Genomic DNA, 72,089 nt, shown 5'->3' with positions numbered 1-72,089 from the left:
ACCTAGCCCTGAATGGGACTTACTCCATCTACTAGGAGCACAGTCATGTCAAAAAGCAGGGTGGGGACATCAATTAGGTCTCAGGTGGTTTCCTTCCATTGAAAATCGTAAGCACCTTTACCAGGCTCTATGGAAAATCTCGCCTCTTGCTCCTTATAAGGAAGCAAGCCTCCCTCTGCAGGGCTGGCTGACTGAGGAAGTGCCGGCTGCTCTGCTCGGATCCTGTGCTGGCGATGAAATGGCTGCAGAAGAGGTGAGAGGGGATGAGTCTAGGGTTTACAGTCGCCCTTGGAGTTTCTTCTTTAAGGGAGCATGAATAGGAGGAAGTACCCTTCCAACCAGACTTCTCCTTCCTCTTGGTTTTGGGGAGACAGGAGGAATGTAATGTAACTCAAATTTGTAAATGGTCTTATTAATAAAAACCCGGAGCCAGACATTGGGGTGAAAAACTGAGAATCAGAGAAATAGGACAAGCCACAGCCAACCTCACCTCACCAACTCCTCAGCCTCCAGGGAGAGCCACTTCCACGCCTATATGCCTTTCTGTTCTGCATCTCACTTCCTCTCTCCACCCAGCTGCATCACTTCCTCTCTGTCTGTACAGACCTCCAGAACTCTATGGTTAGTGCTGGGATTAAAGGTGTGTGTCACCAGGCCTGGCTCTGTTCCCAGTATGGCCTTGAACTCACAGAGATCGGGATGGATCTCTTCCTCCTGAATACTAGGATTAAATGCATGTGCTACCATTGCCTGACCTGTATGTTTACTATAGTGGCTGGGTTTTTCCTCTGATCCTCAGATAAGCTTTATTGGGGTGCACAAAGAAAATACCACCACAATGTAAGATGCGTTTTGAGAATATGTGTATTTGACTTTGAGTTATGTGAGTGAAGGGGAAATATGTCTATTTTTAAGTCCAAGAAATACCAGGCAAAACCCTTGTAAATTTGCCATAATCAGTTTAGAATTTTTATGAGACTTTAGTGCAACATATTTTTTATCAAATAAAAGTCATAGAAGCAATTTGTTCTTTTGTTTGTGTGTCTTGAGGACCTGGTTCTAGAAATCACTATGTAGCTGGGGCCTTCCTTGAACTTATAATCTTGTGGTGGTTTGGCCTCTGTACAGCCTGGCTACCTAGCTACTTTTTTTTTTTTTAATTTTTTTGAGACATTGCTTCTTTGTAGCTCTTGCTGGCCTGGAACTCACTCTGTGGATGAGGCTATCCTCAAACTCAGAGACCCACCTGCCTCTGCCTCCAGAGTATTGTGACTAGTGGTGTGTGCTACCATGCTCAGTCTGGCTATTCTTTAACTATTTTACTTTCTTTGTTTTATCATATACCTCAAGGCTCAATGTGTACATACATTTTCTTGTCACCATTTCTGATGTGTATGTAAAGATTCCCTATTCACCCAGAAATCTTTGGTCCAGTGACTAAATCACAAAACATTTCAAAAGGAAATATTTGTATATATTTCATAAACAACCATTTTCTCTGACATATAGAATTAGAAACTAGTATTTAATCTGATGACAGTGTTCATTGACTCAAAAGAACTCTTTCATATCTTTAAAAATATTTTATTTTTAAGTGTGTGTGTATGTGTGTGTGTGAAGCATGTGTGCACATGTGCACATGTGCACATGAGTGCAGGGGCTGCAGAGGCCAGAGGAGGGCACTGGGTTCCTTGGATCTGGAATTACTCATGGTTGTGAGCCATACAGCATGGTGCAGGAAATTAAACCCGGGTCCTTTGCGGGAGCAGCATGTGCTTTTAAAACTGAGCCATCTCCCCGATCTCTTGTCTGTCTGTGTGTGTGTGTTCTGTGCAGGCAGCCATAGCTGCTCCCTGATCTCTTGTCTGTCTGTGTGTGTGTGTTCTGTGCAGGCAGCCATAGCTGCTCCCTGATCTCTTGTCTGTCTGTGTGTGTGTGTGTTCTGTGCAGGCAGCCATAGTTGCTCCCCGATCTCTTGTCTGTGTGTGTGTGTGTGTGTGTGTGTGTGTGTGTGTGTGTGTGTGTGTGTGTGTGTTCTGTGCAGGCAGCCATAGCTGCTCCCCGATCTCTTGTCTGTCTGTGTGTGTGTGTTCTGTGCAGGCAGCCATAGTTGCTCCCCGATCTCTTGTCTGTGTGTGTGTTCTGTGCAGGCAGCCATAGCTGCTCCCTGATCTCTTGTCTGTCTGTGTGTGTGTTCTGTGTAGGCAGTCATAGCTGTTCTGTGTTCATTATTGTAACAGCCATGTCATATCCACAAGACAGATTGTCACAGCATTCTTCCCAATTATGGTGGTTTAAAAGAAAATATCCCCCAAAGAGAGTGGCACTATTAGGAGGTGTGGCCTTGTTGGGTTAGGTGTGGCCTTGCTGGAGGAAGTGAGTCACTATGGAGGTGGGCTTTGAGGTCTCGTATATGCTCAGGCCATGCCCAGTGAGACTGATCACTTCCTGTTTCCTGCAAGTGAAAATGTAGGACTCTCAGTTCCTTCTCCAGCACCACATCTGCCTGCATGCCACCATGTCCCACCATGATGATAATGGACTAAACCTCTGAAAATATAAGCCACTTCAATTAAATGTTTTCCTTTATAGAGTTTCCATGGTCATGGTGTCTCTTCACAGCAACAGAGACCCTAAGACACCGTCTTCTGACTCTTACAGTCTTTTTGTTTCCCTTCTGTCATGTTGCCTGGGTCTTGGAGGAGTTTTACAGACATCCTGTTTAGGGCTGACAAAGAGAAATTCAATAGAAGGCTTAATTCTATTTGTGAGAAGGCATGCCTGAATTATCTTTATGTTCACAAGTTTGGTGCCTTTGTTCAACAATTGCATGTTCAAAGCTAACTATGTGCAGGGTGCTGCTCCAGGCTCTTGGGATCTGCAGGGAACCAAGCGCAGTCCCCTGACTCTGTGAACCTTGTGTTCCAGCAGTAGGTTATGGGTCTGGATAGGAACCATGGCTAGAGCAGGGGTAGAGGGTGGTAGAGAGAAGGGAAATGAGATGGAAGGGGTATGAGCAGGACAGACTGTGGTCCTCATGGAACCTGATGAGAGCTTGAATTTCAACAAAATGAGAGCTGCAAGGCGGCTCTGAGCAGCGGACAGGTGCCATTTGGCTTGCTTTTGAAAAGAGCTCCTCTTGTTTTTGTAATGAGTGTCTTCCATGAAGACAGCAGAAAGGTCAGTGGAACACCACTTAGTAATTCAGTCATGACAGTGGCTTGCTTGCACTCCTAGGTGGAGAGATGGTAGGAAGTGCTTGGGCAAAATCAAGAAGGCTTCTTGCCAGAGTAGGAAAGGGTCACGAGACAGAGACAGTTGAGGACACCTCAAGAGCTTCATCCTTCAGCAGAAAGGATGGGGTCAGGTAGGCTGGGGTCAATGACACTGGCATAAACAACTCTCTTGAGGCATGCCCTTATTTTAGTATTGTCCCAAGGATCAAAAGAGCCAGGGCATCGACATCCCTGGTAGTTGGAACGTGAAATGTTCCTTGGTGTCTCCAATGGTGGTACCATTTGGTTTGGGGCACTTATGGGATTGTTGGGGGGAGGTTTTGTGGCCTTGGGGGAGTCTAGTGGGAAAAGGAGGGGCATTCCAAGTATAACAAGACTGGTCTGGACTTCATGTCTGCCATGAGATGAAGAGCCTCATCCTCTGCCTGCTGCTACCATGACACTGCCTCATCATCGAGCTGGGACCATGCACTGAAATCTCTGATACAGTAAGCCAAAAAGAACCCTCCCACCTCTACATTTTTCTCCGTATCTAACACTCCTCTATTTGTGGTTTCAGTTTCTATAGTTTCTGTTGTCTGTGGTCAATGGATATCTGAAAATATTAAATGAAAAATTCCAGAAACATGCAGTTTCTAAGTTTTATTTATTTTTTTAAAGATTTACTCTTTTAAAAAATGTATACATTGCTTTGCCTGCATGTGCATGCCTGGTGTCTGCAGTGACCAGAAGAGGGCATCAGATGGGGTCTGGGACTACAGCTACAGATGGTTGTGAGCTGCCATGTGGGTGCTGAGAATTGAACCTGGAGCCTCTGGAAGAGCAGCTGGTGCTCTTAACCACTGGTCATCTCTCCAGCCCCGAGCTGTAAGTTTTAAATGACGTGCTATTCTGAATAGTGTAATGAAGTCTCATGTGAGTTCACTGTACCCTTTCTTAGATAGGAGCAATCATTTATTCAAGGCTCCCACACTGTATATGCTACTTGCTCACTGGTCTGCTGTGGGATAATGCCCCTGTACACTGGTTTAATAAAACACTGATTGGCCAGTAGCCAGGCAGGAAGTACAGGCAGAGCAAGCAGATGAGGAGAATTCTGTGGTGGTGTTGTGTTCCCCAAAATATTGTACACCCTAATAAACTTATCTGGGGTCAGAGACAGAACAGCCACTAGATACAAAGGCTAGAAAATGGTGGCACTCACACCTTTAATCCTAGCACTCCAGAGGTAGAAATCCCTCTGGATCTCTGTGAGTTCAAAGCCACATTGGAAACGGCCAGGCATGGTGACATACACCTTTAATCCCAGAAATCGAGCCTTTAATCCCAGGGAGTGATGGCAGATAGCAGAAAGGTATATAAGGCGTGAAGACCAGGAACTAGAAGCATTTGGCTGGTTAAGCATTTGGCTGGTTAAGCTTTCAGGCTTCTAGTAGCACAGTTCAGCTGAGAGCCATTCGGATATGAGGACACAGAGGCTTCCAGTCTGAGGAAACAAGACCAGCTGAGAAGTTGACCAGGTGAGGTTAGCTGTGGTTTGTTCTGTCTCTCTGACCATCCAGCATTTCACCCCAATAACTGGCCCCGGGTTTGATTTTATTAATAAGACTCTCTAAGATTCATGCTACAGAATTCTGTGAAGAGGAAGGGCTGAGTCAGAAGATGCCAGCCGCCAATGAAGGAACATGTCAGCCGCCAATGAAGGAACATGTCAGCAGACCAGTAAGCCATGGCTACAAGGCAAAGTATAGATTTATAGAAATGGGTTAATTTAAGATATAAAAGCTAGATAACAAGAAGCCTACCATGGCCATAGTTTAAAAATAATATTACCCTGTGTGTGTTTACTTGGGTCCCAGCAACTGCAGGACTGTTGGGTGAGAGAGATTTGTCCTGACCATGGGCTGGGCAGGACACAGGAAAACTTTTGGCTACACTGGTCATTTAGTGGCCACATATATTATCAAAGGGACCATTGCAGTAATGAAATGCTATTGTGGGACACTATTCAGGGGAGAATAAACAAACATCTACTCACCCCAGATAGGGTACCCAAAGTAAGGGTACCTCCCTGTAGTGGTATTTGCTCCACCCATCACCTTGGGCTATAGGGCTTGAAGGAGGTGGTACTTCCTTCAGGGTTAAATGTTGTATGTGAACTCTTAAAAGGAGAGGAAGAAAGGTCACATGCCCCTTCTCCTTGCTTCTGCCTGTGAGGTAGATTTGTTCCAGGTCAGATCAGAAGACGACTTCAGCTGTCTACTCCATTCTGTATTTGTAAGTGTATTTCATCAATTTACCTTAATATATTTCCCTAATACTTCTTAAACAGACTCCTGTGGATTTATTGCTTTATTTGGCACCCAACCAGGTGGATCTGAACCCTACGCACCCCTACTGGGACTACTTGCATGACCAAACCTAAATGCCTGTGGGATTTTGCCCTTGCAAACCCCTGGGAACTGCTTGACCCCTGCTCATGTGACCCCCTGAATACAGAGGCCATGTTGGGAGCCTGTAGGCCAGGCAGCTCATGGCAGCGGTTCTTATAACCACTGCCAGAAGCACACATATTCTGTGGCAGATAGAGCACTGTGTCAGAGAGAAAGGTGTCGGCACCAGGTGCCTTTCTAGTTCTGTGCTTCTAGTGGTTGGATCAGGTAACAGACCTCCGCCTGGTTAGAGACTACTAGCAGACTGTTCTTTACTTTTAAAACTGTTCACTGTGGCTGCTGCCAACTCCATTTTTTGAAACTCCCGCTGCTACTGCCGCTGCCGTCTTTATGTGCACAGCGCACATGCGCACCCAATCCCAAAGAGTGTCTGCAGGTGTCCTGGGTAGTGCTTCCACTTGTTCATTTGGTGCATTGCCTCATCTGTTGTGATCCCAGAAGCTCTGCCTAGTACTCACAGGTACCAGGTGGGGGTTGCCTGGGTAAGTGCTTGATTCATAGGAGTCATTCTTCAGGGAGCCTGAGTCAGCTCACACCAGACCTGTTTTGGTGCTAGACCTGCAATACCTACTGGCTAAGCAATGGTACTACATCCAAAAATCATCGAATGAACCAGCCTAACCTGGAACATCTGGAAACCTAGGACAATCTTTCAAGGAGTTTATCTGAAGTAAATTACTTGATAATTTTTTACTTTAAATTGATTAATAAATAAACAAAATAAAATTTTTCTTTACAAATTTTGAATATTTCTCAAAAAATTGCAGACAATTTCACCACTCAGGAATTTAATTTTTTGTTTGTACTATGAATGAAATATTACAGGAAATATATGACCTTCCTGGGATGTATATAATGTTCACCATAATAGCAATTAGCATAGTGATTCATCTGATATCATTGAAAAATTGGCTTAAAAATGAGACATTAATGGGACTGATACAAGACTTAAATAGAAAGAATATTTCTTTGGAATCTGCTAATTTACCACAAGAACTTCAGTCCATTAATAATAACTAGACAACCAGATTTAATTCTATTGATAATAAATATGAATACTTAATGGATAAAACAATAATTCTTCAGAGCAATCTTAATGCCATTCAGATAATTTCTAAGGAGAAAAGATCATCACTAATGGATAGAATAAAGTCTTGGGGGTCATATGTTTCTGATGAACATAAAATATTGTATGATTTCATGAAACCTCTAGAATCCCTTTCAGCAGAGGAGGTTCACACACCACAACAGGCAGCAGTCAATCGATTTCCAGCTCTGGAGGAGTCGCTCAGTAAGAATAATAAAGGAACTAATAAACAGAAGGGCAGAGCCATAAAGTAATAACACTATCAGGTGGCTCTTATAAAATGGCTTATCCTGTCACCATCCATGAGAAGCCAGCAGATGATACACACCCTGAAGAATATATAGAATATCTCTGGCAACCTATTCATATGAGAGATTTAAAAAATATTAAGGAAGCAGTAGTCACCTATGGAATACTTTCAACATAAGTAAACATGTTAAATATGTGGTCTTCTAGAACAGAATCTTACAAGATGATTGGAATCAGTTAATTTCAGCTATATTGGAGTTGCAATGGAAAAGCTGATTTAGAGAAGAGGCTAAAGCCCTTTAACAGCAAGGTAAAATCAGAGGTTTTGAGATCTCCCAAGATCAAATTGTTGGTGAGGGCTGTTTTGCTGATTTAAAAGTATAAGCTACCTTGGATGAGCATACATTATCTCTATGCTGTATAGCAGCTTTAAATGCCTGGAAAAAAATTCCAGAACCAGGGAAACCAACTGAGCTATATAAAAAGGTTTTCCAAGAGTCAAAAGAACCATTTCCTTTTTTTTTTTTTTTTTTTTTTTTTTTTTTTACAGAAGTTGACCATGCCTATAAACAAGGCAGTATCAGACCAAGAATTAAGACAAGTATTAACTCAATCCTTGGTTTTTGATAATGCTGATACAGAATGCAAAAGAATACTTACACCTTTAAAGGCCAGGTCAGCACCTTTGGAAAAATGGATTCAACACCAAATGGTGTTGAGTCTCTTAACTTGCAATGAGGCTTGGACAGGAGAGGCAATTTCTAAAGGTGGAAGGAGGCATCGAGGTAACAAATGTTTTAACTGTGGTATGCCAGATCATATAAGAAGAAATTGTACACAGGGTGCTCCTAGAAGCAATGCTTCTTCTAGAAATAACCCAAACAGGAGACCCCAACCATCTGGATTTTGCAGAAGATGTGGTAAAGGCCAATATCAGACCAATGAATGCAGATCAACAAGAGACATACAAGGCAACCCTTTACCAGTGGGAAACACCTACCTCTTGTAGGCCCCCAAATTGAACATGGTCCAAACATTTTCAATCACTGTAGAGGAAATTCCTCCACAGAACAATTAAATAACCCAGAGCCTAATGTAAAGAATAATACTGCACTGGATGATAGAACAACATTGACAGATGGATCAAAAATTCCAAAAAACACCATAAAATTAATATTTTGGCTGACTTCCATAAATGAATAAAGACCAAAGCTTAAAGTGTGAATTAACAACATTGTTCTTGAAGGATTAGTGAACACAGGTGAGTGCTGTGGGATGTTCTGTACGTTAAGTGTGTTGCTCTGATTGGTTAATAAATAAAACACTGATTGGCAAGTAGCCAGGCAGGAAGTATAGGTGGGACAAGGAGAAAAGAGAATTCTGGGAAGTGAAAGGCTGAGGCAGAGAGACACTGCCAGCTGCTGTGATGAGTACCAACACGTGAGATAATGGTAAGCCATGAGCCATGTGGCAAGGTATAGATTTATAGAAATGGGTTAATTGAAGATACAAGAACTAGTTAACAAGAAGCCTGCTGTGGCCATACAGTTTATAAACAATAGAAGTCTCTGTGTGTTTACTTGGTTGGGTTTAAGCAGCTGCGGGACTGGCGGGTGAGAGAGATTTGTCCTGACTGTGGGCCAGGCAGGAAAACTCTAGCTACAGGTGAGGATGTGACTATAATTACACCAAAATCATGGCATCCAAATTGGCCTCTTCAAAAGGTAGATGTCTAGTTTCTAGGGATTGGAACTCTATCTCAGGTAAAACAAAGTTTGAGATGAGTTGAATGTATAGGGCCAGAAGGACAAAGAGGAAGGCTGAAGTCATATGTGGAAATTATAGCAGTGAATCTTTGGAGCCAAGATCTGTTATATCAGTGGAATACCCAGATTAAAATTCCTCCAATCCCAGGAGTGGAATATAGACCAATTTATGTTTCTAGGAATAATATTATAAGATACTATGAAAAATAGCCACCAATGATTTAAACTGTACATAAACAGAGCACAACTGCCATTGAACTCTCAGAAGTACCAACAGCCCTACCTTTAAAATGGCTAACTGATAAACCTCTCTGGGTTGGACAGTGGCCTATGACACAAGAGAAACTACAAGCCTTAGAACAGCTGGTTCAGGAGCAGTTAAATGCTCAACACATTGAAGAATATGCCAGCCCTTGGAATTCTCCTGTATTAGTTATTAAAAAGAAATCTGGTAAATGGAGAATGCTCACAGATCTGAAAGCCACTAATAAAGTAATTCAGTCTATGGGCTCCCCACAGAATGTGATGCTCTTGCCCTCTCTGTTACCCAAAGAATGGCCTATTATAGTTATTGACTTAAAAGACTGTTTCTTTACCATACCTTGCTGTGGATATTGTTCTGTATAAATAAACACTGATTGGCTGATAGCCAGACAGGAAGTATAGGCGGGACTAACAGAGAGGAAAATTGAGGAAACAGGAAGGGAAAGGAGAGATTGTCTGGAGCCGCTGCCAGGACAAGGAAGATGTAAGGTACCGATAAGCCACAAGCCACGTGGCAAAGTATAGATTAATAGAAATGGGCTAAATATAAGAGTAAGAGCTAGACAATGATAGGCCTGAGCTAATGGCCAAGCAGTTTAAATAATGTAAGAGTCTGTGTGTTTATTTTATAAGTGGGCTCTGGGACTGGCGGGCCTTGGTAGGTGCTGGAGAGAAATTCTCCAGCTACAATACCGCTACAAGCAAAGGATAGAGAAAAATTTGCCTTCACAGTACCTATTTAAAATAATTCCCAGGCAATCAAGAGATGTCAATAGAAGGTCCTCCCACAGAAAATATTAAATAGCCCTACCCTTTGTCAATATTTTGTGCAAAAACCATTGGAAATAATTCATGCAAAATTTCAACAATCTATAATCCTGAAAAAATACAAAGAGGACATTCTATTAATTACTTAGGATATAAGATAGATCTACAAAAAATTAGACCTCAAAAGGTAAAAATCAGGAGAGATCAATTGCAGACTCTTAATGATTTTCAAAAATTGTTAGGAAGCATTTCCAGCTTACAGACCATCATTGGAATACCTAAAGATGGACTAGTAAATTTGGCCAATACCCTAAAAGGGGACAAAGACTTAAATAGTCCAAGAGAATTATGAACTGAAGCTGAGAAGTGCTGCAGGCCGCAGGAATATATCATAAGAACTCAGATGGTTATGGCTAAGTCACCACCTGGAGGGATCAGGGAATTCCTCCAGAGGAAGCCAAATTCCAAGGAGCTTTTTGGTGTTATTTGGCTTGTTATATATCAACTGTCTTCTGTTATAAAAATCATGTGTGCCTTCATAGTTTTCCCAATTGACTTTTCCCTAAGAAGGGCTAACAGTGTGGACTGATCACTCTCTGGACATATACATTCCAGGTATTTGGAGAACAGCCTCAGGAAAGGCTTTCTCTGGAATCAGATATCTCCCTTAGCCACTTTCAAGGACTAGCAGTAATAACAGTCCACATGCTAGTCTCTTGACTTAAGGTAAATTCCACAAGGAGACACCACCTAGGTCAGGTGGATGTCAAGTAATAGCTTTACACAATTTAGCTCAGACCCTCCTTTCCTACAGCCTTACTAACTTTATAGACCTATAATTCCTTACCTAACTGCTTCTAGGAACATTTAGATAACTTTCTGTGCTGACAGATATGCTCAGCCAGAACCCCAGTTCCAGCTTCCCTGTAATTATCATCATTGGCAGCATCTGGGCAGGTCCATCCCCAGATGGAGGAAAGTACCTTATCAGAGATACCTCTGTACTTTCTAAGAACAGACTTAAGCATCCAAACTATCTGTTTGAGAAGGCTTGGCGGATGTGCCAATTAAGCTTTACTTCCTCTTTTCCCAAACCTTACTGCTAGTTCCAGATCTTCCTTTAACTATCACCAGAGGCATCTAGCTGTACACAGGTTGCCTAGCGACTGAGTACATTTTCCTCCACCCTGCAGAAAAAACGGCAGATAGCTTGGACAGATAGGAGCCACAGGAAAAAAGAAGACAGTTTTATTTTCTCCTACTGATCTAGCAACTTATAGATTCTTAACACTTTCTACCAATCATGTTTAAGATTGTAGTTGAGCACGTAAGAGCCCTCTTCTTAGATATTACCTGAATTTAGCCTTTAGTTAATTCATTTCCCTGTTGGTCACTTCCCTTTGGGGTTGCAAATGATAATTAATGGTTATTGCCTCTCAATGTGATTCTTATCACCCCTCTGTTTGGCCCTGGAAGCCTGGCTTTATATACCAGGGCATGGGGGATGGAGAAGAGAAAAGAGTATAGAAGAACCAGATGGGTAAGAACTTGCGAGGAACAAACTGAGATGGGGAAGAACTAGATTGAAGGGTTAGAAGAGAGTACTAGAGGAATGAGATGGAACATGAGGAAGAGCCAGATGGGGAAGTACTAGCTGGGTAAGAACAAGCTGAAAAGGACCTAGGTGAGGCAGAATTAAGATGAGAGAATTAAGATAGAACTTAGATAAGTGTAGAGAGAAATCAGGCAAGAAAGGAGCTAGACATGAGAGCAGAATAGAAACTGTGTACAGAGAGAACTATCACAGAATAATAAAGTGTATGAATTAAGGAGTTTCGTGTACATAGATTCATTTCTTTTCATCAAAGATTAATTATCAGCTGGTTGTAGATTCTTCCTGGAACCTGGGAGGGGACTATCGAGGGGCTGGACTCCCTTAGTCCCCGATAGAGAAGGAATAGGCTCTAGTAGAAAAGAAAATATGAGAAACACATGTGGATCATGTGAATCCAGAACTTTACTACATTCTCATCATACTCCCCTCCAGATACTCTCCCACAGGGATTTTGATGCAGAGGGAAGATATTATATTGGAATGGATATTTCTACCATGTAAACAGAGTAAGAAGTTAAAGGCTTATGTAGAAAAGATATCTGGTTTGATTCCAAAAGGAAAATTAAGACTTCATCAGTTGACAGGAATGGACCCAGCAGAAATTGTAGTACCTTTAACTAATGAGGAAATTTTCTCATTATGAAAAGATAATGAATACTGGCAAAGAGCTTGCAGTAAATTTTTGGGAGAGATTAAAAATTGTTATTCCAAAAGCAAGAGAATAGAATTCATAAAAAAAAACTGAACGGGTCCTTCCTCACATTGTATGGCAAAAACCAACCTCTGGAGTCCCCACATTCTGTACTGATGCCAATAAATCAGGAAAGGCAGGATATGAATCGGGAGACTTAAGTAAAGTAGTTTAAAGCCCTTACAATTCTGTACAAAAGGCAGAACTGTATGCCATTCTTATGGTGCTAATGGACTTCAGGGAACCTCTCAATATAGTTACTGACTCTCAATATGCAGAGAGAGTTATTTTACATATTGAAACTACTGAATTTATTCCTGATAATACAGAATTAACTTCACTATTTATACAATTACAGGAAATTATCAGAAATAGGGAACATCCTATATATATATAAAACACATATCAGATCCCATACGGGTCTGCCAGGTCCTCTAGCACAAGGTGATGATGAGATGTATCAGTTACTAATAGGTAATGTGCTAGAAGCATCAGATTTTCATAAGAAACACCGTGTAAATAGCAAAGGTTTGAAAAAGGACTTTTCCATCACTCGGTAACAAGCCAAGGAAATTGTAAAAAAAAAAAAAAGTCCTACTTGTTCCTTCTATAGCCAAATTCCATTACCTGCAGGAAGTAATCCTAAAGGTATACAAAGAAATGCAATTTGGCAGATATATGTGTTTCATTTTGCAGAATTTGGAAGATTAAAATATGTATACCATACCATTGATACCTACTCAGGATTTCAATGGGCAACTCCTATGAGTTCTGAAAAGGCTGACTCTGTGATTACACACCTATTAGAAGTTATGGCCATCATTGGAATATCTGTGCAAATTAAGACTGACAATGTTCCAGTACATGTCTCAAATAAAATGAGACAGTTTTTTGCTTATTACAATATAAATCATGTTACAGATATAACACACAATCTCATAGGCCAAGCAGTCGTAGAAAGATCCAATCAAACTTTAAAGGATATGCTAAATAAACAGAAACAAATAACAATGACTCCTAATAATAGATTACATGATGCTTTATTAACCTTGAATTTTCTCAATGCTAATGAGAAAGGAACAATAGCTGCAGAGAGACATTGGACAACAGAAAAAACTCCTGAGCTAAACCAACCTGTTTACTTCAAAGATGTGTTGACCTTGGAATGGGAACCAGGATACATCCTACATTGGGGAAGAGGTTTTGCTTTTGTTTCTTCAGGAGAAGAAAAGCTATGGATACCAACAAAATTAATAAAAATTAGCTTCAAACAGGAGAAACTCCTTGATGAAGAGAGGTAAAAGCTCATCCACAAATGTGACATCTCTACAAGTTGTAAGAAAAACTCAGCAAATAAGGAACAGGACAGGGTTCTGTTTTTTGTCTTTATAGGAAAATAGGAATACCCATCTTCAAGAAATCATAAGGCCTTGGACACCCAGATATACATAGCAGAAGGAAAGAACCTATTGGTACCAATATACTCCACAGTGTAATATCTCACTGCCTAACATCTATATCTCTTTAACTCTAGAAGTTGCGGTCCCAATTCAATTATAAATCAAGCTGGCTTTGGAGTTGGAATATGGCTCTCTCCATCTTACTAAAAGAAATCAGGAGATTCTGTCTCATATGGGAAGAGCTGACTGGTGTGAGACATAACAAAACCAATAATCTAGGGACCATTGTTGTCAAGATTCTATTTCTCTTTATGCTTATTCTTGATTTCTCAGAATCCTTCACAGGTCACGTCATCTTAAGATTCAAACTTCCCATTTTGATATTAATAATGTGTAACACAAATTCTAAATGGTCTTTTAATAAAATACCCAGAGACTGATATAGGGGTGAAAGCCAAAAGATCAGAGAAGCAGAGCAAGCCACAGCCACCACCTCCTACCTCACCAACTCCTCAGCCTGAAAGAGCTCCAGCCCAAAGGGCTTCAGCTGAAAAAGCCTCAGCTGATGGAACTCTAGCTGAATGAGCTTCCTCAGCTGAAAATGGTTTCTAGTTCCTGTCTCCTCATGCCTTATATACCTTTCTCCATTCAGCTATTAAAAGCATGTGTGCTTCCCAAGTACTAGGATTAAAGGTATGTGCTCTGTTTTCTCTCCTAGACTGAGTCAATCTCATGTAGTCCAGGGTGGCTTTGAACTCACAGAGATCCAGATGGATCTCTGCCTCCAGAGTGCTAGGATTAAAGGTGTGTGCTACCACTGCCTGACCTCTATGTTTAATCTAGTGGCTTGTTCTGTTCTCTGATCTTCAAGTAAGTTTTATTAGGGTATACAGTCTATCACCACAATAATGTTCAAGTTTTCCACAGTGAAAACAAGTCTTCCCAATAGCAATCTGTGAAGTCTTCAGAAGGAAGATGGGGCCTCACAATGGCTCTACTTGGTTCAGAAAGATGCCATTGTACCTAAGAACATTACTCAGTGATCAGCTTTGGACTGAAAATTCTTCAGGACAGTTTTAAGATGAGATGGTCCATCATACTACACTTTTAGCCAGAATCTCAGACAATCTTATTCCTTACTCTGATACTGGCTGCAGACTTTATGGCTAGCCCTATTAAGACCTAACTATCTAAGCTGTGTTACAGGACCCCACAGAGATACCATTACCCCCTAAACAACAGGAAGCAATTCTAAGAAAATGATGCCCCTCTCCCAAAGGTTTCATTTTTCTCAGGGTTATGAATGGATGGTTATAGGGTTGGGGTGGAACAAAAAAATTTAGACTCAGTATTCTCCTTTAGAAAAGAAAAAGAGGAATGGATAGGTATAGTATATAAAGGTAGATTATTGTATCTACTAGTAAACTTTTAGCAAACTGTCAGCCTTGGATAATTTGCACTGATATGGATTCTTGTATATTTGATACAAATGTAAACTATTCTTATATTCCTATTTAAGGTAATTTGTATATTGATATAAACACAAAACTATATTTGTTGTATTGTACATATATTTCTACTCCTATTTGAAATATTTTTGTATATTGATACATATTAAGAGTATTGTTGTCATATTGCATATTGCACTATACATTTCTACCTCTGTATAAGATATTTTGTGTATTGTCACAATTTTGAGGTCATTGTCTTTATATGGTACATCTGCTTACAGACTGTTTATCTTGTTAATGTGAAACTTTAGTCCTTAGGTTGTTTAGGTAGGTTAGACTTACAGAACTATAGTCATCTATGCTTGTCATCTCTATAGTTATGTTAGTTAGGTTCTCCAGATTTACAGAAACATATGTCAGATGGATAGGTAATCTTCAAACACTTCATAGACCTAGAGAATATGGCATTTAAATGTTTTGATAACTTAGAATTCTGTTGACATGAGACACTGGCAGCACTGATTTGATCCTGAGAGAATGTTGGGCTTCTAGACATTTCTGTTTGGAAGTTTGTCTTCTTCTTGGCACAAAATGGCCTGCTGGGCAAAGAACTTCCTTGCCTTGACTTCTGACAGTATGAACGCTGTCCTTTCTGGACAAGCAGGACACAAGAAAAAGTGACTACTGAACTCTGCCAAGACGGTAAGATGGTCTTTCAAAATTCCTGCTTCTGAAAATGGTCTGTCAGATATTCTAGGCCTGTAGCCAAATTGGATTCCCCAATGATGCTGAGAAACTTTAGGTGACTCTCCAGGCTGCTGGCTGTCTCTGTCTATTCTCACAAGAATTTTGGAAATTGCTTGCTTGCATTTTCCGTTTTCTCAAGTATTATTATTTTCCTTCTCAAGTCTTTGATGGCGTTGAAGACTAGATAGTTATAGTTACAATTTTCTTGTATCTTAGTTAGAACATATTAGTACTAGAGTTAGAAGCTTCAAGATAGGACAGCTATTGGAGTAACCTTAGTATTTGCCATTTACCTTTGTTCTGGACATTTCTGGACATTAAGTATGTCTTTCTTGTCTGATGTTCTTCTTGTTGGTTGTAGTTTCATTTTTGTTTATGTTATTACCCTTTGTTTTTTTTTCTGGACAATACTTGATCATCTTTTTTTTTTTTTTTCTGAGACAGGGTTTCTTTGTGTAGCTTTGCGCCTTTCCTGGATCTTGCTCTGTAGACCAGGCTGGCCTCAAACTCACAAAGATCCACCTGGCTCTGCCTTCTGAGTGCTGGGATTAAAGGCATGTACCACCCCCGCCCGGCTGATCATCATTTTTTTATTGTATACAGTTTGCATTAAGTTTAGAACCTTCTTATTTAGACAAAAAGAAGAAATGTAGTGGTATTTGCTCTGCCCATGACCTTGGGTTATATGACCAAAAGGAAGCGGGTTGGAATGGGTTCCTGCCATTGTATGTGACCTCTTAAAATAAAGAGAAGGGTCACATGTCTTCTCCCTGCTCCTGCTTGTGAGGTGGATCCGTTCCAGGTCAGATCAGAGGACAACTTCAGCTGTCTACTCCATTCTGTATTTGTGAGTGTATTTCCTCAATTTACTTTAATAAATTTCCCTAATACTTCTTAAATAGACTCCTGTGGATTTATTGCTTTACCTCCCAAATTCAACTTGATGAACCAGTGAGTGTGTTGATATTTTATTTGTGCTCTAACAAATAAAGCTTGCCTGAAAATCAGAAGGAGGAGCTAGCCACTAGTTAACCATAGAGGTCTGGAGGTCTGTATAGACAGGAAGTAATAGAGCTGGCAAGAGAGAGGAAGTGATAAGGTGGGGTAGAGAAAGGAGCTTGCTCTCTTTTGGTGGAGGATTTCATAGGGATAAGAACTAGTGGTATGCTGCTCTGTCTCTGTGATCTTTCAGCTTTTACCCCAATATTTGGCTCTGAGTTTTTTATTATAAGACCAATTAGCAATTCATGTTACATCTGGTGCCCAACATGGGGCCAGATATAACCATGAATTGCTAGAGGTGGAAAGGGTGGTTTTTGTTTATTCAATGGGTTATGAATAATTGTCATTGTTCAGGGTGGTTGGTTACTAGTTGTTCATTGATAACAGTCAGGAAAAAAGCTAAACAAAGAAAATTAGATTCAGGGTTCTTGTTTGAAAGAAAAAGAGGATATAGATAAGAGGTAGATTATTGAATCTATTCTGAAAAAAGATATAGAAATGATGGATAAAGGGTAAATTATTGAATCTACTCTGGAAAGAAAAAAAGAGGATATAGATATGATACAGATAAAAAAAAGGTAGATTATTGAATCTATTTTTTAGAAAGTAACTACTTTTTAAAAATATTTTACATTGGATTGGATTTTTGTATATTGTATACAAATTATGTATATTGATACAATTTGAGATTGGTTTTGTTGGAAATACTGTACATATATTTCTAATCTTGCTCAAGGTATTATACCTATACAGTTCTGTAGATGTAACCAACCGTCTTATTAAATAAGAAACACAGAGCCAATTCAGAGAAGAAAACCAAGAGGTCAGAACTAAGAGCCTTACCCTTCCTGCTTCAGCCAAGAGAGCTCTCCGAAAAGGACCTACTTCCTGTGTGTATGTCTTTATATAGTCTAGCTGTTCTGCCATCTCATTGGTTGTAAACCCAAACACATGACTGCCTCGTCATTGCCTGTCTGTAGAGACTTCCAGGTCTTCTATGGTTGGTATTGAGATTAAAGGCATGTGTCTCCAATGCTGGCTGCATCCTTTTACACACAGAAATCTACCTAGCTCTGTCTACCAAGTGCTGGGATTAAAGGCGTGCACCACCACCGCCACGCTCTTGCTATGGCTCTAATAGCTCTGACCCCTGGGCAACTTTATTTATTAACATACAATTAAAATCACATTTCAGTACAAGTAAAATACCACCATATTTCCCCTTTTCTATTTTAATAAAAAGAAAAAAGAAAAAGGTTATAACTAACAAAAGAAAAATTATATACAAAAGTACAATAACTATATACAATATATACAAGTAATAAATGTCTAAACATTGTCTAGCCCATTTTTATTTGACAAATTCAGAGAAAATAATGCCATTATCTATCCTATTTTGGTAAGTCCAAAATGTACCTAATTCACTTTCTATCCTAACTAGTCTTCAACTATAACTAACTAACCTTCAACTATAACTAACTAATCTTCAACTCCCTCAGAGACCCAAGAAGGAAATAATATTAGCTAACAAAAATAAAAACAGGAAGTGCATGCAAGCAACTTCTAAAAAATTTGTGAGTTGACAGAAACAGCCAGCTGCCTGGACAGTCACCTGAGGTTTCTCCGCAGTGCTGGGGCATCATCTTCAGTCTATAGGCTTAGCGTATCTGACAGACTCATTTGTGAAATAGGATGTACAGAAGGTCAACAGTTCAACCTCACATTGGGTGAGGGCAGTCCATGAACCAGAAACACCTGAACTCCACTAGTGTCATGTCATGATTCAGGATTTTAAATTCTGGAAAATGTTGATGGTTTTTTTAATTCAACTGTCCATTCTTCTTGGCTGTGTATATATGGCTTCATCTCAGCATCCCATTCTTCTCCACATCCCTCCATCAAATGCCAGTCTACTATTGAGAGGCGTGAGCTTAGTTACTCTTCAAGAATCACTGTTTCAGCTGCTGTTCCATTGCACATCAGAAGCCATCGGCCCACTGCCTGTTCAGCTGCCTTCGAAGAAAAGGGCACTGTACCTTTTCCAAATTGCAAAGGCTGCTTCAGGGATGGTGCCATATTGTCCTGGCCTCAGAAGATGCCTTTTGATAAAGCCATAACCACACTTATTTTGGCAAGAATCAGTAGTCCTTTGTTTCATGTCCTGTCTGTCCATTTTGTCCTGTTGATTTGAGGATACTTTGTTGTCCAGTGGCTAACTTTTGCCACAATGAAAGTTAACCCAATATGCAGTTTCTACAATGCCCATGCTTTCTCTGAAGTAGATTGGTACTGCCAGGAGCCGACATGTCTCAAAAAAGAAAAATTTTCTAAGTTATTAAAACATTTTAAATGCCATATTCTGTAGATCACTGAAGGGTTTGAAGATGGCCTGTCTAAAATATATCTGCTCAATTTTTAAAATATATCTAATATGACTACAAGTTCTATTGTAATGTCTAACTGCTAACTTTCATTTCTTTATATCCTAATAGTTGGTAATAATAACATTCAAGGATCAGAAAATTGCATTGTTAAATGAATGGTATAAGTACAATTAGAAATATACATATAGCATTTTCTAACAATATCAATTTCAATATATATAATTTGTATACAATATAAAACAACCCAATCCAATGTAAAGTATTTAAAACTAGTAATTGTCTTTTTCTTCTTTTCTTTCTTTCTCTTTTTTTTAAACAAGAACCTTAAACCTAATCTCCTTTGCTTAGCCTTTTTCCTAACCCTTGACAACAACTTGTAACCAACCCCCCTAAACAATGAAAATTATCCCAGACCCAAAACCCATTAAAAAGACCAAAAAACCACCTGCCCCACACCACCTCTTTGGGAATGTGGGTATCGTATTCTTAAAATTGCTTCCTGCTGAGTATGGGCGAAGGTATCTGTATCCTGAAAGAAAAAATTTAGGTTAATTGTCAAATTCTAGGAAAGGTAACTATATCCTTCATTATCCAGTCTGTGTATAATGCCAAAGTTCAGGGTTTATCTCAAGTCCTTATTCAAGCAGTCTCTGAGACTGGATCATCTCAGCTAGTCATCTCAAAATTGCTTTGAGCACCTTGTAGTTCAAAGCTGATCTGTAGATGATGTTTGTCAGCTTAGTGATATTATTATTCTCCACGTGGAATTGTTGTTGTTGTGGGGCCCCATCTTCTTCCTGGAGACTTCAGTTGATGTTAGGCCTGGCTGTGATTTTCTGCAGAAAACTGATAAGAGACTAGAACACAAAGATATATATATGCAGCTAATTGAAGCCTTTTTTTCTAGAATTATACTCTCTATATGACCATTCATATCTTAACAAAGTTAAAAATGTATATATATCTATATATCTCTATATATTAATCTTGTAAATTTTGATATAAAATTTATACTTTAAGTTTAAAGAATCAGAATAGAATCAAAGAGTTGAGATTAGTAATAGAATAGTCCCTTAATTAATTTGGCTTTTCTCCTGTCCCATAGCAGAAGATGGCTCTTTTCTTCTGGCATGATACAGGGAGTTTGCATTTTCCTTTTAACAACATGCTTGAGTTTAAAGAAGGCAGAGCCATTCTCCAACTCCAAAGTCAGCTTTAAATTTTAATTGAACTGGGACTATTAGAAGACCAATAGTGTTAAATCTTTAGAGAAAAGCAGAAACAAACATTTAGGAAGACATAAAATTTTTTAGATCATATATACCCATACGCCATTTCACTGTGTTTCCTGGGATAGATGATTTGTCCCTTTTCTTCAGTTGTCTCATTTGTCCACTGTTCTTCAGATTCCTTAACCTTCATTCTCCTAAAAGACAAAAACAAAAACCTTTCCCCAAGACTAATTTTGGGGATGTTTCTTTTTGGCAAGTTATTATCTGATTAAATGAAAAGACATGTGTTACTGGTATAAGTTAGTTTAAATTGGATGTTCATGTTGGTTGATGAACTATCACCTCCTCTAATTAAGAGGTGTCTCTTGTTCAAATCGAACCTTTATCAATTTTGATGGTACCCACAGCTTATCTTCTCCTGTAGAAACAAAAGTAAAACCTTGTCCCCAACATAACACATACCCTGGTTTCCATTCTGAGGTCAGCACATCCTTAAAGTATATAGGCTGATTTAATTCTGTAGTTTTTTCTATTATCCAATGTCTCTCTGCAGCTGTTGTTCCTTTCTCATTGGCATTAAGAAAATTCAAAGTTAATAGAGCATTATGCAGTCTATTTCTGGGGGTTTTTGTTACCCCTCTCTGTTTATTTAGCATATCCTTTAGAGTTCTGTTTGATCTTTCCATAACTGCTTGACCTGTAGGATTATGTGGTATGCCTGTAATATGCTTTATATTGTAATAAGCAAAAAACTGTTTCATTTTAACAGAGACATATGATGGAGCATTATCAGTTTTGATTTGTGCAGGTATACCCATGATGGCCATAACTTCTAGCAAATGAGTGATTACAGAATCAACTTTTTGAGAACTCAAAGCAGTTGCCCATTGAAATCCTGAATAAGTATCAATGGTATGGTGTACATATTTCAATTTTCCAAATTCTGCAAAGTGAAACACGTCCATCTGCCAGATTTCATTCCTTTGAGTACCCTTTGGGTTACATCCTGCTGGTAATGGTGTTTGATTGTAGAAGGAACAAGTGGGACATTTCTTTACTATTTCTTTGGCTTGTTGCCAGGTTATGGAAAAATCCTTTTTTAAACCTTTACTATTGACATGACATTTTTTATGAAATTCTAAGGCCTCCATCACATTTCCTATCAATAATTTATCAATCTCATCATTGCCTTGTGCTAGAGGGCCTGGCAGACCAGTATGGGATCGGATGTGAGTTATATATAAAGGATGACTCCTTTTCCTGATTGTATCTTGTAATTGGATAAATAGTGAAGTTAATTCTGAAGCATCAGGGATAAATTCTGCAGTCTCAATATGTAATGCTACTCTTTCAGCATACTGAGAGTCAGTTACTATGTTGAGAGGTTCTGAAAAATCCATTAATAGCAACAGAATAGCATACAATTCTGATTTTTGAACTGAATTATAAGGACTTTGAACCACTTAAATTTTCTGATTTGTAACCTGCCTTTCCTTGTTTGTTGGCATCTGTATAAAATGTATGAACTCCAGATATGGGTTTTTCCCGTACAATTTGAGGCAAGATCCAATCAGCTCTCTTTATAAGATCAATTCTATTGCTTTTGGGATATTTTCTGTTAGCTTCTCCCAAACAGTTACTGCAAGCTCTTTGCCAAGGTTCACTTTCTGTCCATAATTTTTCAATGTCCTCCTTAGTTAAAGGTATGACAATTTCTGCTGGGTCTATTCCTGCTAATTGACGAAGTCTCAATTTTCCTTTCCAAATCAAATCAGAGATTTTTTCCACATAAGTTTTTAATTTTTAATTTGGTAAAAATATCCATTCCAATATAATATCTTCCCTCTGCATTAATATTCCTGTAGGAGAATGCCTAGAAGGTAAAATAACCAAAATGCAATCCAGCTTTGGATCAATATGATCCACGTGCCCTTCATGTACTTTCTTTTCTACCAAGGCCAATTCTTTCTCAGCTTCAGGTGATAATTCTCTTGGACTATTTAAGTCCTTGTCACCTTCTAAGGTTTTAAACAAATTATGCAGTTCATCATTTTTTACCCCAACATTAGGTCATAGATGAGAAATATCTCCAAATAATCTTTGAAAGTCATTAAGAGTCTGTAGTCGATCTCTCCTAATTTGCACCTATTGGGGTCTAATTTTTTGTAGCTCTATTTTATATCCTAAATAATTAATAGAATCTCCTCTTTGTATCTTTTCAGGAGCAATTTCTAATCCCCAGCAAGGCAAAATTTTCTTTACTTCTTCAAACATTCTTTCTAAAGTATCTGCATTTGAGTTGGCTAGTAAAATATCATCCATATAATGATAAATTATAGATTTAGGAAATTTTTTACATATCACTTCCAATGGCTGTTGTACAAAATATTGGCACAGAGTTGGGCTATTCAACATTCCCTGTGGGAGGACCCTCCTTTGAAATCTTTTAACCGGTTGAGAATTATTATAAGTAGGCACTGTGAAAGCAAATCTTTCTCTGTCTTTTCCTTGTAAGGGTATTGAAAAGAAACAGTCTTTTAAATCAATAACTATGAGAGGCCATCCTTTTGGTAACAGAGTAGGCAAAGGAATTCCAGATTGTAGAGAGCCCATTGGCTGAATTACTTTGTTAATTGCTCTAAGGTCTGTTACCATTCTCCATTTACCAGATTTCTTTTTAATAACAAATACAGGAGAATTCCAAGGGCTGGTTGATTCTTCAATATGCTGAGCATTTAACTGTTCTTCTACCAGCTCTTCTAAAGCCTGGAGTTTCTCTGTTGTTAAAGGCCATTGCTGGACCCATACAGGCTTGTCTGTTAACCATTTTAAAGGTAGAGCTGTTGGTGTCTTTGGGAGATCATCAGTTGTTGTGCCCTGTTCTTGTATAATATGGATGGCTGGTGACCACTCAGAATAATGCCTTCTAATACTTCTCTCAGAAACATGTGCTAGTTTATGATTTGTTTCTGAGATTGGAGGGATGTTAATCTGAGTATTCCATTGTTGCAACAAGTCTCGACCCCACAGGTTCATAGCTATGTTAGCCACATATGGTTTTAATTTTCCTCTCTGTCCTTCTGGACCTATACATTTGAGCCATCTTGCACTCTATTTCACCTGAGATAATGTCCCAATTCCTAACAGTTGAACATTTACCTCCTGAAGAGGCCAAGTTGGATGCCAAAATTCTGGTGCAATTATGGTAACATCCGCACCTGTGTCTACCAGACCAGACAACAAAACACCATTTATTTTTATTGTTAATTTTGGTCTTTGTTCATTAATAGAAGTTTGCCAAAAATTTTTCTTTTTGTTTTCTCCTGAATTTCCTATTCTCTCTGTTTCATCATCCTGACCAGCATGATTTATTCCAATAGGCATTTGGTTATTTAATTGCTCTGAGTAAGAGTTTCCTCTATGACTGCAGGAAGGTTTGAACTGGAATTGCCTTTGGGGCCTGCATGAGGCCCCTCTGGGAGTTTCCCGAAGACTGAGGCAAAGGATTACCCTGTCTGTCCCTTGTTGATCTACATTCGTTGGTCCAGTGTTTTCCCTTACCACACCTTCTGCATACTCCAGAAGGAAGGGGCATTCTGTTGCCATTGTTCCTTGAAGAAACATTGTTTCTAGGAATGACCTGTTTACAGACCCTTTTCAAATGTCCTTGCTTTCCACATCCAAAACATCTAACATTCCTCAAACCTTTTGAAATTGCTTCTCCTACCCACATATCATCATGCTCATGAGCTTCAACATTAACCGTGTCTCTAATCCAATCTTCCAAGGTGCAGATCTTGCCTTTAACGGCCTGATTATTCTTTTGCATGCTGCATTTGCATTCTCAAAGGCCAAAGATTCAATTATTATCTGACTAGCTTCTGAATCTGGGACCATTCTCTTTACTGCTGAAGCCAGTCTTTGTAAAAAATCTGTGAAAGATTCTTTTGGGCCTTGTATAACCTTTGTAAATGACTCAGTTTTTTCCTGGTTTCTCAACTCTGTCCCATGCATTCAAGGCTGCTGTTCGACATAAAATTAGGGTTTGGACATCATATAAACATTGTGTTTGTGCTGAAGCATATTGACCTTCTCCAATAAGCTGATCCTGGCAGACTTGTATTCCTTTATCCCTCCATTGTTTTTCAATGTTTTTAGGTTCATCCTTGAACCAAGTTAGCCACTGAAGCCTTTGACTGGGTTCAAGAACAGCTTGTGCCAGCTCCTGCCAGTCCTGTGGTACAATCCTATTATATGTTGACCAAGAGTTTAACATTTGCTGTACATATGGGGAATGCATGCCATAAGATACTATTGCCTCCTTAAATCTTCGTAAATCTAACATTTCAATTGGAGCCCAAATATTTTGTGTAGTCATTTGATTAGGCAACTGCTGTATGGTTACTGGACAAATTAAGGGTGACTGTGTGAAAACAGGCTTTCTTTCTGTAAACTTATGATCCAATCTTGAAGCAACTTCACTGTTAATTTCTTCTGTCTGAATTTTTACAGGTTTAACAAGTTTTTCTAAAGCTGTCATCCTGGCACTTAAATTGACTATCTTTTTAAATAGTAAAATGAGGATAAGCATAGTAATAAACTGCATAATTCAATCAACATTAATCTTCTCATATAGTTGTTCCATTGTCAGACTGTCTAAAATTGCAAACAAAGCCCAATTTTCTTCCAATGAACACAGAAAACCCAATTTTTTTTTTGTGGAAAAAATTTCTCTTTTAAATAGTTTCCTTTACCACCAGGTGGTGGTGGCGCACGCCTTTAATCCCAGCACTTGGGAGGCAGAGACAGGCAGATCTCTGTGAGTTCGAGGCCAGCCTGGTCTCCAAAGCAAGTTCCAGGAAAGGCACAAAACTACACAGAGAAACCCTGTCTCGAAAAAAACCAAAAAAAAAAAAAGTTTCCTTTAAAATATCTGTTATGTTAAGTGACTTACCAAGTCTGCGTAGAACAGTAGAAATCTGAGGTAATTTCAAAACAGCCTCCTAGTGTCTGAGGTGTGAATCCAGAGAGAGAGAGAGAGAGAGAGAGAGAGAGAGAGAGAGAGAGAGAGAGAGAGAGAGAGCGCAAGCGTAGCCACAAGTTCTGCCTAAGAGCTTGAATCCAGCCACGTGTTCCCGCTTGAGCCCAGTCAAGGCTTGGCTCTGGCTTCCTTAAGCTCCAACCACGTGTGTTGGCTTTACAGGCAGGGGCCCTGTTTGGCAGGGCAGGCCTGAATTGTCTGTAGCACCGGTTTTAAGCAAGTAGCTCAAGGTTAGTCCGGCCTGAGGCCAAGCGGATCTGGGCCCGGGCTAGGGAGCCAGGCGCCCAGGCTAGGGAGCCGGCCGCCCAGGCGTGAAAACGGACCTGCCGCCAAGCCAAGTTAAGCAGTTTTTAATGGATTCTTGTCACGTTGGGTGCCAAATGTAGATGTAACCAACCATCTTATTAAATAAGAAACACAGAGCCGATTCAGAGAAGAAAACCAAGTGGTCAGAACTAAGAGCCTTACCCTTCCTGCTTCAGCCAAGAGAGCTCTCCGAAAAGGACCTACTTCCTGTGTGTATGTCTTTATATAGTCTAGCTGTTCTGCCATCTCATTGGTTGTAAACCCAAACACATGACTGCCTCCTCATTGCCTGTCTGTAGAGACTTCCAGGTCTTCTATGGTTGGTATTGAGATTAAAGGCATGTGTCTCCAATGCTGGCTGCATCCTTTTACACACAGAAATCTACCTAGCTCTGTCTACCAAGTGCTGGGATTAAAAGCGTGCACCACCACCGCCACGCTCTTGCTATGGCTCTAATAGCTCTGACCCCTGGGCAACTTTATTTATTAACATACAATTAAAATCACATTTCAGTACAAGTAAAATACCACCATACACTTTATTTAACAATGTAATGCGAATTGCTAGTCCTTGAAATTTACCAACTATTTAGGATAATAAAGAAATGCAGGTTAGTAGTTATTACAATCAAACTTGTAGTCATATTAGGTATGTTTTCAAGGTTAAACAGAAGTATATTTTAGATAGACAGGTCATCTTCAAACACTTCAGAGATCTACAGAACATGGCATTTAAGATGTTTTAATTACAGATTTTTTTCTTTTTTTATAACAGTGAGACATGTCCACTCTTGGCAACCCCAATATGCTTCAGAGAAGATGATGGGAACTGAAGAAACTGCATATGGAGTTCACTTTCTTTGTGGCAAAAGCCACTGGGCAAGAAAATGCCCTTGTATTGACTGCTGACAGTATACTATCCAAAATGGACAAGTAAGACACAGAAGAAAGGACTGCCAATCTTTGCCAAGACAAGGTAGGAAGGCCCTTTAGAAAATCCTGCTTTACAGAAAAGTCTGTCAGGTATGCTAAGCCTGTAGGCTGAAGATGGATGCCCCAACGTTGCAGAGGAACCTTGGGTGACTGTCCAGGCAGCCAGATGTTTCTGTCATTTCTCACATTTTTTGGAAGTCACTTGTTTGCACTTCCTGTTTACTCAGTTAATATTATTTCCTTCTTGGGTTTCTGAGGGAGTTGAAGATTAGATAGTTATAGTATTCTTTGTTAAGAAATTCAGAAAAGAAACCCACTAAAGAGATGTAAAGTGTATAAGTTTGAAAGATATCAAAAGATAGTTTTTGGTTGGTAGAAGATGAATTAGATACAATCCTTTGTATTCACACAGATCAGATAGATAATGAAGTATTTTCTCTGAATTTGTCAAATGCAAATTGACTAGACATTGCTGATGTATTTATTGCCTGTACTTATTGTATATAGTTTTTCTTATATAGTTATAACCTTTTTTATATTAGACAAAAAGGGAAATGTAGTGATATTTTATTGATGCTCTAACAATTAAAGCTTGCCTGAAAATCAGAAGGAGTAGCTAGCCACTAGTTAACCATAGAGGTCTGGAGGTCTATACAGACAGACAAGAAGTGATAGAGCTGGGTGGAGAGAGGAAGTAATAAGGCAGGGTAGAGAAAGGAGCTCATTCTCTTTTTGGTGGAGAATTTAATAGGGATAAGAACTAGTGGTATGCTGCTCTGCCTCTCTGATCCTTCAGCTTTTACCCCAATATCTGGCTCTGGGTTTTTATTAATAAGACTGTTTAGCAATTCATGTTGCAAGTGAGTTTCACTGGGATTACTTACAGGAGTGTGGGTGAGAGGCTACTTATAGGAGCAGAAATGACTCAAAGACAGCTGCGTCACCAAAGCCCACCCCACCATTAGTGGCAGCCAACAAAAGCTGGAAACCTGGGGTGCACTGTACAATCTGCAGCTAGCTCAAAAAGGTGGAGGGTGTCTATTTCAAGCAGTTCAGTTTGTCTGAGCTCCTTCCAGGCAGTTTGGTTTATTTAAGATTGTCTCGTAGCAGTCCTCACTGCTCATATTTGCTTGAGGTGGGAAGAACCTAGTGCATCTAGCCAGTTTCAGGGACTTCCTGAAGTCCTTGAGTTGTTCATTTCCTAAGATTACCAAACTTCCCTGGAGGATGAAGTGTTCCACCTTCCTTGAGAACATCTGGTGTCTTAGCAAGCTTGCTCCACAGTAGACTGTTTTATCTCAGCAATATAAGTGTTGTATTCAAGTGACCTTTATTTACTTAATAATGGCTCAAAGCACAGTAATTAACTGGGAACTGAAAAAACCAAAGAAAGGTTGTGAAGTGCTCAGTTTAATTGAAAAGGTTAAAGTTCTCAGTAAGGAAGAGAAACCCTTTTACTTCATTACTAAACTCAGGAAGACCACGTTCCTCTCTTCCTTTGCCTTGTCCGTGTCTCAGGGATGTCCCTGAAGGGGGTTACACAGCAGGCAGAAGACTTGGGTCTCTATGATTTCAGGGATCCCCAGGTCTTGGGATGTGGCACAGATGGGGAACTACTAACTGCAAAGTGCTCCCAAACCCTAACTTAAACAGAAATAAAAAGCTACACCACCGTCACAACAAACTGAATCAGACCAAATCAGGAAAAGCCCAGGTTTAATAGGTAAAGTGCTCCTGGGTGATTTCCTGGTCCCACAGAGAGGATATGGGGATGAGAGACCAGAAGAACCATGTGTCTGTTTTCTGGGATATTGCTTATATACCCTGTGGAAGTGGTCTTGAGCCTCTCTGGGGGAGGAGCTGTGTTTGGCCAGCTTTGAAGGAGTGGTTTTGGGGAAGAGCTGTGTTTGGTGGGCTTTGAAGGGGCAAGTTTAGGGAAAGAGATGGGGAGGGGAGTTGAGGTGGATCTTCCACCAGACTCCTTCCAAACAAAAATATATTCTGCTCATGACTGCTCACTGTCTAGGCCCCTGTTGCCTGTGATCACTGCCTGAGTCTTCTTTGCTTTGCTTCATGACATATCTTCCTACTTTTCTCTTGTCTCAGCTCAGGGAGCTCTTCCTTGATCATACTAACAACCCCCAACCTCCCACATTGACATCCATCCCCTACCTTCCATGACTGTATTTATTATCTTGGTACTCATGTATGTTTGAACTCATCTTTGACCACTTGAGGGTTGCACATGGTCACTATCTTCCTGTGCAAAAATGCATGCTCCTTACAGGAGGGGAAGGACTCTGTCTTTCTCACTACCCTCTCCAGCCGTGGATTGCACCTTGCACATAGCTGGTCCTCAACAAATATTCATTGATGATTGAATACCATTATTATTCTCATTAGCAAAATATTTTGAAATAACACCTCAATTTTTAAAATGTACTGAAAAATTATCATTTCCATTTTTGTCATTTAATGGTGTACAGCAAGTTTGAATATTTCTAACTCAGTTTTAAGTCCCTTCAATAGTTTTCTACCAATTCTCTTCCTTTGTGGCTTTCAGAAGAGAAACCTTATTTGATGTGCTTAGTGAATTATGCACTCATCACTGCGGTGAACAAGAGGCTTGCCACAGGTTCATGTTTTAAGGCATCATCAAGAAACATCAAGAAAGCAGCCTGGTCTCTTATAGCACTCACACAGCCCTTCTTGGAACATGTTGGAACTCTCTCTCCTTTCTCCCTCTTTTCTTGTCCCCCCCCCCCCCCGCTTACTTTATCTTGCCTGATTTAAGAGAATGTGCATGAAGAAAAATGTTTCTCAGCCCAAGCCCAAGACACAGTTGGATGCTCTTTCACCATCTTGGACCACATTTGTCCTTGCCAAGTGTCTCAGTTAGGGCCTCTACTGCTTTGATAAAACACTATGACCAAAAGTAAGTTGGGAAGGAAAGGGTTTATTTTGACTTATGTGTCCTGATCACAGTCCATCATGATGGGAAGTCAGGGCAGAACCTCAAGGCAGGAACCTGGAGTCAGGAACTCAAACAGAGACCAGGAGTGCTGCTTACTGGGTTGCTCCCCATGGATTGTGAGTTGGATTTCTTATTCCTCCCAGGACCATCAGCCCAAGGATGGTACCACCCACATCAATCACCAATCAAGAAAATACCTCACAGGCTTGCCTACAGGCTGATCTGATGCAGTAATGACTGGGTCTTGAGTGACGGGGGAGGGGGAGTAATCAGTGATGACTGGGCCTTGAGTGACAGTGAGGGGCGCTTTGACACTTCCTAGTGGAGGGAAGGGAAGGATCATAGGAATGATTCCTGGGAGTCCAACTATTTCTTCCCAAGCCCTGATGGACCTTGGAAGATGCTAGAAGACAGAGGAGGTCCAAGGTGGACTGAAGTGGAATCCCATCCATGTAACTCCTGTATAGTGTTCATGGTGATGGGGTAGTGTTGTGAGATATTTGATTACACTATGTAAAGATATGCCACTGTGATTGGTCTAATAAAAAGCTGAACAGCCAATAGCTAGGCAGAAGGTATAGGTGGGACTTCTGAAAGAGAAATTGGTGAGGCACAAGACAGATAGATGATGAGGACACAAAGAGGAAACACAAGGTACAACTGAAAGAGAGGTAAAAAGCCATGAGGCAAAACATAGATTAATATAAATGGGCTAATTTGTTATAAGAGCTAGTGAGATAAGCCTAAGCTACAGGCTGAGCTTTCATAATCAATAATAAGTCTCCGCCTCGTTATTTGGGAGCTGGCTGGTGGGGCAGAGAAAGACTCATTACAGGGTGGGGACTTTGAAGGCAAGCTGTTTTGGAATCAACCACATTGTGGAATCTCAAGAAGCTGCTTTCACAGCATGAACCCATGAGCCACCCTCACCGTTTCTCCTACTCCTAAGCCTGATCCATTCATTGGCTCGCCAAGTTGGACTTGTGTGGAGTTGATTTTTGGTGCTGTTGGTGCATCCTCAGGGCTGCACAGACATTTGTTCACAGCATTAGAATGCTCCACACACCAGAATTTGTCAGAGAGAAAAATTAACCTTCAGCCTTTGCTAGTGGGTGTTCATGTCGACAAAGTAAGAACTGACCCACTGTGCTCACTGGCTACCGCAAAGGTCTAAGACCGTAGACGGCCTCTGGGCTGGTGCCTGCTCAATGTGACTTTCTGTGTTAAGTGGGGATGTGTAATTTTCACAGCAGGAAATGGGTTTTTCTTATTACAGATATTGTAGCCTTCCTTCTTTCCATTCCTTCATTTTGTTCTTCCTCTTTTCCTTTCCCTTCCATTTTCTTCCTCGTCCCCTCCCTCCCTCCTTGTCTCCTTTCTTCCTCTTTTCTCTCTCTCTTCTTTTCCCCTTTCCTACATTTCTTGTTGGAAGATCCCCATCACTCCAGCTTTCCCGTGTGCACATTCAGAGCCAGTGTGCAGTCACAGAGACAAGAATGCTACACTTTGTGCTGTGAACTTGATTTTGGCCATGATGAAGGCCCGTCATGTAGTCATGAGGGCAAGTAAAAAAAAAAAAAGCATTTTCCCCTTTTCTCTATCTCAGGCTCTAGGAGTCAAGAAAGTTTAGAAAACCTTATTGATTTAAAAAAAATATTAAGAACATATATCAAAGTAATTTTCTTACAGATCTATATAAAATACAACTGCCTGCATCATCATCTAATGATGAATAGAGCAAAGAAATGGAAAATATCCAAGTGTCCATCAACTGATTAACATCTGTAGAGTGTGCGTGTGTGCGCGCGCGCGCGTGTGTGTGTGTGTGTGTGTGTGTGTGTGTGTATCTGAATACTGTTCAGTTATGAAAAAGATCTTGTAATCTGGATGGAAGAGATCATGATTAAGTGGGAAAAACCCAAACAAAGAATAATACAGGTTTGTCTAACGTGATGTGACTTGTGGAATCTCAAGAGGCTGCTTTCACGGACACCAAAAGTGGACTGGTGGTCACCAGGAACTGGGGAGAATTGGAGGGAAGGCGAGGGAGAGGTTGTTGGATGGGTACTAACTCACAGTTACATGGGAGGCAGAGGTCTTGGTGTGACTCCAGAAGATGATGTAGCTGGCATTTCAGAGAGCTGGAAGAAAGGAGTAAAATGGCTTTTACCACAGAAATGACAAGTAAAGAGAGAAACGTGCTCAGCTGATTTAAACATTAAACATGGTTTTCAATGTCTACTTGCTACCACTTAGAGCACCTAGGGGGAGCCTGAATGAGGGACTGCCTAGATCAGCTTGACCTGTGGGCATGCATGCCTGTAGGAGAGGGCCTTGATTGTTAATTGATGCAGGGAAATCCAGGCTACTGTGCACAGCTCCATTTCCTGGACCACGAAGGGGTCTTGAACTATACAGGACAGGAGAAAGCCAAGTGACACTCAACAGGCAGTGTGGGTGCATTCGTCTCTGGCTCCTCTTGACTGTGGGTGGGATGTGACTGGCTGCTTGTGAGCCTGCCCTGACTTCTTTCTGAAATGTGGTGGATTGTAACCCAGAATTATAAACCCAATAAGCCCTTCCTCCCTCACATTGCTTTTCTCAGGGCATTTGTCACACAACAGAGATGAGATTAGGACACGAGGTACATACATTTCAAAATATCATCTGGTTCTGCATTGATACAAATAATGTTTGTGTTTTATGATTAGCTAAAAACAGTAGACTGTAAAACAAGGTGGGATGCAGTCACATTTCCCATGTTCCTACTTCCCTTCCAGGAAATCCAGGGACAGCTGGAAGAAACGTGTGAGTGAGTAGGCCTATAATGTCATGTTTTTTTTTCTTGTCATGACATCACAGTATTTGGGTCCAGGGGAGTGATCAAACCCTCCAGCCCTGGTTCACCACGAGTCACAGAGCATGTGCCATGTGCTCATAAACTGTCCCTGTTCCTTTAGCTGGTTGTGTGACCCCAGCCTAAGTGAACGTCTCTAATTCACCAGAGTCCTCCATGGTCAGAGGACGTGGGCAGGGCAGGCCATATAAGGCATAAAAGTGATAATAGTAAATCTTTAAAGAAAATGCACTGTAAACTGTGACTTCCTCATCGTCCATCTCCAAACAAAACAAAATCTGCGCCAGTGCAGATGAGTGTGGGAACTTTGTCTAAACAGTACAGCTGTTCTTCGACTTCTGTAGGGTGGGAACACTCTACATCCTCACGCCTGTTAGCGTTCATGTCTGTCTCCTGTAACTTGGAGGCAGCCTTCATTTACCAACGCAGGCTACTGCAAACTCACAGGAGGATGGCAGTTTGGAATCTAGCTCAGAGGTGTGGGATGATTTTCCATCCCATGATAAAAGCTAAACAGAGGAGTTGAAAAGACTTATACAATATGGTGACTGTAGTTCCCACCATAAAAATGAAAACCGTGTGAGGTGACGCTGGCTTAATCTCGTCACTGTGTCCATGCACTTCCAAACGTTATGTTGTCTGTGGTAAATACATATACTTCATCTGTCAATTGGAAAGAGGAGTTAAAAACCAGAAACCAACTTCCTCCTTCCCCCCTCCCCCTCCCCCTCCCTCCCTCCCCCTTCCTCCCTTCCCCTTTCCTTCCCCTTCCTTTTCCTTCCCCCTCCCTCTCTCCTTTCCCTACCTTCTTTCTTTTCTTCCATTATATTTTATTCTTTGATTTTTCTTTTTTAACCCACTAAAATTGTTTATCCTTTCATAATCACACACACACACACACACACACACACACACACACACACACACACACAGGCACACGTGTGCACACACACACACACAGTACTTTGATCATCACCCCCGCCATCCTCTCTTTCCCCCTTGCTCCTCCCTCCTATGATATTTCTTCCCACTAACTCCCCTCTATTTCATGTCTTTGGTTGACGGTGGCCCACTGTATTTAATCAAGGTGCCTACATGAGGGTGACCAGGGCTTGTTTACTTGAGCAAGAACAACTTGCCAGGGCCCACACCACTGAGGAATAGACTCTCTGTCCTGCAGCAAGTGAGCTGCCTCCCCACTTCCGTGACGGAATGTTAACAGCTAGACATAGCTTCGCCTCCTTTCTTGAGTTCCACTGTGGACACAGTGATCACAGTGAGCAAACTGAACAGAAACTCATCTTTCCCCAGGGCACATGACCAGCATAGGAAAGAATATTAAAATAGGTAGATTTGTCTACAACACACCTTTTTTTTTTTTTTTTTTTGGACAGACAAGGCTTGGGCTTACTATGTAGCTGAGGATGAACTTGGATTCGAACTTCTGAGCTCCTGGTCTCTACCTGTCAAGTACTGGGATTACAGGGCGCCTACACCATGCCTGGTTTATGCAGTGTGGAGCCTGAACTCAGGCTTTCGTTTGTACCAGACAAGCACACTACCAACTGAGTGACATTGCCAGTCCCACAACACACTTTTCTAATCCTTAGGGCGGTTGTTAAACAGAGACCCCTGGGCTTCTTCAGAGCAGGACAGAGGCATGCTGTGCATATCGACTTTAAAATTCAAGTCTATGTGGTCAGAAGGTTCTTTGCCAAGAAATTAGCTTCATGTTAATGACATCTCATAGAGCCACAGATATCCAGGTGGCCAGCCAAATCAGCCTGCCCTTGCCTTTGCCTGAGAAGTCAGCTGACTCTTCTGGCAGCATACACCCTGCTGAGTCTCTAAGTGAGGGAACCAGCTGAACTGGGCAAACTTTCCCCAAGCTGCACCTGCTGTTCTGCTGCTTGTAAACCCTGGCAGTAGCCTTCACTTCTTGGTCATGGGAGTGGGAAGCGTTGGTTGTTAAGATAAAATTATTCTTCGGTTTTTTATTCTGGACCAGTAAAAGGAAAGACATGGGGCTTAGAAACCTGGGGACAATTTATACCACGAGAAAGAAAGTTCTTGGCATCTTTCAATTCTCAATGCATGACAAGTGTGCTTTTAAGTCCACCACATATCTATTGAGACTCCAGTGCATTACAGTCAACTGGATTCTTTGTGTGTACTCACCCTGTTCATACTCCAGTTCACATTTGCTCCTCTAATGTCCACACTCTAATGGGATGCTTCATCTAAAGCCCAAAGCAGAGCCTTAGGCAACACTTTGGGCATAGGTGTTTATTTCAGTTGAAAGGTGAGAGGTCAGAGAGGAAGAGAGGGCAGCTGAGTAGGGTCCTCTAACTGTCATTTCCCCAGAGACAGTCCAAGGCCAACAGGTGTTCGTGCACCCAATGACCCATCACTAGTGCTCAATCAGGTGAGAGAGTCAGTGCCCAGTTTAGTGAAACAAAATGAAAATTCACTGAAGAAGCCGAAGAGGACTATTATCTCTCAATACACTCCAGGGAGAAGGACACCTCCCACTTCATACTAGCTCCTGTCTTACAATTAAACCATAGCAGGGGCTGGAGACACTTGATTCAGAGTACTTAGTGCTCCTGCAGAGGATGTGGCTTCAGTTCCCAGCACCCACATGGCAGCACACATCAAGGGATCCAGCACCCCGTAGGCACCCATAAACATGTGGTGCATGTAATCCAAGGTAGATTCACACACATGCAAATGAATTAAAAAAAAATCTTAAAAAACTAAACCTGTAGTGGTGGACCTGTCATAGCATAATAAATACTGGGCAGAGTCCTAGGACCCCAATCTTTGGCTAAACCCCAGAGATTGAGAGTGTAATTGCATTGCACAGGGCAGCTGCCAGCATCCACCTTCTTCTCCCTCAGGTGGCAGAGGAGAAGCAAGACTCCATTTGCTGAGGATCAGAGCACAAAAGCCAACACAGGACAGTCTGGGGACCTAGTAACAGGCCTGCTGAGGTGAGACCAGGCACTCCCTAGAAACTGAACACCCCACATGCAGATAGAAGCTCACAGAGAGCCTTTAGACCACACGGCATCTGACAAAGACCTGTGCACTAGGAGACAGACCCAATTTCTGACCATATCAATGCCAGCCTTGAAATGGGTCTGGGTCACAGCCTTCCTCCATCCGAGACCATGTAGGCCTTTGTGAGACTCAGGTGTGACCCATTTTAACAGTGTTGGCAGCCAAAGGACTGTTTCCAGCCATCCATCTCTCTACCTTGGGCAGCATGACTGTCAAGCCAGGGCTCACAGTTGGGACTTTAACATTTTCCCTATCTCAGGAAGCCACCTGAGCTCCAGAGGGACAGATGCCTTGGACCACATCATCACCAGCTATGTGGGACTGAAGTGCATTCCTAAGACCATGTAGGTTCTTGGAACTGGGAGACTTTGGCATAATCTACTTAGCAACCACCTGTGTGGCCAAGGGACAGCCTGTGCCATCACAACTCTAACCTCAGGCAGTGTATAAGGGACATAACCAGGGTTAGGACAGAAAAGTAAGTATCTGATTGTCCATGGAATTAGTGTTGGATTGGCAAAAGCTAACAGCAGGGAAACTGTAATGCCCCTCCCCCCCATTACTAGGTCTTCCTATAGATGTGGCTCTGGTACTGACACACGGCCACAGTCTGTCAACTTTTGTCCTAATGAGGTATCAATTGTCACTGGGTAGAGTCAGTCACAGGTCCACTGAAGCTGTAGGTAGACAATAGTCATGTGGGCCATGGTCTCAGGCCCATGTTGTACTGGCTCTAGTGGGTTGTCAGCTCAGGCTGTGACACAACTTGATGTCAACTGATGTGCACAGGTGTTGTGGGATATCTGTACACTCTGTGAAGGTGTACTGCTGTGATTGGTGTAATAAAGAGATGAATATCCAATAGATAGGTAGGAAAAGGTTAGTGAGACTTCTGGAGACTGAGAGGACTCTGGTAAGAAGAAAGGCAGAGTCTCTAGCCAGACACGGAGAGGAGACAGGAGATGCAAGATGGAAGAGAGGTAATACCATGTGGCAGAACACAGATTTTAAAAAATGGGTTAATTTAAGTTATAAGAGCTAGTTGAGACAAGCCTAAGCTAAAGGTCAAGTTTTCATAATTAATAAAAAGTTTCTGGGTCATTATTTGGAAGCTGGCTAGTGGGAGAGAAAAAGACTTGCTACATTTGGCATCCAACATGTGTAATATATACAGAGGCAACTACTCACAATGTACAGAGACCTACCTTGCTTAAGAGGCCCTGCTATGAGCAACTGATGCAACCCCTGCTGCAGCACAGGGACACAGCAGTTTCCCAGAGCTGGGACAGTTAGGTGGACCCAAAGGGGTCAGATTCAGTCACCAGTGCTCTAAGTGAAAGCCACTTGGCAGAGGGCCTAGCCAAACAGTTTAAGATTTGTCTCACGTGGTCAGCAAACACTGCAGGTACTTAGTAAGGTCTGGTCCAGACTGAAAAAACTTCTAAACAGATATAACATGTTTGAATAGGCTTAGGTGCTGAATGAAAATAAAAAAAAAGAAGAAAATGGGTATAGACAGTCATAGAAAAAAGCTTAAAGGCAATAAATTCTTTAAATAAAAAATAAAGTAATATAAAAAGAATAAGCCACGTAAGGATGGGAAATACACAAGGTATCAGTATCCTGTAAGTTGCTTTGTTGACTTTGAATTTTTTAAATGCTAATGAATAAAAATCAATAGCTGCTGAGAAACACTGGATTATGGAAACTACTACATTAAACCAACCTGTATATTTTAAGAATGTTTTAACTTCAGAATGGAAATTAGAAAATATGTTGCATTGAGGGAGAGGTTTTAACTTTGTTTCCACAGGAAACAAAAAGTTATAGTTCTCTTCAAAATTAATAAAGATCAAATTTGACCAGGGGAGACTGCCTGAGGATCTTAGCTACAGACATGAGGGAAAAAGCCAGGAAAGACTACAGGACAGGTGATATATATCCTGATCCCTCAACATGGGAACAACTCTGAGACTGGATGAGTCAGGATAAATTACTTCATGACTTTTTATTACATTTTATCCTATATGGCACAGATAGAGGTTTGTTTATATAGTCCAAAAAACTCATAAAATTAATAGATGCCTTTTACCTTCTCAAACATAGAACAAAAAATAATCTTTAACTGACTTATGCACACCATATTCCACACTTGTGTTAATGCAGACACATATGTTACCTTTAAAAGTTTGTGTGTTTTCAGGAAAAAAGGACCAGACACCAATGAAAACAGGTGGCCTAGGTGATCCAGCCTCTCAGCATGCCTTGGTTACAGTTTCCTCAAAATTCTGCATCCAGAACAATTTCAAAGCTGCTAGCTGAGATGGTCTACCCTCACAGATTATGCAGCCAAGACCTCAGATAAGCTCTACACAGAGAATGAACAAAAATAATACAACTAGATCTCCCAGGACTTTATCATTATCCCAATTTTCTCAGGGTCACCTCCTTAAATATTCCATTGCTCCCAGACAACAGGAAGCAATCTAGAGAACACAACAACCACAGTACCAAGAGGTGGGGTGGGTGGTTTTCATCATTCTGTGGGTTATGGATGTTTGTCATCATTTAGGGAGGTTGGTTACAAGTTGTTACTTGTCATGGTCAGAAAAAAGCTAAACAAAGGAGATTGAATTCAGGGATCTCTTCCTGAAGGAAAAAAAGGGGGGATATAATATAGGAAAGATGGGATAAAAGGGTAGATTTTTGAGTCTACTTTTGAACAAATACTTGCATTGATATGGATTTTTGTATATTGATACAAACTTAAGGTTGTTTTTGTGTATATATATATATATATATATATATATATATATATATATATATATATATATATATTTCTCCTCTTGTTTAAGGTATTGTGCCTATACAGCTCATTCAAAAATGTAATGTGAGGTTTTAGTCCTTGAAAGCTATTTAGGATAGTAAAAAAAAATGCAGGTTAGTAGTTAGTCATCTATAACTATCAAACTTATAGTTATGTAAGCTTTGTTTTCAAGGTCAAACAGAGATATATTTTAAATCAATAGATAGTCTTCAAACACTTCAGAGACCTACAGAATATGGCATTTAAAATGTTTTAATAACATAAGGCTTTTCATGACAGTGAGATATGTCTGATCCTGGAAACACCAATTACTTCAAAAAAGGATGATGGGCATAGATGAACTTCCATATGGAATGTGCTTTCAATGTGGCAAAGCTAGCCATTTGGGCAAGAAACTGCCCTTGCCTTGACTGTTGACAATATGCTGTCAAAACTGGATAAGCAGGACACAAAAAAGTGACTGCTGAACTTTACCAAGACAAGGTAGACCAGTTCTTCAAAATTCCTGCTTCACAGAAAAGTCTGTCAGATATCCAGGCCTGTAGGCTGAGGATAGATGCCCCAATGTCACAGAGGAACCTTGGGTGACTGTCCATGCAGCTAGATGTCTCTGTGTTTCTCTAGTTTTGGAAATTATTTGTTCTGCATTCCTATTTATTCAGGTAATATTATATCCTTCTCAGATCTCTGATAGAGTTGAAGAAGAGATAGTTATAGTTATAGTTATAGTTTTCCTTGTTACCAAATTCAGAAAAGAAACTGAATAAGAGATGCAAAATTTATAAGGTTGAGAAACATGAAAGCTTAAATTGTTTATCTAAGAAGATGTTTTAAGGTCTAAAAAGATATTTTTAGTATGGTAATACAAGTTAGGGTAGAGAGGAAATTAGGTACAAAAACTTGGATTCACTAAGATAGGATAGATAATTTAGTACTGTCCTCAAATTTGCCAAACACAAATGGACTGGACATTGTGAATGTAATTCTTACCTGATAATTGTTCTTATTGTATACGGTTTTACTGTGTTAGAGTTAAAACCTTTCCTTTTTATTTAGACAAAAAGGAGGAAATGTTATGTGATAATTTTACACTGTGTGATGGTGTATTGCTGTGATTCATGTAATAAAGATCTGAATGGCCAATAGCTAGGCAGGAAGAGGTTAAGTGAGACTTCCAGAGGCAGAGAGGACACTGGGAAGAAGAAAGCCAGAGTCACCAGCCAATCATGGAGAGGAGACAGGAGGTGCTAGATGGAAGAGAGGTAATGCCATGTGGCAGAACACAGATTAAAAACTATGGGTTAAGTTATAAGAGCTAGTAGAGACAAGTCTAAGCTAAAGGTCAAGTGTTCATAATTAATAATAAGTCTCTGGGCCATTATTTGGGAGCTGACTGGTAGGAGACAAAAAAAATCTCATTCCACATGGGGATGGCATGGGAGGCCAAGGCTGGTTCATATTAAGTGAAATCTGCACAGAACCAGAAAGAATCCTCATTGTCTAATCAAGGGCAGAATGAGGCATGAAGCCTGCCTGGGCTCCAGCTGAAGTTTTATGAGGATAGACTATTCTTACAGGTTGCCCCCTCCCTCTCTGTGAAGAATACTTCAAAAGGGTTCTTTAAATATATCAGCATTCCAGTTTGCTTCCTATTGCTGTGATAAAGAAACCTGTGGAACAAAGGGTCTACTTGGCTTATAGGTTACAGTACAGGTCTTAGCCACTGTTCTATTGTGAAGAGACACCACGACCATGGCAATTCTTATAAAAGAAAGCATTAAATTGGGGGCTTGCCCACAGTTTTAGAGGGGTAGTCCATGATCATCATGGTGAGAAGCAGACAGACATGATGTTGGAGCAGAAGCTGAGAGCTTTACATCCTGATCCATAGGCAGCAGGCAGAGAGAAAGAAACTGAGCCTGGTGTGGGACTTTGAAACCTCAAAGCCCACCCTCAGTGACACACCTCCTCCAACAAGGCCACACCTCCTAATCCTTCCCAAACATTTCATCAACTGGAGACTAGGCATGCAAATACGGGGACTATTCTCTTTCAAACCACGACAGTCCCTCATTAAAAGAAGCCATGCAGGAACCCATGGGCAGGAACCCAGAGGCAGGATCCCAGAGGCAGAAACTGAAACAGAGATCTTGGAGGAGTGCTATTTACTGGCTCAACCTGTTTTCTTATACTACCCACAACTACCTGCCCAGGGAAGGTCATCACTCACAGTGTGCTGGACCCTCTCACATCAGTCATTAATCAAGAAAATGCTCCACAGATTTGCCTACGGGCCAATCTGATGAAAGCAGTTACATAATTGACATTATTCTTGTCACAAATGACTCTAGCTTATGTTAAATTACCAGCCAGCAGTGTATCATGGATAAATCTGGTCTTGGGGTGGCTTCTAGTACCAAAATAGTAACAACATACCATGACAGGCTCCGGACAGAGTCAGACACAGATGCATTTGGTGGTGAAGGAGGAAGATGCAGGCTCAGAGAAAACGAGGAGATTTTCTTAGAGTTTAACCAGCACAGAACATTGGAATGAATATGTGATCTTTCAGTGCCTAGACCTGCCATACACCAAAGTGCCTGGAGCTTTTGGGAAACCTTGATCTCACTTAGGACTCACAGTGAGGTCCCAGACACTGAGTAGCTGCCAATCAGTTGAGAGACACCTTGAGAGTATAAAACAGCTGTTTTAAGGGAACCCAATTAGCTTGGAGAATGCTTGGAGAAATGTTTCATGAATCTAACAGAAAAAGTTAACAAAGACACAAAAGCAAAACAAACAAACAAACAAACGGGTCAGAAATCCTTGAGCTGAAAAATTCTTTCAGTGAATTTCAGGATGTCATTGCTGGTTTGTGAGTCAAGAGAAATCGAACATGAGAAAGAACCAGTGCAGACTTTGAAAGTACGCAAGTGGAGGGAAAACTGGAAAGGTGTGAAGGAAGCTTATGGGAATGGGGGAGCACTGTTAAAGGAGCAAATATTGAGGTTATTGGGGTTCAAGATTGACTTGAAGATGCACAAGGGTCAGAAAGCATTTCCAAAGAAACGATACCCAAAAACAGGGTTACAAATATCCAGGTCAAAGATCTACATCCAGATTTAATTCAGTTAAGTCTGTCCTAAGACATAATCAAGCTTTAATGGGTGAAAGATAAAGAGAAAGGTTTCAGGGTTTCAACAGAAAAGAAACAGCATTCAGGCGACCCAATTCACATGACCACACCCTTCGGGGGAAATTTCATGGGCCAGGAGAGAGAGGCACCAGATTTTTTTTCTAGTAAAAAGAACTGCAAAAATCAGCCAAGAGTATTGTATTCAGAAAAACAATCCCTTAGAAATGAGAGAGAGATGTTCCCAGAAAAATGAAAGCTGAAAGAGTGTGCCTCTATTTGGTCTGCTTGACCAGCAAGGCTAAAGAAGATCTTGAACTAAAAAGGAGAGACATTAATGGATAAGGAGGCAGCATGGAAAGGTGTGTAGAGTATAAATATCCACTAAGGAAAACTGCAAGAGAATGAGAGAAATATCATTAGAAAACCAAGTTATATAAGGTTGATTATAAAATCTTTATTGTCAATAATTACCTTAAACATAAGTGGATCAAATTCTTCTATTTGAAGACACAGAATGACTGAGTTGATAAACAATAACACCCAACTATATGTTACAAAAACTTACTGGACCTCTAAAGACATACATAACATGAATGTAGAGAAAGCATGATTATCCATATTAATATCAATAAAATAGACCTTATATATAAAGAGTAAAAATGGGTAAAAGAGGTTGTTATATAATAACAAACTCATCAATTTGTCAATTCTAAACATATATGAACCCAGTATTTGGGGAGCTATATATGTATAAAGCAACGTAATAATAGATCCAAAGAGATAGCTACACTCCACTACTAGAACAGCTGAGGATCTTAACACACACTTTTAGCAGTGACAGATTATCCAAACAGAAAGGCCACAAAGAAGCAAGACAGTGAGATTTCATCTTGCATAAAATAAACCCAACACATCTACAGAACATTCCATTCAATAGTTGTCTAATACACATTCTCCACATCGTTACAGAGAACACTGTACAGGATACATTCTCTACAGGGCACAAAACAAGCCTGACAAAACTTTAAAAAACCGAAACCAGGTCAAGTATCTTTTTCACTTAGAATGCAACTGAGCTAGAAGTCAACAATGAGGAAAACATTGTAAGAAAACCACTGATTTTTGACACTCAGTGCATCTAGGAAGAAATAAGAAAAGAATCAGCATTTTCTTGAAAATACTCAACATACTAATGTGTATAGGATATAGCTAAGGCAGTGCTAAAAAAGAAGTTTCTATAAATCAATGGCTGTGTATAAAAATAGATTTGAAGCAACGAAACTGCCAGTAGAACAAACTGAATTCAAAAATTATAGATGGATAAAAATAAAGAAAATCACATAAAGCAGTCAAACGGGGACCACAGTGCAGAACATCATAGAGACAAAGAGTTGGTTCTTCAGAAAGGTAAGGAAAACAAAATAGAAAACAGAAACAAAAATAGACACTCTTTAACTAGTGTAACTGAAGAGAGAGAAACATCACTCAAATAGAAATAGAAGTGAGTGGAGGTTTTACCACACACTACAGAAACCCACAAGGCTGTTAGTGATTTCTAGAAATATCTGCACACAAGTTTCATAATCAGAAGAAATGGAAAACTTATTACACCTTACCAAGAAGGAATCATGAAGATTTAGAAAACTCTAACAGAACTGTGGGTTATAAAATTGAAAAAGTAACAAAAAATTTCCCATCAAAGAAAGTTTAGGACCATGTAACACGAATTTCTAAATGGTCTTTTAATAAAAATCTGGAGCCAATTAGGGTAAATGCTAAAAGATCAGAGAGACAAAGGAACAAGTCAATGGCACGTCTCACCTCGCCAATTCCACGAATCGTCTGTTTGAATGTCTCTTCGTTCTCAGCCGAAAGGCTTCAGCTGAAATAGCCTAACAGAAAGGCCTCTAGCCAAAAGGGTCTCCTCAGTTGAAAAGCCTTTAGTTCCTGTCTCCTCACGCTTATATACCTTTCTCCACCCAGCCATCACTTCCTGGGATTAAAGGCATGTGTTCTTCCCAGTACTGGGATTAAAGGTGTGTGCCACCACTGCCTGGCTCAGTTTCTCTCCTAGACTGAATCAATCTCATGTAGTCCAGGGTGGCTTTGAACTCACAGAGAGACAGATCTCTGTCTCCCAAGTGCTAGGATTAGAGGTGTGTGCCACCACTGCCTGGCTTCTGTGTTTAATCTAGTGGCTTGTTCTGTTCTCTGATCTTCAGGCAAATTTTATCACAATGTATCACATAGGACCAGGTGGCGTCAATGTTGAATTCTACCTAAGACCATAAGAACAGCTAATACCAATTCTCCTTATGTTAATATGAACAATAAAAGAGGATGAAATTCTTCCAAACAACTAGATGGCCACTATCACCTTCATGCCAAAACAAGATTAAGAACACAGCATAAATAGAAAACTATAGGTCAGTGTACTTGCTGGAAGTTGACATTAAAATCTCCAACAAAACACCAGAAAATCAAACCCAATAGCACATTAACAAATTCTTCACATAATAAGATTCACCCCAGGGGTTCACTGGTGGTTTATTAGATTCAAATCAATGAATGTGCTACATCATATCAATAAAATGAATTTGTCCAATTGTTTTACACAAAAATTTTTTATAGTTGGTTTGAGTCAAGATCCACTAAGATGATATGCTTATCTATTTCTAAATACTATTTTGTGTGTATGGGTGTTTTGTCTGTATGTATCTTCTTCATGTGTGTTCAGTGCCTTTGGGTCAGAATTGAAGGGCTAATAGGCCCAAGCATAACAAACATGGCCCAGGTAGGCCTTGCCCTTCTCCCTTCCCTCTCCCTTGCTAAACCATTAGATTACGTTTCTAAAGCTAGCCCCCAAGGTCTACTCCCTTATGGCTGACTAAAACTCCAAGGTCCAACTATCAAAACAACAAGGTCCAGCAGCAAAATTCATATATTACCTATACCAGCTAATAGGTCCAATCAGGACTTACCAGCTCATTCTAACAAAGACTTCCCTTTTTTTTCTTTATAAAAACCTACTCCTGCAAAAACACCTGCTCTCTACCTTTGCTGGCATCCCCCCACCCCCCGGCTTGTCCCTCTGGGTGAGAATTTTGGTGTCTGGGTGTGTTCTGTGCCAACTCCGAGGCCCTCTTACAAGAAGAGAGTGTGGGATCCCCTGGGACTGGAGTTACAGGCAGTTGTGAGCCACCATGTGGGTGCTGGGATCAAACCCAGGTCCTCTGCAAGAGTAGCTGCTGCTCTTAACTGCTGAGCCACCTCTCCAGCCCCAGATCTATCTCAGATGTCTTTAAACCCACCAAGGACTAAGGAGGGAAGACTGACCTGTTGAGCTGCCTGTAAGTCAAGCATAGGGCTCCAGGCTACAGCTTTCATGGGTCACCACCCAGGCTGGGGTGGGCTTTCCAGTGATGCAGTTGCCTGCAAGTCTTTCACACTCCTGTGAGCAACCCCTCACCACACTCCTGTGACACTCACCTGTGAGCAACCCCTCACCACACTCCTGTGACACTCACCGGTGAGCAACCCCTCACCACACTCCTGTGACACTCACCTGTGAGTAACCCCTCACCACACTCCTGTGACACACTCCTGTGAGCAACCCCTCACCACACTCCTGTGACACTCACCTGTGAGTGACCCCTCACCCACACCTCACCTGTACTCTCTAAGCAATCCCAACAAACTTGCTTTGCTAAATTGGACTTGAGTAGAGTTGTCTCCTTTGTTTATTGTGGTGTCTTCTCTGAGGTGAGTAGATGTCTGTTCACATCTCCCCAGGAAACATCTCACACAACAGGCACTTCTCTTCAGTGTGAGCCACAAGAAGGGGAGGAGGGGTTCCAATGAAAGTTCTCCAGTAGGATGGCCTGTCAATGTCATACCCAAGTGAGACAAGGGGCACCGATGGACTGCTTCCTGAGGTGTGTAAACCTAGGCAGAGGCAGTTACTTTGGCTCATAGTGACTCATGGAGAAGGTCTCTGTCTTAGCTAGGGTTTCCATTGCTGTGAAGAGACACCATAACTATGGCAGTTCTTATAAAAGAAAGCCTTGAATTGGAGCTGGCTTACTGTTTCAGAGGCTTAGTCATTGTCATCATAGCAGGACATGGAGTTGTGCAGGCAGACACAGTGCTGGAGAAGGAGCTGAGAGTTCTACGTCTTGATCCAAAGGAAGCAGGAAGTGAATTGTCTACCACACTGGGTGAAGCTGGAGCATATGAGACCTCAAAACCCACCTCCACAGTGACACACTTCTTCCAACAAGGCCCATACCTCTTCTAACAAGGCCACACCTCCTAATAGTGCCACTCCCTATGGACCAGGCATCAAACATGTCTATGGGGGGCATTCCTATTCAAACCACCACAGTCTCTATCAATATGCAGTGGCAACCAAAGCTCAGTGGAATGTGGGGAGCAGGAGCCTCAGTCCTGAGGGGGAGTCTGAATGCTGGACTCCGGATTCTACAGCATGGAGTCACCACATAACTCCATCTCTGCTCTGGCTTCCATCTCAGTCTTTACATATCTATCCATACTAACAACCTCACCTCTCATGTATATGTCCTTAAGATTTATTTTTAATTTTAACTATGTGTCTCTGTGTATGGGGTTTGTGTGCATGAGGAGCTGAAGTTACTGGCAGCTGTGGGCCACCTGATGTGGGTGCTGGGAACCCAATTCAGGTCCTCTGGAAGAGCAAAAAGTGCTCTCAATGGCTGAACCATCTCTCCAGCCCCTTCCCTCTCCTTTTTAAAGGTTACATGAGTCTCCTACCTATCATAGAAGAGAGTTCATTCTAAGGGGCATTAAGGGTAATTGTGTACACACTGAGAGACTTATGATGTAAGAAGTTAATATTTGTTCAATATGAACAAGCAGATGTGAAGTCAGAATTTGCCTTCCCTTATATGAATGAATCCACAGACATGTAGGACTTGCATAGTAGATACTGATTTTATTCATGTACTTGTTCTTGCTTTATAGCTCTAATTTGGTACATGCTATGTAGCTCAGGCTAGCCTTGAACTCATGGCAATTCTCCTGCCTCAGCCTCCCCAGAGCTGGGATAAGAGGCATAAGCCACTGTGACTATTATTCTTGGCTATCTGCTTGACTGGATACTTAATTAACTAAGAGAGCAGATGCTGGACAACCTGTAAAGGTTACTCAGAGTGGGAAAACCCAACCTAAATGTGGGCAGCAACTTCAAGTAGCAACTGGAAAAAGGTTGAGGAGCAAATCTTTGCTCTTTGCCTCATTTCTTCAGCGTTTCCCTGGTGAGTTCCTTTACTCTGTTGCTGCCTCCTCCATGGTTCCTACATTCCTTTGCTGGTAGTGGAACCCAGCTTCTTCTGGTTTCTATCACGGCCAGAAAATCAGCAGCTCCCTGGGAATCCTCCAGGCCTTTAGCATCAGACTGGGATGCTTGAGGCCTCCTCTTTTGTGGACTGAATATTTGCTGGGTTCTCAGCCTCACCAGTATGAGGACAGCCATGGTCGGACCCAGACAACATGTAAGGCAAGTTAGTAGATTCCCTTTGATTGTGCACTCTTCTATTGGTTTTGCTTTTGAAGAGCCCTGGCTGATACAGCCACCATGCTCAGCTTGACTCTTTTTCCTTTGAGAATGTCAGAGTGCTGAGTACCCATGGGAGAAGATTTTAATTAATCCCTATGGGTGAAAAAGAAGTTAACTGAGACCTAGACGGAAGAGACAAACTAACTTCAGGGGAAGTCCGTCCGCTTTTCCACAGGCGGGAGGATGGGTGCTGGACTAGGGAGGTCTGTTTGTGATGTCTGCAACTTTGTGGCTCCGTCACCCTGTGGCCTTAGGCAAGTTCCTAACCCAATCTGAATCTCCATCCTTTGCTCCTGAAGTCGAGACTGGGTGCTTTACCAATGTGACTATCAAGTGTAATCCTATGGAAATCTCTCGTGGTGGTGCTTGGGAAGGCTCCCTGTACACGGAAGCCATCCTTTTACGTTTAATACAACCAGACACTGCTGACTTCCCAGAATGCTAATTGGCCTGACGTAGCAGGTGCAGGTAAAGAGGACAGCCAGGCTTATGCTCTCACTCGTCTGCAGCCAGGTTACCAGGGCACTAGACCGCGGCAGGGATGAACCAGGACCCGGTAGGATTCTTAGCTCAGCCACGGCCTCCTCAGGAAAGCAATATCGTCTTGCCTGGAACAATGCTTTACAATTGGATCAGACTAAGGCCTCTGCCAAGGATGGAGCCCAGGGGGACTTGGTAATCTTTGTGTCACTTGTGACCTGGAGCGGGCGATCTACACAGGTGGGCCCCCTTTCCCTCCTTGGGTCCAGGGATGTCGGTTGAGCCCCGTGGATTCTCAAGGTGGTCTTACGAACCCACCTGCAGCTCTTTAAGGAACTCTGTCCAAGATTGATGGGCATTCCACAGATCATTATTTTCAGCTCCCTGCTGCTAAATCATTACAGTCCCATCATCAGAGCTGGGTTTCAAAGAGGGCACGCTCCTGTCACAAGTTCAGCTCCGGGGACTAATATTTCTGGTTTTAGGTCAGTCTCTGACAAACCCCGCAAGCCCCCAGCAGACCGTGCTGGTGACCAGGCACTCTGGGGAGCCATTGCAGCGGTCTGCATTCAAGTCTGTGAGTCTCCAAGCACACAAGAAAACAATCCTGAATTAGACGTGTTCTTATAATCTAGGGAAGGCCTTTAAAAAACATTGGAACAAACAGTGTCCCAAATTGGTTCCGTAATTAAGGTATGCAGATCTCGGCTTGGAAGATCCCTCACGTTGGCTTTAAGGGCCTCCGTAAGCGAGCAGATAATTGCGTATAGGAGCTGCAGGGCCGTTAGAACAGCTTAATCTACAGAAAGCTTCGGATATTAGGGGCTTCTGGGACGCCGCTTGTACAGTAATGTCTCATCTGCAGATATTACCCCATATGCGTGCTTTTCCCCGTTATATATTTTTTAGAGCCGGGGAGCTCGCATTTGGGTACGATTTTGTAACAGGATGAATAGGTACCCAAAAGATACTTTGATAGTCACGAAAGGTAAAAACATAATGAGAAAACTGCTTAAGATTTCCAGGGTACAATTCTCATGACCTGTTAAACTTGTGCGTGGTGGAGAGGCAACAGCCTGATGGCCCCAGAGAGGGAGGCCATTACATTTTGTTTAGCCTCAACCACGGAGCCAGACACTGTTTTAACTCCCCTTTCTTACCATCAGTAAGTCAGGATAGTAGCAGGTTCAACATCCAAAATAAGCCTGGGAGTTTCATCTTCCCCAGGGGTTTTGGTGGAGAACAGATTGAAAATGAGACTAGCTCAGAGAAATACAGTGAGGACAAGCCTTTTAGCTGGTCACGTGCAGCCCACCAGCTAAAAGCATCTCATCCCGATTTTTAATAAATATGCCCTCAATAAGTAATAATTTGGGGACTGGAGAGATGGCTCAGCTGGCAAAGTGTTTGTCCTGTAAGCATGATAAGCCGAGTTTGGGTCCCCAGCACCCATGTACAAAACAGGGCGCACATGTCTGCAATCCCAGTGCTGGAGACGCAGAGGCTGGCAGATCCTTGAAGCTCACCATCCAGGCAATCTAGAGGAGCCAGTGGGCTCCAGGTTCAGGGTGAGACCCTGTCTCAGAAAGTAAGGCAGCTGGGACGTGCAGATGGCTTGTTGGGTATAGCCTAACAACCCGAGCTTGCTCCCCAGAAACCACATACAGGTGGAAGGAGAGAACTCACACACATGCACACATCGTGCACACACAATAACAATATTAAGTAAAAAGTTCAACCAAGGAAGACACTTGCCATTGACCTCTGACCTCCACATATATGTTCATACACACGCGTGTGTGCCTGCACATACAGATGCACACAGCCACATAAGTACATGCACAATGCCTAGCATCTCTCTCTCTCTCTCTCTCTTTTTCGTCTCTCCCTTTCTGTGTCTGTCTCTGTTTCTCTCTCTGTCTCTCACACACTTAGTAATTCTCAAACAACTGACATAATACCAAGTTGTCTTGAGCAGTGACAGAGTTAATGGGGAGAGAATCCAAGCTCCTTCTCACCACTTTAAGTAGTGGAGGGAGGGAGTGTAGCTGTTACTGTTTTGTTAGTACCTGCCCGTGTCTACCCCTGCCCATGTTCACCCTTGCCCATGTCCACCCCTGCCCGTGTCCAAGCTCACCCCTGCCATGTTTAAGCTCACCCCTGCCATGCTCAAGTCCGCCCTTGCCCATGTTCAGGTTCATACTGCCCATGTCCAAGCTCACCCTTGCCCAGTAGACTTTTCAGATTTATAGTCTAGCCTCTTAATGGACCACATACAAAGACATGGCTTCAAAACCTTCTTTCTAGCGTGTTGTGATATTTACAAAGCCTTTGCTTTTTAACACACTGTGAGAAGGGCTTAGTAAAACAAAGGACAACGTAATTTATTGTTTTGAGATTATTGATTCAATAAATTAACAATAATTTCCGTGGAGGGTAGGAACCCTGGTGCCATAAAGGTTTATTTATTGCTAGTTTAACCGGCATTGATTACCGTATTCAGACTGTCCCAGTGCGCTGCAATCAGGCTTTATAGGGGAATTGCTCCCCACCGCCCAGGAGACAGTAAAATAAACATCAGCCAGAAGTGACAATGACTCCGTTTAAAGCCAGAAACTACTTTTTTTTTCCCTTCAAAAGAGCAGGGACAGTTCAGATAAGGCCTCGAGTACTTGCTGTGTGTACATTGGACCCTGACCCCTAAAAACACTCCAAGGACAAAAGTTTTTATTGAGTCTTGCAGTTGTTTGCAAACAGAATCCAGTAGTGGGTATTTGTTCACGGGTACTAAATGAACACATTTTTTTTGGGGGGGGGGGGCGCCTTTAAAGGGTCCTTCTATGTTGCATTTCAGAGCAAGCTAAATTTAGTTATTTGGTTTTTTTGCATGCTTCAGAACTTTTGTCCCTACAATGGAGGGTGGATTCTCAAGGAGAATGGATTGCAAGACTGTTCATAACCTGGATAAACAGGTTCGCTTCTGTATTCCCAGCCACAGCGTTGCTCAGCTGGAAGACACTGCTGGAGGCAGGACAATGATGTCAACATGGCAGACACCCTTGTGGTGCTGAGCAAACCCACTTGATGGTCTGTTTTCATGTGGTCATTACAGGCTTTCCTCCCTGATGCATCCCAGTAGCAGGTTTTATTTATTTACTTTTAGGTTTAATGCTGTGCTTTCTAAGGCCTTCTCTCTCCTTTTCTGACACCAAGAAACTTCACATTGAACTGAGATTTAGAACCAGGCAGTTGCAGTAATTAATCAGATGAAACAGAAGACAGCAAAGCTCGTAGCAGGCAAGGCTCCCGATGCTCGAAGGCTTTAAAGGATGGCTGACGTTAAACTGTGTTTTAGAATGCAACTCAGGAATTTGAAGTTGTCAGATTAACTGCTGTATTTACTGGTCTGTCTGATTAGGTGAGCGTAACTTATATTCCCTCTTGGAAACCTAAATAGCAACCACTTCCTACCAAAACAGTGCTGAGAACAAAGGCCCTATTCACAGGGCAGTGGGCATTGCTCTGTGGGCCTTTGCATCTGAAGCACCATGGTTACCAAGCACCTTCTTCTGAAAGGTGAAGCTCTTTTTTTTTTTGAAGTGTACATGTAACAGGCACACACAAAATCTCACCACACACCAAACGTATTACATCAACGTCACAAGGAGGAGGGTTTTACTTAGTTTTTTGGTACTGCAGCCTTCTTTCCAGGGATCTAGTGAAAAATGACTGTGGTCATTTCTGAAGGATGTCAGACCAAGGAAAAGCCATGTTGGTGGATTGCCTGGTCTCATCATTGTAACTCCGTGCAAACACTGTCAGGTTGGGTACCTGTGTTTTGCATCTATGAGCATTGCTTTGAGATTCTTCCTAGGCTGGCCTCCACTGACATAAACAGCAGGATCTTCCACCTTCCACTTGTTACTATTTTAGCTTACATTTTAAAATCAATCACTTAGTAATTAACCAGGGTGTGTGTGCACTTGAGCTTGTGTGGATGCAGAGGCCAGAGGACGCCGCAGGTGTCATTCGTCAGGTGCTTTCCATCTTTTGTTTTTTTGGAGACAGAGTTTCTCACTGGCCCAGAGCTTGCCAAGTAAACTAGGCTGGCCAGCCAGTGAGTACCAGGTATTCATTTACAAGTACGTTCCCCTTTACCTGGCTTTTAAAAATGTGGGTTCTGAGTATGGAATCTGTCCTGGGGAATTTTTGTGTCAACTTGACATGAGCTAGAGTTATTTGAGAGAAGGGAACTTCAACTGAGAAAATGCCTCCCTAAAATCAGACTGTAGGCAAGCCTGTAGGGCATTTTCTTAATTAGTGACTGATGTGGGAGGGCCCAGCACATTGTGGGTGGTACCATCCTTAGCCTGGTGGTCCTGGGGTTCTAAAAGAGAGCAGGCTGAGTAATCTATGGAGAGCAAGCCAGCAAGCAGCACCCCTCCATGGCCTCTTCATCAGTTCCTACCTTCAGGTTCCTGTTCTGTTTGAGTTCCTGCCCTGACTTCCTTTGATGATGAACAGAGATGTAGAAAGGTAATCAAAATAAACCCTTTCCTCCCCAGCTGACTTTGGGTAACCTTAACTAAGGCAGATCCCACCCAGGTCCTCATATGCAAGCGTTTAACTGACCAAGCTACCTCCCTAACTCCAACAGCTTACACTTTAGAGGCTGGATGCCTGCTGTCTTGGCCTTGGTGGCTTCAGTGGCCACATGGAGGAGGAAAAAGGACAGCATCTTGGAGAAGATGATCCTTAAGCTGACCCCTAAAGACAGGGGCTGGGGCGGGAATTCCAACTACAGTGATTATATGAACAAAAGGTTGGGGGAACACAGCCCCCCATCTCCAACCCCCCACCCCTCCGCAGGAAGCTCCAATCCCTGAGCCATTTAGTATAGGTTTGGGCTGAAGTGAGACAGAGCCGCTCCCCAGCGCCGCTCCTGTCCCAGGCTGAACATCTGCTCTCCATCCTGTGCTCCTGGGACTGTAAAGTTTGAAGGCACCGAGGGGTGGGAGGCCAGCTAAAAACTGCCCAGTCTGCATAAACCATTCTGCCCAGGAACTGAAAGGTCAGCTCCGCATTCAGGGTCCCAGAGCATGTCTCTTGACTCCACTTTTTTTTTTTTCATTTTTCCTCAGTTTATCAGCTATTTTGTTTGAATTTACCAGAAATTCACTCAAGAGCTTACTTTTCTGGGAAACTCAGTGTGTCATTGGTTGGGAGAAGTCACCCTGTCACCCACAGAGACGACACATACCAATTATAAAATAGGAGTTTTCAAAGGGTGAGTGTGTGACAGCTTCAGCTTGTGAGTATTTGGAGAACAGAGGCCTTAGGGGTTTACACTCAAGAACGTCCTCCAAGGTTGGTGGGCACTGTGAAAAGTTATACAGTGAAACTTTCCAAAATGAGGTAAGTGCTCTCCAGCCTCCCGCTCCGGCTGCCCCCATCTGAGTGACCTCAGAAGGAGACATTTGCACAAGGCAGAAGCTCTTAGAGTTGTACATGCCAGAAAAGCTGATCCTCAAACTGATGGCGGCCTCTAGTCTGGTGGCTGGCAGGACAGTTAGGGAATTTTCCAGGACTCCAACCTGTCTCTTGCTTTGTTTAGTTTTTGGAGGCAAGATCTCCACTGGCCTTTAATCCCACAGTCCCTTGCTGTGGCCTCTGGGTCCTACAGTCCCAGCACACATCTGGTCTAACTCCACACTTGTAACTTTCTTCAACGGAGAATCACAGTGGGGTAGAATGGAGGCGGGTGGGTTAGGTGAGCCTGAACTGGTTGGAGAATGCTATTTTAAGAGCTTATACCTGTGCGTCCATGCTTTGGTACTCCTGGAAACAGAATGAGCGGAAGCAAGTTGGCTAACCTGGATAATCATCCTGTGTCAGAACATAGTTCAAGAATAGAGCCATGGGAGGGGAATTCTGAGCTTGTGAGAAAACTCCAAGAAAATAAGAGTCAGTTGTTCTTGGAATGTGCTTTCATGCCCCTCCCACGTGTATTGCACCAGAGTGAGTTTACTTCAAATTATTCATTACGCCTGGCTATTGTTATTTGTTTACAAACCTCTGTGGAAGAACATGTTTTAGCCACGTGCAGCTCATCCTTGTGATTATATACAGCCTGAACACATGAGAACTTTCTTAACACTCAGGTGACCTTTCTTAACCCTCAGGGTATAAGTTGTCTGATGCTCTGAGTAAAGCTGGCCATTACATGAGACTTTAGTCCACCTCATTTTTAGGTTCCATTCTCCCAAGTTCCACTGCCTCTAGAGCAGCAAACTATCCTAAATGGGCGATGGACTTGATCAAAACACAGTATGTGAGTGTATAAAATTCTCAGATAATATAGAAAACCTTTGTAGCAGTTTTCTCCAAAGATAGAAGTTCAGTTCAGTGCCTGCCACCTGCTAGACACAGATGGAGGGTTCACAGTTGGATGTCTGCATCATGTGCTCTCATGGAATCTGTGGCCTGTGTCATGCCACCAGCAATTATTAGGAACATCACAAAGCAAGTAGAATCTGTGGGCGGACATGGAAGAGAAGGTGGATGCATGACTGATAAAGTGTGCAGATACTTTCAGGATAAGGCCCTATCATCATGGAGGACTCTCTCTTGGGATGTGGGCCACCTCCGAGTGCAGTAAGATGGGTCTGAGCTGGCTCTGTGCGGGGTTGCCTACAAGTGGACACCCTGGAAAGTCTGCCAGCCCCAGCATCTTATTATTGAGCCACTCATCTCATAGGTAGAGTCCATATTTCAACCTTGGCCTCTTGTGGTAGAGGGATGATTCACATAGATAGTGGTAATTCCACTCAGTGAGTGCTTGATTTCATCTTCCTTGATACCAGGAGTGGAAAAATGTGCCACACGTTTTAAAGCAAACAGGCTTCTTTCCACAGTGGACAGAGAATGCTGTTAGGCAGAGGAAACACAATATCTGCTTTTCATAGGGAGAGATGATGCCTGCAGAAGACTTTAATTCATACTCCCTGTGTGCCAGAGCCCAGGCTGAGACACGGCAGTGTTTCAATGCTCTCAATTAGGTCATAGTTTCCACCCTGGATGACTTCATCCCTATGAAAACAGAATTAATAGAATTCCACACTATATTGAGGGTAGGGATTATAGAAAATTCAAAGATATATCATGCTCAGCAGGCTAAATAATTGTGACATTGAGCTGGGAAAATCACACTTCTATGGCAAGTTCTTCTTGGGTGTTATTTGATAAAAAGTTTTCCCCAGCTTTCCAGGAGGGTGAAAGGGAAGTATTACCATGTGGGCTGGGATGTAAATTCCATTCCCTGCTTGCTTTGAGCTTTTTCTTTTGAAAATATAAGTATGTAAGTGTTGAGCTAGATCAGAGGCATGCTGTGAGTTCTGTCTACCTCTCACTGGGTCTGCTTTGTTGGGTGTTGGTGTAGTGTTATGCTGACACCCAGCAGTCTGAGGCTTGGAGAGAATGCAATCTGAGACCTTAGGAAGAAGTCCATTCCTTCCAAAGAGTGCCGGAAGTTAGCCATGAATGCGCACTCCAAGGTCATGTGAGAATGTGGGCTGCTTGTCCTTATAGGAATTAGGGTTGATCAGTTGGTTTACAGAGAAACCATCTACTAGGGACAAAGTTGTGGTCCAAAGAACCAGGAAGGCAGATTGCTGTGTTGGAAGACTGGGGGGTTTGAAGAACTTACTTTTGGCTCTTTTTGACCTTTGTACAGCTTCTCATGTGCGATGGTTTGATGTGTTCATTCCCCAAACAGAGGAACAGGCACACGGACCTGCCTGCAGAAGGTACATTACACAGAAGCCTCCTGTTGACAAATGGGAATGCACGGTATTTTCATTCTGTTGTGCTCTCTTTACAATCACATTTGTGGCATTCAATGGTCGCAGTGTTGAGATTTGCGCTCCTTTTAAAAAGAGCCCAGTGAGTAAGCCTTCCCTCTGGGACGATTACAGCTGGAAAAATGGAGGGTCTGAGAGAGGCTGAGTGCAAATGCATGGCAGGTGAGCCAGCACAATTTAATCACATAATATATCTTATAATCGATCCCTAGGAATTCATGTTTGCTTTGAATCTGCCTACTAGATAGGCAGTAAAGATAGAGAAATGGCTGGCAGAGGTTTCTGATACATAGAGCCGAGTGTGTATGAGCTTAATCAACTAAGGAGGAGGCAGCAGCTGTTCAAAAGAGTTCCAGGAAGAGCGAGGTGCAGGTGGGAGATTTTAAATCTTGACACACTGATAAGATTTCAGCAAAGCTTCAAAGCCTGTTAAAAAAAGAATAAAACAATGACCTACATTGCCAGTATTTCTTTGAAACCCCAATCTGTTGCTGAAACCCAGCAAACCCAGCCCACTTTGTGAGCTTGAGTAAACACATTCTTCAGGGCCATCAAAGATTATGTTATAGTGCAAGGGCCTTCCTTTGTGACTTTAGAGTCCTCCATGAGTGTTTTATGAATGTTTGTGGCTATAGAATATCTTTCATGGAGCCACCCAAACCAAACACTTCTGGCAATCTCTAAACATTCAGCATGTGACAAAGTAGAGTCCTGGGTTCAGGCATGTCACTCAGCCCTTCTTGGGGTGAGTGGCAGATCAATAGCTTGCTCTTCTGGGGCACCTGCTTACAGGAGGAGTTCGGAGTATCGGGGAAATAACCATTCCACAAACAAACGAGGAAGCTCAGCAAAGAGTTCTTGACCCTTGGCAGTTGGTCAGCCTGGTCAGAGGAGCAGAGAGCGGAGGACTGCATCTCCCTGCAGCCTGTGAGAGGGCTCGCATCTCCCTGCAGTCTGTGAGAGGGCTTGCATCACCATGCAGTCTGTGAGAGGGCTCGCATCTCCCTGCAGTCTGTGAGAGGGCTCGCATCTCCCTGCAGTCTGTGAGAGGGCTCGCATCTCCCTGCAGCCTGTGAGAGGGCTTGCATCTCCCTGCAGTCTGTGAGAGGGCTTGCATCACTATGCAGTCTGTGAGAGGGCTTGCATCTCCCTGCAGTCTGTGAGAGGGCTTGCATCTCCCTGCAGTTAGCTGCAGTGAAGTGACGATCCTGTGAATTGAGCTGCTGGGGAAGGTGTCCGGGTGAGTTTTGTGGTTGTAGAGATGAATGTTATACAGAGAAGTAAGTTCTCCATGTCTCTGAATTGCAGTTGCTCTTACACTCTGTGAATGTTTCCAACAGAAAGAAAACTCTGTCTTGTTAGTGGTCCCTCCATGCTCTCTTGCTCTCTCTCTTTCCATTCAAGGTTTAGTTTATTTTTAACTGTGTGTCTGTGTGTGGGCATGTGCTGTGAGTGGAGGTGTACTCACAACCATTGAGTCACCTCTCTAGTTCCTCCATGGCACCCCTAAAACTAGGAATTCTATTGAAAATAGATCAATAATAAAACTAGGTTCACTCTCAAGTTAATAATTCCTGAATCTGCAGTGTTGGGTATCAGGCTGGAGACCTAGATGATGCTATGTAAACCAGCAGACAGCCTGTTGGCACAATTCCCTCTTATGTGAGGGAGGTCAGTAGTGTGTGTGTGTGTGTGTGTGTGTGTGTGTGTGTGTGTGTGTGTCCGCGCGCACGCGCGCGTGCTGGTGTATGTGTTAGTGTGTCTGTGAGGCCAGAGGTCAACCTCTGCCTTCTTGCTTCAGCAGCTGCCTCAGTTGACATCTTCCTTCTCTTTTGAGGCAGGACTGCTCAGTGGCCTAGAACTCATCACTCTGGTTATAACGGCTGGACAGCGAACCCTGGGAATCCACATGCCTGTCTCCACCTCCCCAGCACTGAGATTACAAGAGCATGCCACGCCACAGCTTTTTAATGTGGTGCCTAGGGATCAAACCCACGTTCTCATGCTTGCACAACAAACTCTTCACCAACTGAGTGACCTCCTGTGCCATCCTCTTGCTCTCAATGCCCTCAATGGAACTGAAATGAACTGCTCACATAATGGATGGTGAATTGGTTTCTTCAGGATCTAGTGAGTTAAATAAAAGCACTTCATAGAAACTTCTATGATGATGTTTGACCCAATATCTAGGTACTATGGTCCAGTCAAATAAACACTTAAAACAATCATTGTGTAGTGACTAAAAACAGTGTAAGAATTGGGGTGGGTGATTTCCCAGGGATGCTGAGTGCTGGGACACTTACAGCACACAGTAGCTGGGGAAACACATCTTGTCCCTTTTTTACTGGTAATGAGAAGTTGTCTGAAAGTCACTTAGAGTAGATTTTGTACCCAAAAGAAAAGAGTGTCATGGGAAGAAGGGAGGCAGGCTGGAAATTTACATCAGGAGATGGCCATCTATCTATTATTGTATAGCATGTAAGCATGTCTATGAATCCACCAAGCATTGACTCCACATTTGAAGTAAGTAAACCATTTCTAAATAAAGCCAGTTGCATGAAAAATCAAATAAACACTCAAAATATGGTCTCTATAAAAGTCTGTTTACAGGCATCCAGGAGGTAGAGGCAGAAGGATCAGAGGCTTAGGGTCATCTTGGATCGTATAGCAAGCTCAATGCCAGCCTGGGCTAAATGAGACTGTTTCAAAACAAAAACAAAACAAAACAAAACAAAATAAAAATATTCAAAACAAAAATACTCAAAATAAAGTCCCCAAACAAAAAACATATTTAGTTCCTACTGTCATGGAGTCCATTGCCACTTCCTGGCTAGTTATTCCCCTTGGTGTGGAGGGTAGAGTTTTGCATGCTTTCTTTGCATGAAAGATAGAAACTAAGAGCATGGATTGTGCTTGGTGCAATCTCACAGGTGGAGAACGCGATGTCGCTGTATGTGAGTTCTCTGGATTGTTTAGACATGAGAAGTATTGAGGCTATGGCCACTGTCTTGCATGAGTGAAGCTAACTGCAGCTGGTGAACTTTCTCTCTCTTCCTTACATGTACATATAATGCACAGGGTATGATCTTGACTGATACTTACTATCAATGGCTAGTTCTTAGTTGTGTTTTTATTTACATATATGTGTGCCTGTCTGTGTAAGTATATGTCATGTGTGTATGGGTACCCTCTGATGCAGGAAGAGGGTGTCAGATCCTCTGCAGCTAGAGTTACAGGTGGTTGTGAGCCACCCAACATGGGTACTGGGAACCAACTTGGGTCTTCTGCAAGATCAGCAAGTGCTATTAACCCATGAGTTATCTCCCCAGTCCCACCTACATATACATGTACACACATAATATACACACATGTATGTAAACGTATGTATGCATTTAACATAGTTTCTATGTACCCTTTGTGATAACTTCTAGGAATATCACATAGTGGTCATGTTTTACCTTGTATATAAATTTTTGTTTGTTTGTTTGTTGCTGTCTTTTGAGACAGGGTTTCTCTGTGTTGCACCAAAGGGCTTAAAAGAGATAACACAGAGCCCTCCTTTAAATAGATCAGAAAGGAAATTGCTGAGGTGTTGATATTTGGCCCTTAGGGCCAATGCATGAAGAGATTCTGACAGAGGAGAGAGCTACCTGAAGCCCTTTGTGGCATAGGATGAGGACTTGGTTCATTAAAAACAAAAATCAAACCACTGGAGAGATGGCTCACAGTTAGGGGTGCTTGCTGCTCTTCTGAGGGCCCAAATTTGGCTCCTAGCACCCATGTTGGGCAACTTAGAACCACCTGTAGCTTCAGCTCTGAGGGATCTGATGCCCGCTTCTGGTCTCCAATGCCCTGCGAACACTGCAGGTACCCATACAGACAGACACAGACCAGAGATGCTATGAGCTGAGACCTGGAAATAATCACAAGGGCTTCGGAGTACCCTCAATGATCTATGAGAAGACAGGGCAGTGGAATGATACCAGATGAGGGTGAGAATTGGATAAGGCCATTATCACTGCTGGCTAAACATGGCTTGAACAGGGTAACAGGTAACAGGAGTGATGGACTCAACTGAAGAGAGTCCATGAAATGAGATGAAGAGGGGCTTGTCTAAGGAGGTGGACAAAGAGATACAATGAAACCCAACATATCTAAATAACATTTATTCAGAAATAGCTTTGATAACACATGCTGTTGAACAGATGGGAGGTGTAAGGAAGTATAAAACTCAGGATGACATCTATATGTCTCTCTTGAGCAACTGGGAAGCTGATGGATGTCTGCTGTGAAGAAGACTTGCCTAGGATGTGGGAACAAGCCCCAAGGGTTAAACCCAGGGTTTCCTTTTAGATTTGTTATGTTTAAAATGTTTGTAGAACATCTCATGTAAATAAGCAAAGCAGAAAATCCAGTGCACCCACAGAACCTGAGGAGGCAGAGAGCAATGTACACAAAGCTTTCTTTGGAGCAATTCGTATATGAAGAAGAGGAGAAACATGGGGCAACGGGAGGATGGATATGTGATTTTATTATATTTGTTCATGTCAGGACCTCACTATGTAGTCTCTGCTGGTTGAACTTACTACATAGATCAGGCTGGCCTTGAACTCAGGGAGTTGTCCACCTCTGCCACCCAAATTCTGGGCGTAAAGACATGTCATCACAGCTGAATTGATACTGTTTATAATGGTACAAACCAAGGTGAATAGTTCCTGCTACCATTGCATTTGGATGTATAAGAAAGCAACAACTAACTGTGTGTGTGTGTGTGTGTGTGTGTGTATGTGTGTGTGTGTGTGTGTGTGTGTGTGTGTGTAGTCTGAGGACAGCCACAGCTGTCATTCCTAGGTAGCACCCGTCTTGATTTTTGAGACAGGCTCTTTCACTGGCCTGGAAATCAAATAGGCTAGGCTAGACAGTCAGGGAACCCCAGGGATCCAGCTGCCATGCTGGATGTTTTTTTTCATTGGGTTCTGGGGATTGAATTCAGGTCTCAACGTCACAGAGCAAGCACTTTATTGACTGCACTAGCACACTCTGTCCCAACAAAAAGTTTGTTATTTAAGTTTTTTTACACTTATTTACACATACATGTGCACACCTGCCTGTGTGTGTGTGTGTGTGTGTGTGTGTGTGTGTGTGTGTGTGTGTGTGTGTGTGTGCGCGCGCGTGACCATGCCACAGCCTGTGTGTGGAGGTCAGGGGACAACCCACAGGAGTCTGTCCTGTCTTCCTACAATGTGGGTTCCAGGGATGGAATTTAGGTTGTCAGCCTTGGTGGCAGGAACCTTCACCCTCTGAACCATATCGCCACCCAACCAGCAATTCTTAAGCTAGTAGAGAAGTCAGAGTGGAATCCACATGGTTGCAGTACAAGGTGGTTTCTGGTATGACTCATGGAAAAGTCGATAATGAGCATTATAATACGCTTTCCCTCTTGGACTCTAAGCCAGTTTGAGCACATTGTTCAAGGTTTAATGGAATACTTCAACCCATGAGGTGCTTAAAGTCATTGGTGGGTAACCTTTCAGGGAGGGAGAGGTCTTTACTGAGCAAGTAATTCAAACCACAGTGTTTCTTAAAAGAAAATGTCAGTGTCCACTTAATTTCTTGGCTCTCCCTTTTGAGTGTGGGATGTCCGTTGATCTGCCTCAAGAGGCGTGGATGGCAGGAACTCCCTCTCCACCCTTTATAAAAACCAGTCTGCTACATTACACTATGTATAATACAACGGCTTGTACCATTCAAGACACCAGGCTGTCATGATTTCCTGTGCTGATTTTAAAACAGCCCTTCTATAGATAAAATTTCCCTCCCTTGATTCCATCTCCATCATTGTAAGTATTTTCTCATTTTTCAAAACTTGAATTTAATCCTACATTTGGACACAGGGCGAAAACTTACACTTACACAAACCTTCCTTTATCTGCCTTAGGATTGTTTTTAGGAAACGCCAAGATGTGGCAGAGGAAACATGGCATGGTGTAGCTTCCAGGCTGGAGCCTGTAAGGAGTCCTTGGCAGTCTTCTGTCATCCATTCCCGGGATTGCTCCTGTCAGCTCCTTGTCCCTGTTGGTCCTGGGGTCTTCTGTGCCTCCTCTGAGAACCTCTGGGTTACCTGGGAAGCATTCTGCTAAGACCTGGGCTGCAGTAGATGCCACCAGGCTGCTTTGGGTCACTTCCCTGAATCACCGGAAGAGCCTTTATGCTGTGGGATGGTCTTGATGTCAAATGTGTTGCTCTGATTGGTCAATAAATAAAACACTGATTGGCCAGTGGCCAGGCAGGAAGTATAGGTGGGACAAGGAGAGAGGAGAATTCTGGGAAGTGGAAGGCTGAGTGAGGGAGACACTGCCAGCCGCCACGATGACAAGCAGCATGTGAAGATGCCGGTAAGCCACGAGCCATGTGGCAAGGTATAGATTTATAGAAATGGATTAATTTAAGATGTAAGAACTAGATAGCTAGAAGCTTGAGCCATTAGGCCAAACAGTTTAAATAATATAAGCGTCTGTGTGTTTATAAGTGGGCTGTTGGACTGCCGGGTTTGGCGGGACCGGAGAGAAAACTCTCCAGCTCCCCCTTTAGTGCCTGGAGCTTCATGTTCCCATCTTGTTGGAAGGGGAGAGTATTTGTTGTATTATGTACTTCGTTTCCTCTTCTAAACTTGTGGCTATGGCCCAACCTAAACCTTATAGCTCCTAAAAAGCAACTTTAATGAAATGTGATCTGCATACCCCACAACTCCCATGCTCAGGCATGGTTCCTGGGTTTTTGAGATAGTCACAGAATCACTCAGCCGTCACCTTCAATCTAAACTGTTGAAACTCTCCAAAGTCAAAGGCTGAGTTTTTTTGTTTCTTTGCTGACACTGAGAAGGTGCATGGAGAAGAGAGAGGATAGTATAATGGTTTCCATGTTGGAAAATAGGAAGAAGTGACAAGATACAGCTCATCTGCTCCACGGTCAGACCCGTGTTGTCCTGCACTACAGGCAACTACGTGTGACTGCTCCAAGAAGCATGGTTGTTTATTTGTAGAAAATCCTAAGCTTTCTCTACTTTGTCTTATTTGAAATTGGTTATACAGCTGGAGAGACAGCAAAGTAGCTAGGAGTGCTCACTTCTCTTCCAGAGGGCCTGAGTACAGTTCAGGGACGCTGTTTTTCTCTTCTGGCCATTTTGGGTACTGCACACACATGATACACATAAAATCATACTGCAAATCATTCATACACATGAATTTAAAAATAAATCTTAAGAACTTGGTTGTGTAATTTCCTTTTACACAGCTCATCTGTACTCAGAAAAGGTTGCTTCCTAGTGGAGCTTTCTTTCCAACTCCATCTGCACGCTGGTGAATTGTAAGACTTGTTTTCATCTTATACTCCTTTGTTCTTCTTTACTTAAAATTTAACAACTGTTTTCTTATATAGACAGGTGGTGACATCTTATTGGTAATATAGTTTGGCTTAGGGCAAAGTTCACTCTGGGGTTAAGGTTTGTGTGGGGGCTTCCTGTGGGGTCACTGCCATTGGTCCAGGGCTTGCAAAGCTATTGAGCTCATCACCCACACCATTTCCTAGTGCGGAACTCACCAGCTGTGGCCTTAGTACATGGACTTGGAAGTTATGTCTAGCATTGTGGCATGGTGGCAGTGTTTGCTAAATAATTCAATGCGTAGCTGGATCCTGACCCTTCCCAACAATTTGTTAGCATTCACATATATGGATTTGATTTATACAGATTTCTTAATTTTTTTTATGTTTGTGTGTGTGTGTGTGTGTGTGTGTGTGTGTGTGTGTGTGTGTGTGTGTGTTCATGCCTGTGCAGGAAGGACCCTGTGGAGAACAGAAGAGGGCATTGGGTTCCCTGGGTCTGGAGTTAAAGATGGTTGTGAACTGCCTTGTGGGTGCTGTGAATTAAACCCGGGTCCTCTGGAAGAGCAGCCAAAGCTCTTAAACCACTGGGCCATCTCTCCAGCCCTAAATTTGTTTGAATTAATTTTTCAGTTAGTGTACCAAATAGTGGGCTGCACTAGGAGAAGCTTCCTGCGTGTGTGCCATTGTGTTTTGCTTATATTTGCACCCCTACACCCTCTCTTGTTTTCAGCTTGCGGTTCCCTTCCTTCTTCCACACTCCCCTATGCTGGCATGTCCTATATACATGTGTGTAAGCATATATATATGTATATAATTGTATGCATAATTAAATTATATTCTCATAGGAAAGAAAACAAGATATTTCAAGTAGATTAGTCACAGAGTATGTGTCTTACATGCACAAAGTTCTGGCTACAATCTCCAGCATTGCAAAAAAAAAATGTGATTTATTACAGTGTGACACCTTGTTGGGCTGGAGTGTGGTGTAAGAGTGGCCATGGAAACTGCGCTCCTCCCCATTCCTTCCGCTCTGTTTCTCCCATCATGCTCTATGGGAGTTTATCCTTTACCCAGAGTTCTTATGGCATAAAACTGAAGAGCCCAGGTCTCAGTTAGTGTACCGCATTCCTGGCCCCGAGTTCCCTCTCTGCTGACCGTGCATGGGGAGCTAACAGAATGAAAGAGCATCTGTCTGTCCAGCGAGCTCTTTGTTCATTTTGCTTGAGGAAGGAAGACGAGGAAAGAAGGGAAAAGAAATCCTAGCCCAAGCGCCAGTCGGGTGTTTTCCTGGATCCTTAGGAAACACTCGGCTGTGTCCTGGCTTTCATTCCCCGCTTTACTTTTGTAAAGCGTTGTGGGTGAAGCGTCTGCGCTGTCTGTTTTGCTGGTATTCATTCCTCATGTTTGCCGAGCCTCTGTTACATCTCAGGATAGGAATTCCCTTATGAGCAGCGTGATTAGGAAGGCAACGAGGACTATTAAATATATTTGAATACAGGCGGCAAATTGCCATGCAGCGCTTCTCTGGAGACCACCAAAAGGCATTTTGTGAGCGAGTTGGATCCTGCCAATCACCGCCCTCCATTGCAGCCTTCCTTCACGCCTCCTTTCAATCCTAGCCTCTCGAGTCCCCCTGCGTCTCACCTCAAAAACCTATTTCAATGTCTTAAAGTAAGCAGGTGGGGTGATAAGACAGATCAAAGGCAGCATTGATTCTGGAGACTTCGTTCCTCTGGTCGTTCGGAGCTTCCTACACACACTCCTGTCACAGGGGTTCTGTGCCCCAGTGTCCAACTTCCAGAAGTGAAAATAGTTGCTAGTGCACCCGTGGTTTCTTGAAAGCAATGCAAAGTGTCTGGCGGCCTTCTGATGTGGGCAGCGAGGAATCCATGTTTTATAGCTCATGTAGTGGACAAATGCAGACGCTGAACAGTTTTTTAAGACCTATAATGGAAGAGCAGTAAGGATGCATGTGGATGGAGTGACCCTCTCATTCTCCTCTCTTGTCAGGTGATCCTCACTCTGGTCCCTTGAGAGCACTCCAGGGTGGCCCTTGCTTCACCATGAGGAAGCTAGCTAAGGGTCTTGGAGGTGGGACTCTCAAGGTGCTTCTCAACCGCTGTGTCACCAGCCTCACCATTTCCTCTGCACACCCGGCTGTGACTCACACTGGAGGATGAGAAGACAGACAAGCAAACATGCAAACAGACAGAGCAGGAGAACTTCCTGAGGCGTTTTGAACATTTTCGGTTTAATTTCCCATTTATCAAATATTGCAGTGCCACACGGGAAGTCATGAGAATGTCAAACTAAATAAGCCCTGGGGTGGGGGCGCAAGGACGCCATTGCACATTCTACCTGCTGGTCCCTTAGAGCCCCACGTGTTCCCCTCGCAGCCTGTGGGTGGCCAGTTGCAGGTTTCCATCTTTGCAGCTGTAGTGCCCTCACTTGTCTGTCCTTGACCTCTTGTAAAGTGTTAACACTGTGGAGTTCAGAACAGTATCCTTATTCATTTACAACCTGTTCTTTGAAGGCTGAGAAGATGATCCAGTTAGTGAATTGCTGTGCAAACCTAAAGACTGGGTTTCAGAGCCCTGGCACCCACATTAGGAGTTGGATGTGGCAGCATGGACCTGCAAACTTTTCCCTGGGAAGATGGAGAAAGCAGAATCCCCAGGGCTTTGTCTGCGGCATCAGTGAGTTCCAGTTTTGGTGAGAGACCCTGTCTCAAAAGCCAAGATGGAAAGTGATTAAGAAAGATACCTGATGTCCTCCACACGTATGTGTGCACATAAGAACAAGCCCACACTTACGCACATAAGTACATATGAAAATGTACATAAGACACACATACTCACGCTTTTTATTGCTTTTTTTCCCTAGAAGAATCTGCAGACTTTGGATGGCCAAACAACTGAACAGATGTCTCCAGAAATATAAAAACTGTGGGCACCTGGGGTAGGAGTGGGTATGCACACCCCAACACACTTTGCATTGTATCAGTGATCTCTTATGAATGTTAGATGGTCACTAACCAACAGAGGCAGAAGGAGGAGGTGTCATGGACAGACAGCTGAACTGCTTACAGTGGGGGCGTGTATGCATATGCAGTGGGGAGAGGTCGGACAGCCTCGGAACTGTGCTTTTCCATTGTTATTAAAGTGTGACAGGTGCAAACCGTGCAACAAGCATGGACGAGCAACTTGAAAACTTCCCACACAACTTAGATACCACTGTGCCCAGTGGGTTAGTGAGGAAACATCAGTAGGCCCCAGCAGCCTCACGTGTCTCCCTCCACCCCCCATTGCTGTCTATACCCAGGTTATCATCTCGACTTCAGACTTCACATCCAGTCCCGAGCGGTCTTGACTTGTGTGTCTGCTTTCTTTGTCTCAACACTGTGTCTGTGTGTTTGCATAGGACTGTAGTTTATTTGCTTTCATTTTGTGATGTTCTATCTCATAAATGGGCCTTATCTGATGGCCCCTCCTGTTATGGATGGACTCCCATGTGGCTTTCAGTGGGGACTACTAGACATTTCCGCACTTGCTTCTAGTGGAGACCCACGTATGCTGAATTGCCACGAGTATAAACAGATTATTTCTTACCTGTTTACTGCAATAAACGTGGCTGGCGACTCTGCTATAAAAGCTACACTATTGTGTTGCTTCCTATTTGGTCTTGATTTCTTCTGAACATTCTTTTTCTGTTTCCTGAATTAATGTTCTTCCTAAAGCCAAACTGACTGAAGGAGGAGATGAAATGCAGAGCTCTGGGCTCAGGGGCAGAGGGCGTGCCCTAGACTGTGCTGAGGTGAGGTGCTCTCCCCCAGGGGCCTCATGGCCTTTGAAGGTCAGACCACTGTCTATTGTGTGTTCCTTTGAGTACCTGGTGCCTGTGACCAAAAGTGGTATGCTTTCCAACAAAACTCAACCATTTCTGATTTTCTCACAGTCAAAACACTTTTTAAGGTAGATTAATTTATGTTTGACTCATTGAATTGGGCTTATTTTAATAAGCCATTTTTTTGTATGCAAAGGAGTGCTGACACCAGCAAGTTTTATCATACTGATTACTGTGGAAACATTTATCTATAAATATAAAGCCCTTTAAAGCTTAGCCTTTTATCTTTATAGAGAAAAGCCTGCTTATGTCACTTCTAAGATCCCAGCTTTAATGTAGACACGAGCTATTCTCCTGCCAGACAACACAACCTCAGTACTGGGGCCGTGCAAGCTCTGAGAAGAGGAATTTGTGCTGATACTATTACTTTTTGATGAAATAATAATGCAATAAAAGTATTTAAAGAGACTCACTCAAGCTTAAACTGTGGTATGTTCAATTCCTGTTACTGAATTTAACATTGTGAATGTGTTGCACATCTTTTTCCTTTTTAACACTGATTGTTTTTACATTTTAAGCAAATATGTATATGGGTCTGTGTGTTTGTGAACTTGCAAGCCATCATATGGGCCAAATGGAAGTGATTTGCTTATCAGCCCTTTCCTTTGGTATACTGATGGATTTTTCTTCTTAAAAACTCTTGTAAAAATCAGATGTACTGATGTAATATACGTGTATCATCGCCATTTCTTTGATTTTTCCCTCTTTGCTAAAACTTATTTATTTGACACATGGTCTCATGTAGAGCAGACCAGTTTCCAAGTTGCTCTGTATCTGAGAACCTTGAACTTTTGATTCGATTGGCCTTTCCCCCCAAATGCTGGGATCACAGGCATGTGTCACCATGCCTGGTTTATACTGGGGCATCAAACCCAGGGCTTCCAGCATTGTAGGCAAGCATTCTACCAAACAAGCTTCATTCTCATTCCTAAGGTATGCTCTTTTCAGTAGTAAGAAGTTAGCTGGTTGTGAAGGAGAGAAAGGATTAAAAATCCTCTAGGATCCCTTAGGATCTTTAATCCTAGCACTTGGAAGGCAGAGGCAGGCAGATATTTGTGAGTTTGAGGCCAGCCTTATAATACAAATTGCTAAATGGATATTGGGTTGAAAGCTGAAAGATCAGAGGAATAGAACAAGCCACAGCCACAAGTTCTTACCGCTAGGAAATCCTCAGCCCAAGAGAGAGCTACTTCCTGTATACTCACACCATATATACCTTTCTGTGCCCTGCCATCTCATTTCCTCTTTCCACCCAGCTCTATCACTTCTTGTCTGTCTGTACAGACCTCCAGACCTCTATAGTTAACTGGTGCTGGGATTAAAGGCATGTGCCACCATGTCTGGCTCTGTTCCTGGTATGGCTTTGAACTCACAGAGATCTGGATGAATCTCTGCCTCCCAAATGCTAGGATTAAAGGCATGTGCTACCACTGCCTGGCCCCTGGGTTGAATATAGTGGCTGGCTTTGTCCTCTGATCCCCAGGCAAGCTTTATTCGTTAGAGCACAAATAAAATATCACCACACAGCCTGGTCTACATAGTCAGTTCTAGGTGAACCAGGGCTACATAGTGTGACCCTGTCTCAAAAAAAAAGTTTATGAGGAGAAAAACAGTACAAAATAAGAGGTGAGAGTTTGCCTTTGGTTCTAGGTGCTCAATGCTTTCCTGGACTTTCAGTGGTGACGAGCAACGGAACCATCAAATGATGGAGCCCTGAGCACAGGATCTGTTTTCCTTCACGGAAGCATATCTTTATCTAAACCAAGTAACTTTTGAGTTATTTTTTCCCATTTGGTTGGAAATTTCCGATATTATGGGTATTGCCAGGACAGGGGTGGGGGTTCTGGCACCGGAACATTGTCCTAGCACTGGGAAGTCTGGGGTAGGAGGACCTTGAGTTCAAGGCTATCCAGGGGTTTGTAATACAAGAGTCCAGGCTAGTGTGCACTGCCTAGTCAGACTCTGTCTCATAAAACTCAGTTAAAATAATAGGCAGTTATAAAAACACACAATTTTCTTATCATTTTAATATAAAAACTCTGTTATTGTTGACTAAAGAAACTCCACTGATAATGTGTGAACATCCCATAATGAAACCTACTAGTACACATGAGCTTAAAAAAATCTAATAGATTTTGGGGCTGAAAAGATGGCTCAGTAGCTAAGAGCACTGGCTACTCTTGCAGAGAATCAGAGTTTGGTTCCCAGCACCCACATGGTCATTCAAATCATCTATAACTCCAGTTTCAAGGGATTTGATATCTTCTGGCCTCAGGCACCAGGGGCACAAGAGGTACACAGACATGCATGCAGGCAAAACAGCCACACACATAAACAAAACAAAACAAAACATCCCCAAAAAATACTTTTAGAAGAAAAATAAACAAAAACCCTTCAGAACTCAAAATAATGAGAATATCTCTCTCCCTCTACAAATGTCTTGTTTTTTCAAATGTCTTTATGCCTCAAATACATTTCTCATCCATTAATTTCATGTTACACCAAAATAATTAGTCCTGTTAATTAAAAACATTCAGTGACTCTTAAAGAGTTACACTAAAACAAAATGTTGCTGTCGAGACTTAACACAAGCAGGATTTTAAAATTTATTTAATTTTTTTTGTTGTTGTTTTTAGTTGTATGTATGTGTGTGTTCATGTGAGTGCAGTGACGACAGAGGCCAGAAGAGGGCATCAGATCTCCTGAAGCTGGAGTTACAGACTGCTGTGAGCTGCCTGATACGGTGCTGGGACCAAATTTAGGTCGTCTGTAAGAGCAGTATGTGGTCTTAACTGCTGGACCATCTTTCTCCTCATTATTTTCCTTTTAAAGATGCTCGGTCTGTAGTACAGACCGGTCTTGAACTTACTGTGTAGTCCATGCTGCCATAAACTTGCAGTGACTGCAGTGCTTACAGTCAGGAGCACCCACACCCAGATCGCGGGTGCAGTTTTACAGGGGAGAGAGCTGCTCAGTGCAGCCCCTTCACGTGAGTTCCCTTGGCGTCACAGGGTTCAAGTGCTACAGACAAACCCCAGGCAATCTCCCTGAGCAAATCTTACCTCTTCACTGCTTCAAGGATGGGAAGTAGAAACTAGGAGGACATTGTCACCTCAGAGCACCACATTAGCTCTTTACTCACCAAATTCTGACTTACCTTGATGGCATTAAAAAAATTCCTTATAGTATAGCCTGCGTGGGCATTGGAAATGGAAACAGAACCATAGGCTCGCTGGACCAGCAGAGTCTCAGACAGGTAGTTCTGACCACCCAGGTCTCAGCTGACCTCTCACAGACAGGGAGACAGCAGCGGGTTTCATAGTTACTGAACACAGTGGCTGCTGAGCTGGCTCTTGTTGCACAAATCCTAATTGGTCCTATAATAAAAACTCAGGGCCAGATATCAGGGTGAAAGTTGAAAGATCAGAGAAGGAGAGCAAGGCGCAGCCACCACCTCTGACCTCACAAACTCCTCAGCCTGAAAGAGCGCGAGTTCCTGTCTCCTCCCGCCTTATATGCCTTTCTCTACCCAGCCGTATCACTTCCTGTCTCAACCTTCCTAGTGCTGGGATTAAAGGTGTGTGACCCCAAGTGGTGGAATTAAAGGTGTGAGTCAGCACTGCCTGGCTCTGTTTCTCTTAGACTGGATTAATCTTGTGTAGCCCAGTGTGATCTCAAACTCACAGAAATCCAGACAGATCTCTGCCTCTGCCTTCCAGTGCTAGTTATTAAAGATGTGTGCCCCCACTGCCTGGCCTCTGTAGCTGACTCTGTGGCTGGCTCTGTCCTCTGATCTTCAGGCAGGCTTTATTTTCTAGATTATAAACAATACATCACCACAGCTCTTCTGGCTCTTCCCGCCCATCTCCTTCTTTGGCTCTCAGGGGACTCAGCTGTGGAATGTAGCAGCAGCATGTGGGAGATGCACATTGCTGTTGAATGGTCTAGACAGGCATACTGAGGTAGGATTATGCAGGGGGAACACTGGTTGATGCTCCCTTCACTGTCCCACTGTTCCCTCTACCCTGCTCACCAGCTCCCCTTTCTCTACACTAAGATCTTCACCCTAGGTATGTCCTAGCCTTGACTGCTTCTCCAATAATACACAAATAATAATATCATATACTTCACAGTGGTAAGGTAATTTCATGAAATCATTTTTATAATGTCATTAGTCCTCTGTCCATCAGGAAGATCTCAGTTATTGAGACCCCAGTAAATACAGTGTTACTGTGTATGGGGTGGGGGTTGTGTCTGCTGTGGAGGTGAGAGGTCTATTCTGTGTTGGATGTCTTCTTCAATTGCTCTGCACCTTATATTTTTGAGACAAGGTCTCTTACTGAACCTGGAGGTCATCAATTGGATGGGCTGGCGGTCACCCTGTCACCCTATCTCCTCCTCTACAGTGATAGATTTGTAGCTATACTTCGTTACACTCAGTTTTTTACAGGGGTTCTGAGGACTGAATTCAGGTGGTGAATTCTTTACTGACTGAGCATTGCTTCTCTCTCTCTCTCTCTCTCTCTCTCTCTCTCTCTGTATGTGTGTATGTCTCTCTCTCTCTCTCTCTCTCTCTCTCTCTCTCTCTCTCTCTCTCTCTCTCTCTCTGTGTGTGTGTGTGTGTGTGTGTATGTGCATGCACACACAGGAGTTCATACAGACAATACACAAGTTCACGTGGAGAACAGAGATGTGGGATTCCCCCGGGGTAGTTGTGAGTCACTCAATGTGGGTGCTGGAATCTGAACTCAGGTCATACAGAAGAGCAGTACATGCTCTTAGCCACTGAGCCATCTCTCCAAAAGTCCCCTCCAGAGTTGACTTCTAGATGTATAACCCATCCAAAGGTATGCAGAATACAAGAATGGGAAAAAAAATTTGTTGATGTGACTGATATTTGCAAGCAGAGAGCTGTGCATTCCACAGTCATTGATTGGGCTCCTGCTGCTCTAACATAGACCCTCTGCCTGGGGTTGGGACTCAAGGATCCAATAATGCTCATTTTGCTTCCCTCCAGGGAGAAAATGGTCTAGCAACAGGCAGTTATAAATGTGGTCTGTCCATCCCTAATGAAGGTAGGACTTTAGTTCCCAAAGTTTTACATCAATGGTAATAAGAAAACAGAAACTTAATGTGACTACCATTGTTCTACTCAGGCCCCTGGGAAGTGATTTGATTTGAGGAGTTCATTTGGGCGAATCCTCCATGATGGAACCAAATTCTGGTGGGTTTAGGCGGAAATGGAGAGAGAACATGCATAGAAATACACTTGCACCCTCAAGATGTTAGGATGCAAGCCCTCCCCAGAGCTTGTGTTGTGCCATTTGAACCATCAGCCTTCAAAGTTGTATATTAAATAAACTTTTTTCTTTATAAAGTTAGTATC

At 42.4% G+C, this 72,089-nt stretch overlaps 2 long non-coding RNA genes across 7 annotated transcripts; both read left to right on the top strand.

Moving 5' to 3' along the window:
- Window positions 1-26,176: 26,176 nt before the first annotated feature.
- On the top strand, window positions 26,177-32,415 carry LOC128099110 (uncharacterized). Its single transcript, XR_008214432.1, has 3 exons — window positions 26,177-26,668; window positions 29,420-29,560; window positions 32,380-32,415. It is a non-coding gene; the product is annotated as an uncharacterized LOC128099110 (long non-coding RNA).
- A 5,958-nt stretch (window positions 32,416-38,373) lies between these two features.
- Window positions 38,374-67,370, top strand: LOC128099098 (uncharacterized). Of its 6 annotated transcripts, none has more exons than XR_008214427.1 (3): window positions 38,374-50,530; window positions 55,291-55,406; window positions 57,259-67,370. It is a non-coding gene; the product is annotated as an uncharacterized LOC128099098 (long non-coding RNA). The 6 variants fall into 6 exon arrangements; XR_008214425.1 differs by lacking the exon at window positions 38,374-50,530 and having other exon boundaries at window positions 51,701-55,406; window positions 57,259-57,547; window positions 64,811-67,370; XR_008214428.1 differs by lacking the exon at window positions 38,374-50,530 and having other exon boundaries at window positions 51,701-55,406; window positions 57,259-65,579; window positions 65,684-67,370.
- The last annotated feature ends 4,719 nt before the right edge of the window (window positions 67,371-72,089 follow it).

The sequence above is a fragment of the Peromyscus californicus genome, unplaced genomic scaffold, assembly GCF_007827085.1.
Source record: "Peromyscus californicus insignis strain IS unplaced genomic scaffold, ASM782708v3 Scaffold_6__1_contigs__length_162567912, whole genome shotgun sequence".
NCBI lineage: Eukaryota > Metazoa > Chordata > Mammalia > Rodentia > Cricetidae > Peromyscus > Peromyscus californicus.
Note: the sequence above shows the minus strand (reverse complement) of the source record. Positions and strands in the feature narration are given on the sequence as shown.